The 72,089-nt window shown below is 34.9% G+C and overlaps 2 protein-coding genes across 2 annotated transcripts; one reads left to right on the top strand and one right to left on the bottom strand.

Moving 5' to 3' along the window:
- Positions 1–15,059: 15,059 nt before the first annotated feature.
- On the top strand, positions 15,060–30,322 carry LOC125835566 (beta-galactosidase 15). Its single transcript, XM_049514680.1, has 17 exons — positions 15,060–15,236; positions 21,603–21,936; positions 24,889–25,052; positions 25,133–25,341; positions 25,432–25,498; positions 25,604–25,840; positions 26,609–26,697; positions 27,296–27,401; positions 27,535–27,622; positions 28,133–28,251; positions 28,358–28,519; positions 28,609–28,802; positions 28,905–29,008; positions 29,109–29,218; positions 29,323–29,550; positions 29,647–29,858; positions 29,938–30,322. Exons 1-17 carry the CDS (start codon positions 15,060–15,062, stop codon positions 30,320–30,322), a joined length of 2,985 nt encoding a protein of 994 aa, XP_049370637.1.
- A 2,220-nt stretch (positions 30,323–32,542) lies between these two features.
- On the bottom strand, positions 32,543–33,042 carry LOC125835575 (ethylene-responsive transcription factor ERF017-like). The gene has a single exon (XM_049514690.1). It carries the CDS (start codon positions 33,040–33,042, stop codon positions 32,551–32,553), a length of 492 nt encoding a protein of 163 aa, XP_049370647.1. The 3' UTR covers positions 32,543–32,550.
- Positions 33,043–72,089: the final 39,047 nt, after the last annotated feature.

Genomic DNA, 72,089 nt, shown 5'->3' with positions numbered 1-72,089 from the left:
CTAGCAAACCTAACTAAGAAATACCCATCATTGTGATAGTACACCTTAGGTCTACTTACAGTGTTTACCTGCAAGGCAATGTATCTCTCAATTGCAACAATTGTAGGAGATTCCCCAACTACATACATGATCAGGCCTTGCTTACACTCCTCAATTGGTTTTTCAATTTCTTTCTTCTTCTACTTAATGACCTGTTCTCCATTTTGCATAGTTTGGTTGACATAATTCAGACACACTCCTTTAGCTGATGTTCGATTTGAGTTGAAAAAACTCACCCATTTCTTGTTTGGCCCATCATTCAGTTCTAGCTTGCTCTGTGTATCATCTCGCAGAACCCTCCCTTGAAGCTCAGTTGGTTGAGTTTTGCTTGGTTCTGCTTGGTTTCCACTACCCAAATTTGTTATTGATTGCTTACCTCCAAGGCTACAACTAATTTAGGTGTCACCTTCTTCGAAGGCAAAGGTGGCCACTGTTCCATTTGTTCTTTCCCTTGATTCATCTCCATCCCTTGTGGGTACCCAGATTCTCATTCTTTGTCCTTGTAGGTGTCACCACCTGCTTTGTTATTTCTTTCTTCTTTCGTTCTCTCACCATTCCGATTGGTGGGTTCACGTTAGCAAGTCACGCTATCGTGCACCGAGAGTCCGAATTCAAATATTAGTTATTTTTAAGGACAAAGTTATTTCTATGATTAGTGATCAAAATAATTTCTAGAAGAATCCAATTTTCTTTTTCAAGAGTAACAAAAAGCCTTATTTCATGTGTGACCCTATAAAAGTCATTTCTTTTGCTTGGAATCAATTTGTATTTGAAAACTCTTAAAGCACGTTCTACCGATAAAAAACTCTCTAAAGAAAGCGAAACCCTGCCGCCGTCAATCCTAACTTTGCCTACTTTTCGATGGCCGCCACGGTGAGGGGCCAACCTCTACCTAAGGAGGGTCTATTGGTAGCCCCTGCAGTACCCACTTATGTTCATTCTTTGAGGCAACAGAAAGGTCACATTATGTCCCTACCACTAAAACGAATATCTTTCTTACATGGAAAACCACAAGTAATTTGGGAACAAGAAAAAGTTAATCAGATCATCAATAAGAATTTGAAATATGCAGTCATTGGTAAGTTCTCTTATGGCTGGCTAGATATACAAGATCTTTGCAAACTGATCCCCAAACAATGCGAACTGAAGGGTGATTACAACAATGACATATTAGGTAATAGACATATTTTAATAAGGATGCCTCTATTGGAGGATTACATACACATTCTATCGAAATCACCCTTTTATATCACACATCAAAGTTGGTCTTTTAACGAGAAATCTCAAATGGGACCTAATATTCAATCCGAAAGGGAAAACATCAACAATTAGTACATGGATCTCCTTTTCATTGCTTCCTCTAAATTTCTTTGGAAATGAACCAATTTTCTCTCTAGCTGTTGTAGTAAGGAAGCCATTACATGTGGATATGACAACAAGAAATCAAACAAGACCAAGTTGTGCAAGAGTGAAGGTGGAAATAGATCTGATGAAGAAATTCCCAAAACGCATCAAAATTGGGATGAGAAAGCAGAATGGAGAGGTGATGGAGAAATAGATCAAAATAAAGTATGATTATGTCCTAGAATATTGCCAGACTTACATGATACAGGTACATAATCAGGAATAATGTTATGTGGTACATCCAAAATTGTATCCAAAAGAGAAGATATAACATTATGAAGGGCAGAGAAAGGAGGAGAAAAGGACAAATATCATTGACAGAAAGATAAACAGTGAAGCAATAGCCAAAGATGATGCCAAGCAAAAAACAAGAAATAAGATGAATTTGTAGAACAAAGACAAAAAAAAATGAGAAAAAGGAAGAAATAAACCACAGAAAAAGGTCTTGAACAAGGTAGGCATTTTCACTGAAAATCAATTTAACATGTTAGAACAAGATAATCAAATGAGCAAGGAGAGACAAGAGGAGGAATATATGAGGACAAAGGAAAACAAGGAGGAGACACATGTAGAATCCTCTTTGGTACAAATGTGTGATAACATGGGGAAGAAAAAAAAGACACATATGATGTCCAAAGGTAGTAACTTGTGAAGGTGAGCAGCATTTCAAAAGAGAAAATGGGATCAGTCCAGAAGGTAGAGGGGACAACAAAAAAGAAGACGAAACATCTGAGGGGAAAATTGTGGAGTCATCAACTAACAAAATTGAGGGGGGGGGGGAGGGGCACAACTTAGACAAAGAAAAAGAACAAAATGACAATAGATAAAGATACTTGTTTTTGAAACATATACATGGTGATATATGTGGGGCCATTTACCCATCATGCAGACCATTTAAATATAATATGATTTTAATAGATGTATCTACAAAATAATCACATGTGTGCTTATTATCAACTCACAATGCGGCATTTGCAAGATCACTTGCTCAGATAATAAAATTAAGAGCACAATTTCCAGATTATGCAATTAAGAAAATTCGTCTAGATAATACTGGTGAATTTACATCCTAGGCTTTTTTAAAGATTATTGTATATCAACTGGGATAACAGTTGATCATTCAGTTGCTCATGTTCATACTCAAAATGATTTAGTAGAATCATTGATTAAACGTCCCCAATTAATTGCTAGACCAATGCTTTTGAGAATAAAAATTCCCATTTCATTATATGATCATGTTATTTTGCATGCAACAAGTCTTGTGCGGATCAGACCCATAAGTTATCATAAAGTCTCCCCATTACAATTGGATTTTGGTTAGGAGCCGAACATTTTGCATCTTAGAAAATTTGTATGTGTTGTATATGTTTCAATTGCTCCACCACAACGTATAAAGATGGATCCCCAAATAAGATTGGGGAGATATGTTGAATATGAATCTCCTTCTATTATAAAATATTTGGAACCTATGACTGGAGATTTATTTACGGCAAGATTTTTTGATTGTCATTTTGATGAATCAGTATACCTAGCATTAGGGGGAGAAAATAAACAGTTGAAAAAGGAAATATATTGGAATGCATTAGTACTATCTCATTAAGATCTTTGTACAAATAAATGTGAACTAGAGGTTCAAAAGATAATCCATTTGCAAATCAACTGCCAGATGCATTTACTAACCTATCAAAATTTACTAAATCCCATATTCCAGCTGCTAATGCTCTAATTCGAGTTGACATCCCATACGACAATTAATTAATACAAATGAGTCTAAACCATGTTTAAAATACGGTAGACTAATCGGTTCCAAAGATAAAAATTCTCGAAAAAGAAATGGAGCTAACAATCAAGATGGTCATAATATGAAAGAACCTTCTCAAGAGCAAGGATACATAATAATTGATGAAACCTTGTAAGAAGTTCAGGCGCCTGAAAATAATGAAGAAATCTCAATAAACTGTGTCTCATCAAGAAAAATATGAAACCAAAATGACATAATTGTCGACAATATTTTTACTTATAATGTTGCTATAAAAATAATGCAACAAAATGAGAATCTTGAATCAAAATTTGTTGAGGAACGTAGACAGAGAAATGGTTGGGAAGATGCAATTCAAGTTAAATTAGCATCACTTGAAAAACACAAAGTTTTTGGATTGATAGTGTGAACACCTTAAGGTATAAATTCAGTGGGTACAAGTGGGTCTCTGTGTGAAAAAAGAAATGAGAAAAATGAAGTCGTAAGATATAAAGAACGACTTGTGGCACAAGAATTTTTTCAAAGACCTGACATTGATTATATGGAGACATATTCTCCTGTGGTGGATGCAATCACTTTCAGGTATCTTATAAATTTAGCAGTTCATGAAAAACTTGAGATGCATATGATGGATGTCGTTACAACCTATTATATGGTTCACTAGATAATGACATTTTAATAAAAATTTCTGAAGAATTAAAAATGCCTGAAATATATAAAGATTTTCGGGATAGTTGTTCAATAAAAATTCAAAAATCTTTATACGAATTGAGAAAACCAGGACGCATGTGGTGTAATCACCTTAGCGAATATCTATTAGAAGAAGGGTATAAGAATGACCCAGTTTGTCCTTGTGTATTTATTAAAAGGTCTGGATTTGAATTTTTCATCATAGTTGTATATGTTGATGACTTGAATATCATTGGAACTCACAAAGATCTTTCAAAGTCAGTAAATGTTTTAAACAAAAGAATTTGAAATGAAAGATCTTGGAAAGACAATTTTGTCTTGGTCTACAAATTGAACATTTTATGAACGAAGTATTTATTCATTATTCAACATATACTAAAAATATTTTAAAGTGATTTTACATGGATAAAACACATCCGTTAAGTACCCCCATGATTGTAAGATCACTTTATATTAATAAAGATTCATTCCTACCTCATGAAAATGTCGAAGAACTTGTTGGTTCTGAAATACCATATCTTAGTGCAATTGGTGCACTGATGTACCTTGCTAGTAATTCTCGACCAAATATATCTTTTTCTGTAAATTTATAAGCAAGATTTAGTTCTTCCCCAACACGAAGACACTAAAATGGTATTAAGCATATATTTAGATACCTTCAAGGGACCATTGATTTGGGACTATTTTACTCAAAGAAATCCAGTTCACAATTAATTGGCTATGCGGATGTAGGATATTTATCTGACCCACATAAAGGTCGATCTAAGATAAGTTATTTATTTACATGTGGATGTACAATTATATCATAACGTTCAACAGAACAAACTATGCTTGCTAATTCTTCAAAGTCAAGTATGTGTGTGGTTAAGATAAATAACCCAAGACATCTAGGAAACATGTAGTCTTTCTTTAAAAGGAGATATCCCAACAACATTATATGAAGACAATGCTGCGTGTATAGCTCAACTAAGAGAAGGATACGTCAAAGGAGATGGAACAAAACATGTTTTACCAAAATTCTTTTTTACTCATGATCTTCAAAAGAATGGTGAAACAGATATTCAACAAGTTTGTTCCAGTGATAATTTAGCAGACATGTTCACTAAGGCATTACCAACTTCAATCTTTGAGAAGCTGAGATACAAGTTAGAATGCATCATCTTTGAGATATTGAGTGACATCTTCATTAGGGGAAGTAAAATATGCGTTGCACTCTTTTTTTTCTTAACCAAGGTTTTATCCCACTGGGTTTTCTTGATAAGATTTTTAATGATGTAGCAATCAGTGCATATTACAAATAATTATGTAATATATTTCTTTTCTTATACATGATCATCCAAGGAGATGTGTTGTAAATAAGTGGATGCCAATGAGATCCACATTTACTATAGCAATATTAGTATTCCAAGTAACTTTCTTCCTATAAAAGGGTATGTTCACTGCAATGAAAAACACACCATTGAAAGAATTACTCCTCTTGCTTCTTTCTTATACAACTATTTTTCTCTTCCCTTCTTCCTTTTACTTTTAATATTTTATTTTACAATACCAACCAAATATACAATAATAAAATTCCCAAACAATTCTTCAAGTGGGAAAATTTCTAAGTAAATCCTCAAATTCCTATTTAAGTGTTTAACAATTGTGACAAGTAGCACTTAATTGAATAGCATAATAATGTGGCAGATCATCACAAGTTCACAATACACTCAAAATAGAGGATTGTGCTATTACTATATGAAATCAATTGAAAAAAAAGTTACTAGTGAAATTCATATGCACTTGATTTGATACACATGTTAAATTTAAGGAAGTAAAATTTCATAGATAAAATTGATAATAGTAAAGAAAAACATAGGTACTAAAACTATCTAATCATCTCTTTATTTCATGCATCCTCTCTTCATTTATGGAAGATTCTCTACTTTAATAATGATTAATTTCAAAAACAACATTTGGCTCTTATCAAAGAAGATTAAATTAGGGAAAACAACAAAATGAGTAGCAGAAAGGCAATATCTGGTGAAAAATTGTATGTAATGCAAGAGGCTAGCTTTACATAGCCATAAATAAAAACATAAATTTAACATACCTTATAAATTATCGATCAAAATATTAAGAAAATTTGATGATCGTCATAACATAAAATATTAAATCTTTTCAAATTGTTAAGTCGTTATCTTGATATCAATAAATTAATAAAACTTTCTTAATTTGATTTCTCGATTATATCAAAATTTCCACACCCTCGGCCTCTAGTACAACCCACTTCCCTTTTACCTCTTGGCTTTCTCTTTATTTTAAAAAAAAAATCATATTCCCTTCATTCATTTTTACTAGTCCTATTTGGACTTAACATACCTCTTGACTTTTTTTTAAAATAAAAATATTCATATTCCCTTCATTCATTTTTACTAGTCCTATTTGGACCTAACACAAAATAATGATTGAGATGATTATTTTTACTACACTATCACTATTAATTAATATTTAACATTACGTCTTGAAAAATGATATGAGAATAAGTAAATGATTGAGATTACTTTTTTTTTACCACACTATTAATTAATATTTTTCCTCAACATCTCGAACCTAAAACCTTAACCCAATGAAAATCCTCTCATGACCTACCTGATGGCCAGCGCCGATGGAGGTCCACCATTGAAAGTGGTTGGCCCTCCTTTATTAACTAATCCTTTCGTGTTTCCATTCCTAGGTGGGAATAATTCACAAACTTTGTAGGCAGCCAATAAAGATGTTACTTTTTTAGATTTGTTACAATCACAGGAGGAGTCATTAGAGGCACCAACAAAATCAGTTAGTTACGTAGATGGCATCCCTCACATATAATGGACAACATCAGAAGTGGAACAGATGAATATTAAAGAAGACTTGCAGTATGCAGTTGTTGGAAAATTTGCACACGGATGGCCTGAAATGGATGATCTAAGAGAGGCGATTCCGAAACAATGCAATATCAAAAGCAAGTGCAAAATAGGATTGTTTCGAAATAGACATATTCTTATTAGACTATATTTAAGGAGGATTACATCAAACTCATATTTAAAGGAGTTTTCTACATTACGTATAAAGAAGGGTATTCATACATAATGAGAACCCTAATTTATGATGTCAATTTTAAGATTGATGAGGAAACTACAAAGACTATGGCGTGGATCTCGTTTCCTAATCTCCTTCCAACCTTTTTTTGGCAAAGATAGTCTTTTCTCTCTAGCTACGACTGTTGGTAAGCCATTACAACTAGACCAAGCAACCATCAATCAATCTAGGCCTAGTTGTGCGAAGGTCAGAGTGTTGGTGGATCTAGCTGCTAATCTTCCTAAAGCAGTGGTCGTGAATGTACTTGATGAGGCGACTGGAGAGTTAAAAACCGATAAGATCACTATCAAGTATGACTACATTCCTAAGTATTGCTCAGAGTTTAAGTTACAAGGTCATGACAAAAATAATTGCAGAATCTTGCATCCTGATCTATGGAATTATAATGATTCAAACAAATTGGCAAAAGGACATGATGTAGAGGAACCTTTTTACCCTAAGATCGAGAGACTTCAGAAGGGCAAAGAAAAAATACTCTCTAGTGGGAAAATAGTTGGAGATCTAGGGGAGTGGAAAGTGATTTGGAATAATAAGTACAATCATACAAGTGTGCAGAAGGAAAAACAACAATTGGAAATTACAAACAAATATGGCTCTTTAGCAACAAATGAATCATGCGAATCTTCAAACAACAATGACATCGCTACAAATGGGCAAGGGGTAATTCCAAACAGTGATAGGCAAACTATAGAAAAAGATGAAGAGATCAATAAGGAGGAACAACAAGTAGACATCGATGATGAAAAGGTCAAGACTGATAACATCAAAACGCCAGAACATCAACCACAATTTGAAGGAAACATGGTCGAAACAGAATCTCAAGGGCAATGCAGTGATATTGTAGTGTCAACAAAGGTCAACATGGAGGAAAAAAGAGAGGTTACAATGTAGAATCAGCAATACAGTCAACGCGACAAACAAGAACAACATCAACAACAATTATGTTTCGATAAAAAACTAGCACATGCAGATGGAAAAAGCTCTTCAGATAAACATCACAGTAGTTCCAGTGAGAAGAATATGGAGCAACAACATCTAGAAGATTTGCTACCACAATAGTAGGTGGGCAAGACAATCAAGACGATAAATATTTTGCAATAGTGGAGATTCTAACCATAATACAAATGACAAATCAGGAGCATGTGATAGTAAATGGGTTTTCACCACACAAGGTCTTACATGATATTGTGTCTCATTCTACAACTGAGGATACTCCGTAGAAACAAGTACAACAAAGTATATCTGAAAACAAAGAAGGCAGGAGTATGAATAGTGAAGGAGAAGTCAGTTCAAGTGATAGAAAGAATCATGAAAAAATTAACAAATTAGGTAGAAATGGGAAGTATTGTGGTAATACAGTAGGTTCGCAAGCTACTAGAACATTGCCAAAGAGGGGGTTGCAAAAGAATACATCTCAATGATGAAGACCTTCTTCTGGAATATTAGGTCTGTCAAGACTCAAAAAGCATTTCATAGAGTTCAAATGTTGAAAAAACCACATAAATTCATTTTTATTGCTTTAATGGAACCTTTTCAAAATGCTAGACACATCAATAAGTATAGGAGAAGACTAGGAATGCCTTTTGCCAAAGCTAATTGTAATGGAAAAATTTGGTTGTTTGTCAAGGAGGGATATCAAGTGGATATTATAGATGATTCTTTCCAACAACTTACTCTAAGGATTCATGATTCTAATATGAACAAAGCGTTTTATGCTACTACAGTATATGCCAAATGCGATAGTATGCAGAGAGTAAATCTGTGGGAGGAGCTATATCAATTACACAACTCTTCTACTTTACCATGAATAATTAGTGGGGATTTCAATGTGGTTGTGAATGAGAATAAGAAGATTGGTGGGGTTCCCGTGCAACCAGCTGATACTGAAGACTTTGTAAATTGCATTGGATCTTGTGATCTTACAGAAGTAAGCTACAGAGGCAACCCGTTTACTTGGTGGAATGGCAGAGTTGCAGAAGATTGCATCTTTGAAAGACTAGATAGAGTTCTAGTAAGTGAAGAGCTGCAAAATTGGTTTAGGTAATTGGAAGTTGAGCATCTTTCAAGAACTGATCTGATCATGCTCCTATGCTATTAACTTGTGAAGTAAATATGGAAAATATCAACAAACCCTTTCGGTTTCTGAACTTCTGGGTAGAACATGAATCTTTCAAGCAGGTGGTTGCTCAGAGTTGGTCAGGGTCTCACTCAGAAAATCCATTTTTTGCATTCAAAACAAAGTTGAAAAAGTTGAAAGTTGTCCTCAAATCTTGGTGTAGAGAGGTATTTGATGATATTTTTAAGCAATTAATTATTAGAGAGGACATTGTCAAAATCAAGGAGAGTTTGTTTGAAGATGACCCATCCAATGTGAATAGAGCAATTATGCAAAAGACACAAGCAGAGTTTAAGAAATATCTACACTATGAAGAGGAGTACTGGAAACAAAAGGCAGGATTTACTTGGTTTGAGAAAGGAGATAGAAATACTAGATTCTTTCACAGTCTAGTGAAGGGAAGAAGAAAAAGACTAATGTTGACTAAAATCCAGAATGAGCAAGGTGAGCTTATGGAAGATAAAGGACAAATTTGTGATGAAGCTGTGAAGTATTATCAGAAGCAATTTACTCAAGATAGGGATAGTACTGATTTTTCCCTAATGAGACACATTCCACGGACTCTAACAGAAGAGGATAATGTAGCTCTTGACATTATGCCTTCAAAGAAAGAGGTTAAAAATGTTGTTTTTAATCTTAGCGGGGATAGTGCAAGTGGCCCAGATGGTTTTACAAGCCTTTTTTATCAGCATTGTTGGGATATAGTTGATGATGATGTATGGAAATTGGTCTCAATTTTTTTTGAAGGAAATGCACTCCCAAAATCTATTACTCATACTAACCTTGTGTTACTGCCTAAAAAGAATGACCCTCTTTCTTTCTTTGATCTAAGGCCTATAAGCTTGAGTAATTTCATCAATAAAGTTATTTCCAGGGTAGTTCATGACAGATTGGAGAAGGTTCTTCCAAGGTTGATCTCTGCCAACCAATCAGACTTTGTTAAATGAAGGAACATTATTGAGAATATTTTGCTCACTTAGGAGATTGTGTCAGATATCAGTAAAAAGGGAAAACCAGCCAATATCATAATTAAGCTTGACATGCCAAAGGCATATGACAGGGTATCTTGGTTCTTTTTTATGAAAGTTCTAAGAAAAATGGGGTTTTCAGAGGTTTTTATTGACATAATTTAGAGGAATATAGCTAATAATTGGTACTCAATATTGGTTAATGGGAAAGCACAGGGTTTTTTTTCACTCTACTAAGGGAATAAAACAAGGAGACCCTTTATCTCCTGCGTTGTTTATAATCAGTGCTGAAGTTCTATCTAGGGCTTTGAACTCTATATTTGATGATAGTCAATATGTAGGTTATGGTATGCCTAAATGGACTCCAAATCTTAATGCTTATGCAGATGACACAATTATTTTTGTAGTTGCACACGAAAAGTCTCTTCAAAGAATAATGAAGGTGTTAGGCAGATATGAATCTCAGTCAGGGCAATTAATCAACAAAGGGAAGAGTGCTTGATACATGTATCAGAATGTTAGTGCACAACTAAAAGATTTAGTTGATAGATGTACATGTATATCAAGAGGCCAATTTCCAATGACTTATTTAGGGTGTCCTATAACCCATGCTAAGAAGAAAAAGAGTGACTACAATGATCTTATTAAAAAGGTGAAGAACTAGTTCTAAACATGGAAAGGAAAGATGTTATCTTTTGGTGGTAAGGCAACTTTAATTAATAGTGTATTGCAGAGTATCCCTATCTACACTCTCTCTGCAATTGTCCCTCCTAAATGTGTAATCAATGAATTGCACAAGATTTTTACAATATTTTTTGGAACAATAAGGAAACAGGAAGAAGTAAACATTGGACTACTTGGCAAAATGTATGTCTACCTAGAGGTGAAGGTGGACTAGGTTTTAGATCTTTAGCTGATGTCTCCAAAGCAATGTTCACAAAGTTGTGGTGGAAATTCAGAACATGCAATTCAGTATGGGCAAATTTCATGTGGAATAATTATTGCAAAAAAGAAATACCTACACTAGTGTAGTGGAAAGGCAGATGTCAGGTGTGGAAGATGATGCTTGAAAATAGAGATATTTTAGAGAAGAACATGTGGTGGGAACCAAGAGGAGGGACCACAAACATTTGGTATGAAAATTGGACCAAATTGGGGCCTTTATGTCATGAAGCAGATTGTATTATTCGACCAGAAATGGAATCTATAAATGCGCTAATGAATGAAGAGGGATGAGACCTAGACAAAATCCAACAAGTACTGCCGAAGAGAATTGTTAATCATGTACAACAATAAGTAAGCAATGTTATGCCTAGTACTTTGTCTGATAGACCTTGGTGGCTACTCAGTAGCACTGGAAAGTTTAAGGTTAATTTAGCTTGGGAATTATTAAGAGAGAAGCAAGAAGAAAATCCTCAATACAAGCACATTTGGGTGAAAGGGCTGCCATTTAAGTTTTGTTTTTTAACTTGGAGAATATGGGGTAGTAAAATTCAAGTGGCTATTTACATTTCCAAGTGGGATAGCAATGTGAGCACAAATTATTTATGTTGTACAGTTTTTGCTCCTGAAACCATACAACATCTCTTCTTAACAGGTGATATAGCGAGAAGAGTATGGACCTATTTTACAAATGTTGCTGGACTTCATGGTCCTTGGATCCAAATAAAGCAATCAATACAAAAGTTGAGAGATGCTCCTGGTAATGTGAAGCTTAAAGAAATTTTGGATACAGTCCCTATTTTAATTTTGTGGTTTCTTTGGAAAAGAAGAAACACTATTCTACATGGGGGTCTTTTGTAACATCTCGCAATTTGAAATAATTAGGAAGAAGCTAATAATTGGAAATAGTCATTTTTAGAAAGAATGAAAATCTGGAAATTTGTTTAAGTTAGAAAAAAATTGAGTTTTGGTCAACTTCAAACGGCCATAACTCCTAGCTCCGGATGAGTTAGGTGTACTTCTGAATATTATTGGAAATCTCTTGGAATGATCTTTCCAACGCAGCCTAGTATGCGTGATTCCGAGTTTGTATGAATAAGTTATCCCCTTTGGAAGTTGGGCTGTTGGATTAAGGATAGTCTAATCCGGATTTTAGAACGGTAATTTAGTCTTTTCCTTACCTAATTATTCTAATTCGTTTTTAAGAGATTAATTGGGGTAAATCCAGATTTTGGTCAGTTTAGAAAACTTAGAGTTCACACTAGGGCTTGGAGAAAAGTAAAAAGAGGAGAAAGGAGAAGAGGAAGTAAGATTCGTTGACTTCGTCAAGGATAGCTTGTGGATTTCGTCGGGGTTGATCCCTATAAGGTATGTAAGATCACATAGCATTGGGTTAGTTCTCCCAAGCGCCAACCATGATTCAATTCAGCGAATTTAAGTCTTTGAAAATTTAGAAATTGAGTTCTTAATGAACATTGTTGAAAGTTTCGTTGAATTCTTGTGGGTTGTGTTGTTGAAGTTTCTTGATGATTTAATTCATGTTTCTAGGTGTAATTTCGAGTTAAATCTATTGTATATTGAGGGTATTAATGATTCTAAGTGTTTGGGAAAACAACCATTGAAGTTTAGAGGGTTTAGAGGTGAAAAACGAGCAAGAAAAGTCGTCAAACACTTGAGGAATGAGGTGGGCGTCGCGCCAGCCAGCGCCCCCCAAAAGGGTCTCTGAAGTTTACCACTTGGGGTAATGCGCCAGCCAGAGCGCCCCAACATGTTCTCTGAAGTTTGAGGGTTGGCGCCGCGCGCCTCTCAGAGCGCCAGGGATGCCAGTTCTCCCCATTCGTTCCCCACGTTTTAGTAATTGTTCCTTAGCAATGTACCTATATTTTCTAGTTGATTCCAACACTCTAAGATATATCTAAACATCATAAAATCATCCATAAACATGAGATGATGAACCTTGAATCCATAATCCAATTCAAGGAAAGTTAGAATCAAAGTCAAGAGAAGTTAAGAGTCAAGTCTAGAAGTTAAGAAGCAAGTTAAAGCAAAATTTTTAAAGTTTTCAAAAGTCTTTTACAAATGTTTTAACCCTGTTTTAAGACTTAAGTTTCAAGTTAAGCAAAGAGTAAAGAGTTGAGTTCATTTCTCAAAAACCTATAAGGGAACTAAGTATTCTCTAAAGTTTTAAATGTTTTCACATTTGAATAAGGAAGGAAAACATCGATTTCCAAGAGAGCTTTTAAGCTAAAGTTTTGATTAATTATCTCAAACAAAAGAAAGAAGTTTTGATTTTAAATCATATGAGCTAAGTATATTTTGGGAGTAGTATTGAACATTGATATGGGGATGCGAGTTCATATTAACTCAAGTCTTCATAAACCATGTAGCCATCATGGGTAGTAAAGGATCATACTTTTTAGATGACTCCTTAAGATGCTTTTAGCATAGACTAGTGGATCCACTTAGTGAGTTAGGTTCTATGCCCCTGACAAGGTATAAGACGGTCCTTGGCAGCGTGAGGTAAAACGCTCTACCATCACTTGGGGCTCATAGTGGTGGTTGTCGGTTAGAGAATCTCCCACAAAAACTATATTACTTTGTTATATGAGAAAAGTTGAGTTTGTTATTGCAATTTTTTTTAACAAACTAAGTTGATTTTACCGTTTTATAAAGCTTTTCATATATTACATGTGTCTTATTGCTTTATTATGAGTTGAGTTATTCAGGAGTTGAGAAGAGTCAAGGTAAGTGTTTCTTTCAGAATCTTTTCAAGCCTATATTATGTTTAGCATTTCAACTCTCCTACTCGTATATTCAATGTGCTGATCCCAATTGGCCTACATCTTATTATGATGCAGACATAAGTAAACAAGATCAACATCCAACGCCTCGTTGATCATGTTCAGCACTCATAGTCAGTTGGTGAGCCTCCTTACATTCCGAAGGACTTTTTCTATCAGTTGTTTTCTAGTTTTCAGTTGTAAGGATGATTGGGGGTCTTGTCCCTACATACCTCTTTGTTTTAGAGGCTTCATAGACATATAGTTTTAGTTCTCCAGTCTTATTCATTTCAGTTGTATACATTTAAGACTTTGGTTGCCATTTTGGCCAAGATTTTTATTTCTTAAAGTTATTGCATGAGTGATACTTTTTGTGTTTAAGTCTTCCGCTGAGTACGTAAGCTAGGCCAAGGGTTCGCTTGAGGCCATCAATGGTTCTCGCGTGCCGGCCACATCCAGGGTGTAGGCTCGAGGGGTGACAAACTTGGTATCAGAGCACATAGTTCAAGAATCCTAGAAAGTCTATGAAGCCGTGTATGTAGAGTCCTAGTTATTGGTGTGAAGCGCGCCACTTCTATAATTAAGAGGCTGCAACATTTAGGAAATATCTCACCTCTTTAACTTTCATTTCGTGCGTTAAAGTTTTATCTCTAAAAAGTTTCTTTCTAACTCGTGCTTGCGCGTAACCGATTGTGAGTTGGACTGTTTTGAGAGTGCTTTTATGAGGCGTTTCTTTCCTCGTGAGCTAAGAGAAGCAAAAAGATGGTTGACGACATGAGGAGCATGATTAGTTTATTCGTTGTTGGGTTGACTTGTCTGTCAAGTAAGGAAAGTAAGGCAACCATGTTTATTGGGGACATGGACATTTCAAGACTAATGATCCATGTGCAACAAGTTGAGAAGAACCAGTTGAAGGATAAATAAGAGTTTGAGAATAAGAGGACTAAGATATCAAAGAATGAATCTGGGCAGCAAAAGAGTAATGCGAACCGGTCTTCTTTCCAACATAAGCAGAAAAGACTTGCTCCATCATCTGTTAGTGCACCTGCACCAAGGAACAAATGTGAGTACAATAGTTAGAATTCGCAGAACTTCAGAGTTAGACCTGCCACAGTCTCAAAATTAGTGTGGCGCAATGAGGTAATTGGGCTCCTGCATGTGCTAGGTGTGGTAGAACCCACCAAGGTAAGTGTCGTAATGGACAGACAAGTTGCTTCAAGTGTGGGCAAGAGGGTTACTTCATGAAAGAGTGCCCTAAGAACAGGCAAGTTAGTAGAAATCCGGGCAATAAGGCCCAGTCTTCTTCAGTTGCTCCAGCAGACAGGCTGCACCTAGAGGAGCTACTTCTGGTACTGGTGGAGGAACTTATGCAATCACTAATCGTCAAGATCAAGACAACTCTCCAGATGTTGTCACTGGTATGATCCAAGTCTCTGACTTTACTGTTTATACTTTGCTAGATCCAGGAGCGAGTTTGTCTTCCGGAACTCCTTATGTTGCTATGAATTTTGATGTTATTCCTGAGCAACTTAGTGAACCATTCAGTGTTTCTACACCTGTTGGTGAGTCTATTCTAGCAGAGAGGGTGAGTCTATCGTGATTGTCCTGTTTACGTCAATCACAAGAGTACCATGACAAATTTAATTGAGTTAGACATGGTAGATTTTGATGTCATTCTTGGTATGGACTGGCTTCATGCCTGTTATGCCTCAGTTGATTGTAGAACTCGAGTTGTCAAGTTCCAGTTTCTAAATGAGCCAGTGTTAGAGTGGAAAAATAGTTCAACAGTGCCTAAGGGTCGTTTCATTTCATACCTTAAGGCAAGGAAGTTAGTTTCTAAGGGGTGTGTCTATCACTTAGTTCGAGTTAATGATTCTAGTGTTGAGATACCTCCTATCCAGTCAGTTCCTATAGCAAAAGAGTTTCCAGAAGTCTTTCCAAATGATCTACCCGGAGTCCCTCTTGAGAGAGAGATAGACTTCGGTATAGATGTTCTTCCATATACCCGTCCTATCTCTATTCTGCCATATAGGATGACACCATCAGAGTTGAAAGAGTTAAAAGAGCAGTTGAAAGACCTTTTAGAGAAAGGGTTTATTCAACCAAGTGTCTCACTTTGGGGCGCTCCGATCTTATTTGTTAGAAAGAAAGATGGTTCCCTTAGGATGTGTATAGATTACCGCCAATTGAACAAGGTTACCATCAAGAACAAGTATCCTCTTCCGAGAATTGATGATCTTTCCGATCAACTTCAGGGTGCCTCTTGTTTTTCAAAGATAGACCTCAGATCAGGCTACCATCAGTTGAAAGTAAGGGAATGTGATATTCCAAAGACAACGTTCAGGACCTGTTGTGGTCACTATGAGTTTCTGATCATGTCGTTTGGTTTGACCAATGCACCTGCAGCGTTCATGAACCTTATGAATAGAGTTTTCAAACCTTATTTAGATATGTTTGTTATTGTCTTCATTGATGACATACTAATCTATTCAAGGAATGAAGAAGATCATGCTAGCCATCTCAGAATAGTTCTTCAGACTTTGAAAGATAAGGAGTTGTATGCTAAGTTCTCGAAATGTGAGTTTTGGCTTGAGTCTGTGGCATTCTTGGACCACATAGTTTCCGGTGATGGAATTAGAGTTGATACTCAGAAGATAGAGGCAGTGCAGAGTTGTTCTAGACCCACATCTTCAACTGATATTGGGAGTTTCTTGGGTTTGGCTGGATATTATAGAAGGTTCGTAGAGAGTTTCTCGTCTATTTCGTCCCCTTTGACTAAATTGACTCAGAAAATAGTTAAGTTTCAATGGTCTGAAGCTTGTGAGAAAAGCTTTCAGGAATTGAAAAAAAGGTTAACTACTGCCTTAATATTGACCTTACCAGAAGGTACGCAAGGCTTTGTGGTGTATTGTGATGCATCTAGAGTTGGTTTGAGTTGTGTATTAATGCAGAATGACAAGGTTATAGCTTATGCCTCCAGACAGTTTAAAGTTCATGAGAACTACCCAACACATGACTTAGAGTTGGCTGCCGTAGTATTTGCTTTGAAGATATGGAGTCATTATTTGTATGGTGTTCATGTTGATGTATTTACTGATCACAAGAGTCTTCAATATGTGTTCACTAAAAAAGAGCTTAATCTCAGACAGAGGAGGTGGTTAGAATTACTCAAGGATTATGACATGAGTATTCTTTACCACCCAGGTAAGGCTAATGTTGTTGAAAGTTCATGAGAAGAACTACCCAACACATGACTTAGAGTTGGCTGCCATAGTATTTGCTTTGAAGATATGACGTCATTATTTGTATGGTGTTCATGTTGATGTATTCACTGATCACAAGAGTCTTCAACATGTGTTCACTCAAAAAGAGCTTAATCTCAGACAGATGAAGTGGTTAGAATTACTCAAGGATTATGACATGAGTATTCTTTACCACCTAATGTTGTTGTTGATACCTTAAGCAGGTTGTCTATGGGTAGTACCGCCCATGTTGAGGAAGAAAAGAGAGAGTTAGAAAAAGATATGCATAGACTTGCACGCCTGGGAGTCAAACTTATGGATTCCACAGAAGGAGGAGTAGTGGTGATGAATGGGGCTGAATCATCATTAGTGTCAGAAGTAAAAGGCAAGCAAGACCAAGACCCTATTTTGCTTGAATTGAAGGAAAATATTCATAAGCAAAAAGTATTATCTTTTGAACAAGGGGGAGATGGTGTATTGAGATATCAAGGTAGATTGTGTGTACCAATGGTGGATGGACTCCAAGAGAGGATCATGGAGGAGGCTCATAGCTCCAGATATTCCATTCATGTGGGTTCCACAAAGATGTATTGTGATTTGAAAGAGGTATATTGGTAAAACAGTATGAAGAAAGGCATTGCAAAATTTGTTGCTAAGTGTCCAAATTGCCAACAAGTTAAAGTAGAGTACCAAAGGCTCGGTGGGTTGGCTCAGAATATAGAACTTCCAGAATAGAAGTGGGAGATGATTAATATGGACTTCATCACAAGGTTACCAAGGTCTCGCATGCAGCATAATTCTATTTGGGTGATTATCGATAGAATGACAAAATCAACCCACTTTTTGCCGGTAAAGACTACCTACTCAGCAGAAGATTATGCTAAGATTTATATTCAAAAGGTGGTAAGACTTCATGGGGTTCCAATTTTCATTATTTCAGATAGGGGTGCACAATTTACTTCACAGTTCTGAAAATCTTTTTAGAAGGGTTTGGGTTCAAAGGTGAACTTGAGTACTGCTTTTCATCCTCAGACTGATGGGCAAGCAGAGCGCACTATTCAGACCTTAGAGAATATGTTGAGGGCTTGTGTGATTGATTTCAAGGGTAATTGGGATGATCACCTACCTCTTATTGAGTTTGCTTATAATAATAGTTACCACTCTAGCATCCAAATGGTTCCATATGAAGCTCTTTATGGGAGAAGATGCAGATCTCCTATTGGATGGTTTGAAGTTGGTGAAGCAGGGTTGATAGGATCAAATTTAGTTCATCAAGCTATGGAGAAGGTGAAAGTGATTCAAGAGAGGTTGAAAATGGCACAGAGTCATCAAAAATCCTACACTAATGTTAGGAGGAGGGAGTTTGAGTTTGAAGTAAATGATTGGGTATATCTAAAAGTCTCACCTATGAAGGGTGTTATGAGGTTTGGTAAGAAGGGGAAATTTAGTCCCCGGTATATTGGACATTATCAAATATCCAAGAGGATTGACAATGTAGCTTATGAGTTAGAGCTACCCCTAGAGTTAACAACAGTTCATTCAGTGTTTCACGTCTCCATGTTGAAGAAGTGCATGGACGATCCTTCATTGATCATACCAACTGAAAGTATTGAGATCAAGGATAGCTTATCTTATGAGGAGATTCCTGTTCAGATTCTAGATCGCCAAGTTCACAAGTTGAGAACAAAAGAGGTAACATCAGTCAAAGTCCTTTGGAGGAACCAATTTGTTGAGGAAGCTACTTGGGAAGCTGAGGAGGATATGAAGAAGAGATATCCACCTCTCTTTGAGTCCGGAGAAAATGTAGACCAATGTATTAATTTCTTCTTAGTACTCTTTAAATTCTAAGTGAGCATGTTGTTTGTTTGCAATTGCTTGTTGGGTGTTTGAACTTGATGTTACACCCTTAGCCTAGTAAGAGTAATTTCATTCAAGGACGAATGTTCCCAAGGGGGACATATTGTAACATCTCAAAATTTGAAATAACTAGGAAGAAGCTAACAATTGGAAATAGTCATTTTTGGAAAGAATGAAAATCTGGAAATTTGTTTAAGTTAGGAAAAAGTTGAGTTTTGGTCAACTTCAAACGGCCATAACTCCTAGCTCAGGATGAGTTAGGTGTACTTCCAGATATTATTGGAAATCTTTTGGAATGATCTTTCCAACGCTGCCGAGTTTGCGCGATTCCAAGTTTGTATGAATAAGTTATGCCCTTTGGAAGTTGGGTTGTTGGATTAAGGAAAGTCTAATCTGGATTTTAGAATGGTAATTTAGTCTTTTCCTTACCTAATTATTCTAATTCATTTTTAGGAGATTAATTGGGGTAAAACCAGATTTTGGTCAGTTTAAAGCTAGAGTTCACGCTAGGGCTTGGAGAAAAGTGAAAAGAGGAGAAAGGAGAAGAGGAAGCAAGATTCGTCGACTTTGTCAATGATAGCTTATGGATTTCATCGGGGGTGATCCCTACAAGGTATATGAGATCACATAGCGCTGGGTTAGTTCGCCCATGCGCCAACCATGATTCAATTCAGCAAATTTAAGTTTTTGAAAGTTTAGAAATTGAGTTCTTGATGAACATTGTTGAAAGTTTAGTTGAATTATTGTGGGTTGTGCTGTTGAAGTTTCTTGATGATTTGATTCATGTTTCCGGGTGTATTTTCGAGTTGAATTTATTGTATATTGAGGGTATTAATGATTCTAAGTGTTTGGGGAAAGAACTACTGAAGTTTAGAGGTGAAAAACGAGCAAGAAAAGCCGTCAAACACCTGGGGAAGGGGGTGGGGCGTCGCGCCCCAAAAAGGTCTCTGAAGTTTACCTCTTGGGGTAATGCGCCAGCCAGAACGCCCCAACATGTTCTCTGAAGTTTGAGGGCTGGCGCCCCACGCCTCTTAGAGCGCCAGGGACGTTAGTTCTCCCCATTCGTTCCCTACCTTTTAGTACTTGTTCCTTAGCAATGTACCTATGTTTTCTAGTTGATTCCAACACTCTAAGGTACATCTAAATATCATGAAATCATCCATAAACATGAGATCACGAACCTTGAATCTATAATCCAATTCAAGGAAAGTTAGGATCAAAGTCAAGAGAAATTAAGAGTCAAGTTTAGAAGTTAAGAAGCAAGTCAAAGCAAAGTTTTTAAAGTTTTCAAAACTCTTTAACAAACGTTTTAACCTTGTTTCAAGACCTAAGTTTCAAGTTAAGCAAAGAGTAAAGAGTTGAGTTCATTTCTCAAAAAGCTATAAGGGAACTAAGTATTCCCAAGAGTTTTAAATGTTTTCACATTTGAATAAGAAAGGGAAATATCGATTTCCAAGAGAGCTTTTAAGCTAAAGTTTTGAGTAATTATCTCAAACAAAAGAAAAAAGTTTTTATTTTTAATCATATGAGCTAAGTATATTTTGGGAGTAGTATTGAGCACCGATATGGGGATGCGAGTTCATATTAACTCAAGTCTCCATAAACCATGTAGCCATCATGGGTAGTAAAGGATCATACTTTTTAGATGACTCTTTAAGATGCTTTTAGCATAGACTAGTGGATCCACTTAGTGAGTTAGGTTCTATACCCCCGGCAAGGTATAAGACGGTCCTTGGCAGCGTGAGATAAAACGTTGTACCATCACTTAGGCTCATAGTAGTGGTTTTCGGTTAGAGAATCGCCCACATAAACTATATTACTTTGTTATATGAGAAAAGTTGAGTTTGTTATTGCATTTTTCTTTAATGAACTAAGTTGCTTTTACCGTTTTATAAAGCTTTTCATATATTGCATGTGTCTTATTGTTTTTTTATGAGTTGAGTTATTCATGAGTTGAGAAGAGCCTATGTTATGTTTAGCATTCCAACTTGCATACTCGTACATTCAATGTACTGATGCCAGTTGTCCTTCATCTTATTATGATGTAGACACAGGTAACCAGGATCAGCATCCAGCACCTCGTTGATCAGGTTCAGCACTTAGAGTCAGTTGGTGAGCCTCTTTGCATTTCGGAGGACTCTTTTTATCAGTTGTTTTCTAGTTTTCAGTTGTTAGGATGATTGGTGGTCCTGTCCCGACATCCCTCTTTGTTTTAGAGGCTTCATAGACAGATAGTTTTAGTTCTTCAGCCTTATTCATTTCAGTTGTATACATTTAAGACTTTGATTGCCATTTTGGCTAAAATTTTTATTTCTTAAAGTTATTGCATGAGTGATACTTTTTGTGTTTAAGTCTTCCGCTGAGTAAGTAAGCCAGACCAAGGGTTCGCTTGGGGCCAACAATGGTTCTCGAGTGCCAACCACGTCCGGGGTGTAGGCTCGGGGCGTGACATCTTTATCCTTATGAAAAGGTTATTCATGAGATCAATAATACTATTCATAAATTCACAATTAGCAAATTCCCATTTTTTCAAAACTTACCAAGGACCTGCCTGCTGTTGTGAATGTACTGGAAAATTGGGAGCCTAGGTTTAGACACAAAATTGTGAGGTGGATCCATCCTCCTGATGGATGGTATAAATGCAATACTGATGGTGCTTTTAACGGTAATCCTAGCCCTAGTTAGGCTGCATTTTGTGTGAGAAATTGCTTTAGAGACATAGTGGTGGTGAAAGGGAGAAGAATACCAAATTCCACTAGCCTTGTAGCAGAAGCTGTAGCAATAAAGGAAGGCATCAAGTTCTGTATTAACAGAAATCTATTACCCCTGATAGTGGAAACATATTCTCACACTATGGTTCAACTTTTGGAGGAGAGATGGGAGGTCCCTTGGAGTGTTGTTATGGAGGTTGAGGCTATTAAAAGAATGAGGAAAGGTATCCCTATTCATGTTAAACACACTCTAAGGGAAGGCAACACTCTGGCTAATTTCTTTGCTAATATGACTGCTAATTTTGCAGGTACTTACGTGGTGGAAAATTTTCAAGATATTCCAGCAATAGCAAAGAAAATACTCAACAAGGATAAAATAAACATGCCTTTTTTGAGGATGACACAATTGGACAATTGATTAGTATATTCACAGGTTTTCAGTCACATAGTCAGCAACTACTGGAACAAAGGAAGAGTTTGATATCTACAATTTTGCTTGAAGTGATTCAGAAAGCCTAATTACTATGCCACCTGGTGAGAGTTTAGGGTGTACAATGGTAATAGACTTAAGCAAATTAGTGGGACATCTCTTCTATGTTTTCGTTGCAACTCTGTGATTATCTTGTAGTATCAAATTTAGGGGCAAAACTTGCTAGATGATCATTGATTTTATTTTCGATAAATCCTTTTGATGTGTGGTATTAACCTCTTTGAGGTTCATTCTGTCAAGGGATGAGTTAGAAGCAGATTCAATGCCATACAGTGACTTGTTATCAGGTAAGTATTAGAAGTGATCTAGTAGTAAATTAGCAGATAATCTAGAACCTAGAATTTATCTTTTGATGTGTGGTATTAGCCTCTCCGAAGTTCATTCTTTCGAAGATTAATAATAGGGAAAAGATTTGATGCTAGTTGATTACTATGTTACAAAATTCTTTTCCTTACACAGTGGAGACAATGTAAGATCTAGTAATTTGGGGAATAAGCAAAGAAGAGCAACGACTAATTACCTCGAGCATCAGTCTTCATCCTTCATTGATTAAACCCGAAATCTCGAGACAAGACAAGAACCCAGCTACTAGAGCCTAGAAGTACATGTAAACTTCAAATATTAGGTGAGATTTTTTCATACGGAAGGAAATATACTTAGCTGAAGGCAGTGGCGGATCCAGGATTTAGAGTCCGTGGGTGCCAAATAAACTTATCGATTAAATTAATTTTATATTCGATTAAATTAAAAACGTCAATAACAATTATAAAAAAATAAAAATAATGTGCAGCTGTTTTCCTTAAAAAAAAAGGGGTTTGGGGCCTTTTTTTTTTTACTTAAAAACGTCAGCAACATTTTTTCAAAAAAATAGGTTCAAATGGGATTCGAACCCGCAACCTCAACCTTCTAAAGTTGTCCTCCTACCATGGCACCACAAGCCAATTTTGTTCTGTGGGTGGCACGCTTTATATTTATATAAATATTATGTATATATACCTATGTATATATAGAGTTTCCGTCGAAGTTCGGGGGTGGCGTGGCACCCCCAAGGCCCTTCATAGATCTGCCCCTGGCTGGAGGTATTACATTTGGAGAACGACGAGATGAGCATCTGATCTCCTCACCGCCCTTCAAGAATTCAAGAAGTGGAGAGGTCAAATATGGAGGATGAGTCCCACCGGAAAGTTGCCGCCGATCTGAAGTGGCAGATGCGAGAAGTTCCATTCCAAACATCACTTTCCCTGTTCCTTTCCATTTTAGGCAGATGCCTATTTTGGTTTTTTGGTTTGTTATTTTTTTTGTTTTGTTGCTTTGTCTTTGTTGGGCTAGTGGCAAGTAGTACAGATTTTTTGTTTTATTAAAGGAGGCCTTTGAGCCTCACACCTTTAAATTTTTTTTAAAAAAATAAAAAATTAATATTTAGCATTATATCGTGAAAAATGATATGAGAATAGCTAATTAATGCCAAAGATAAAGTATAAAATAAGATAATTTGTTTGATATATTAAAAATAATAAATAAAAAAAAATATTTTTTAAAATAATGTACCATTAAAAGTGAACTACTAGTCCCTTAAAATCAGCCGAAAAACTAACGGGAAGTTATTAATGCTGGTTAGAGACGTATTCAGTTTTATGTTGTTGAAAAAATAGTACCAAAGTTAAAATATCTGTCTCTCTTCACTTTTACTTCACTTTGCATATTTTTTTAAAATTAATTAAATGAAGAACATATTTTATTATAAAGTTCATGATCATTAGCATTTTAAAAAAGTCTTAAAGAAATAAGTAATTATTGTTAAAGAATCAAACATTAATTATTTGATCCTTAACATTAATTACTTATTTCTACTTTTTTTTAAATGCCAATGATCATGAATATTATAATAAAATATATGCTTGGTAAATGCAATTGAATAAACTATATACCCTGTATTTATTTCCTAACGTAGTGTTAGTATTGAAGTAAATAATTTATATTTTAAGCAACAAAACAATTATACTACTAATTTTACTTAGAAGTTTAAAAAGAGAAATCATTTTAGAAATTAGGTGCATGTTTTGCCCAATGGGGAAGAATGGTTAAATATATTAATGTGAAATACATGAAAGTAATATATTCATCATATTATTGTATCAACTATATACGAGGAGATAGAATCCTAACAGTAGAAGTAAGTGGTTTTTATAAAAATATTATTTAAAATGTTGTCGTATATATTGCGTTATTGTTATTTTGGTTAACTTTTTTATATGTATATATTTGTATTAGTTTTGTTATTTTTTAAATATTTATACTATTTAAGTTAGAAAATATATTATTTGCTTAATTTCTAAGAGTCATTTATTATAGGTGTGGTAACGATACAATACAATACAATGGGTAACAATGATCCAAACAGAATGTTAAACGTATTTAATATAGGATAACTTTTTTTATTAGCAGTAATAATACAATTCAATTTTAGTGATCTTGAATATAATTGCATTAATTCAATTATCACTAAACTTTTTTTTACTGCAATAAAGAGGAATTGCCACTAATATATCTGTTGTAGTGTGATAGGTAACGTAATTAATTAGAAGTCTTCTATATTTCTGTGTCATTTGAATGTGATCTTATCCAAATCTGGTTCAAAAATAAATTTACTAAAAGTGCCGTTTAAATTTCTTTTTAGGATAAAGACTTATGGTATATTACAATCCCATTATATATATGCCTAACCACTTATAAACTATTTGAATTTTAAAAGCTTGGATTAATTTCACAGCCATTTCCATTATGAAGATTTGTTTATTTTTCGTTTTTTTGTTATACCTTGTTAGTTCTATTCATGCTTATCAAGTTTCTCATGACGGAAGAGCAATTACCATCAATGGAGAACGAAGAATTCTTTTATCTGGATCCATTCATTACCCTAGGAGTACTCCCGAGGTATATATAATATAATTTTTCGAGAAAATGTATATATATATATAAACCTGTTTTTTTCTATTTCGAATTTGTTTGCGTAGATGTGGCCTGATTTGATAAAGAAATCAAAAGAGGGTGGATTGGATGCAATTGAAACATATGTATTTTGGAATGCACATGAACCATCTCGTCGCGAATACGATTTTTCGGGGAATTTAGATGTGATAAGGTTCCTCAAAACAATTCAAGATGAAGGACTTTATGCTGTTCTTCGTATTGGACCTTATGTTTGTGCTGAATGGAACTATGGGTACCTACGTGACTAGTAACATGACTTTGTTTTTAATTTGTTCTTTCAAAATAGTACTAAATTGTGAAAAAATATTCTTATTTTGTTCAGAGGATTTCCAGTATGGTTGCATAATATGCCTGGAATTGAGCTTCGCACAGCTAATGGAGTTTATATGGTATAGTAATTAATTAAACTAAATTATTACGTATCGTAATGATGTTATGTTCACGTGGTGTTATTATTATTATTATTATTATTATTATTATTATTATTATTTCAGAATGAGATGGAAAATTTTACAAAGTTAATAGTTGACATGGTGAAACAAGAGAAGTTATTTGCATCTCAAGGTGGTCCAATAATTCTAGCACAAATTGAGAATGAATTTGGAAATGTACAAGAAGCTTATGGTGATGCTGGCAAAGCTTATATTCAATGGTGTTCTAATATGGCTCAATCACTTAATGTTGGTGTTCCATGGATTATGTGCCAACAATCTGATGCACCACAACCCATGGTAATTTAATTTAATTTCTCTCTATTTTATCATTGTTAATATACACTACTTAAAAGCAATATTTTTTCCAATGAATTTCTCATTGAAAATTGTTCAGTTGTTATTCCCGCAGATATTTTGAATTGAATTTCCCATCATGCCTTTTTCTAGTGAGCTGGTTCGGTGAAAAATGAGTAGAAAATTATCATGTTCTATAACACAAATTTCTCACTGAATCTCACTAAGTTGGGAGGGGAAAAACCTTTATTTCTAATAGTGTATAGACCAATTTTTTTTATTTATAAAAGCTACCTATTTAGACAAACACTCCTACCATATTTACTAATCCTCCCTATAGTTTGAAATGATTACATATTGTCTCACTAATTAATGATTTCATATTAGATTGCAAGTCATATACACCTATATACATGCATTTTTGCTACTAGCGATACAAGAGAGGCGAATGAGATAGAATCACACTAGATACATGTATTTGGGACTAGATACATGGAGAGGGAGAGGAGCGAGAGAGTTCAAATGTATCTAGAACAAATTACACCTAATTTTGATTCCATGTAATCCAGATACATGTATATGGTCGCACTACATACAAATATTTGAAGTCCAAAATCTGATAAAATTTATAATATTATTTCAAACTAACGCGTGAATCTAAGTAATTAAACTTCTAAACTAGTAGTAATTCTGCAAATTAGCCATTATTTTTTTAGCAAAAAGGTTTTCTATTAGATGTAATTAATAAAATCATATATACTTTGTTTTCAGATAAACACATGCAATGGTTATTACTGTGATGAGTTTACACCCAACAATCCAAATAGCCCAAAGATGTGGACTGAAAATTGGACTGGATGGTAAGTTTTTTGAGCAACTTTCACATATAGCAAACACAAAAAGCATATTTGTATGTTATAGCTATAGTTTGCATAATTGCGCTCCATAACAAATTTTATGTTTGCTATGGAGCTTTTGATTTGTATAATTCGCTACAAACATCTAATTTAATATAAATTGTTCAGTTTTATATAAATTCATTTATACATTGTAATTTGTATGATAAAATCTGTATTTTTATAATTATAAGTATAGAGGATGAAAATATATGTATTTGTATTTGTATATACACTTTTCTCTCGCTTTATACAAACACAAACATATTTTATACATTTTATACCGAAATGTATAAAATGACTAATTGTATACCGAAAATGACTAATTGTACCGAATCAGATGGCAAAAAAAAGGGTATGTTTGCTGCGACTTACAATTAAAACAAACTATGGCAATAACATTTAATTTAAATTAATAGTTTGTCATTTCATACAATTTTCCCAAGTTTTTTAATGGAATGTGTAAATATGATTATATTTATTTAGTTGTTCAATAATTTTTATTGTATTAATTAACATTGAATATTGAATTGTGTTACTTTTATTTAATTAATTTTAAAAGGTTCAAGAATTGGGGTGGCAAAGATCCTTTAAGAACAACAGAAGACCTTTCTTATTCTGTTGCACGATTTTACCAAACTGGTGGAACATTCCAAAACTATTATATGGTAAAGTCTTGTTCTTAATATTCTTTTATTTCATATTATAATTATATTATTTTGGTTTATGCTATGTTTTGCATTAATTGATTAATAATTTGTTATAATAGCAAACGTAACAAATTAAATTCGTCTGTTTTAGTACCATGGTGGAACAAATTTTGGTAGAACATCTGGTGGTCCATATATTACAACCACATATGATTATAATGCACCACTTGATGAATTTGGTAAGTTTCGATGTTTGAATTTTCAATGTTTTACTAATTTTTTATGCATTGTTCACTACTAGAAAAATAAGTATTTTCAACAGAAAAATGTTCAATGCTTACTTCTATCGATATTTTGATTGAATAAAAGAAAAAATAGTAATGTTTTCATATGAAAAATTTTAAAAATTGATTTTCCACTATTTCAGCGAGAATCTGTTTCCACCATAATTTTCCAAGTGAGCTAGTTCGAGCGAAAATGAGTAGAAAAGTTATGTTTTGTAATACAAATTAAATTTCCACTGATTCACCGCGTGAAAAACCTTTGTTTCTACTAGTGGTGTATGTTATATGAAGTTGTTAATCTTTCATGATTACTTGTAATAGTTTTGCTATTAATTGAAATCAAAATAAATATATTTCTATATTATGATAACGTAAATGTATTCTACCTCTCTAGACCTTACTTATGGAGTTTCGTGGGTATTTTGTTTGTTTGTTGTTGTTAATGCATTGGTTTTTATCTTCAAGGAAACCTGGCCCAGCCAAAATATGGTCATTTGAAGGAACTTCATGATGTGTTGCACTCCATGGAGAAAATTCTTACCAGTGGCAGTGTCAACAACACTAATCTTGGAAATTCTGTTGCGGTATGTTTTTTTTTTTTTTGGAAAAAAAATGATTCTATGAATTCTCCTATTTCTAGATTATTAGTATTTTTATTTTTATACAACTTTTTTTGTAAACGCATTTTAGGTCACTATGTATTCATTGGATGGGGAATCAAGTTGCTTCTTTAGTAATGCAAATGAGACCACAGATGCAACCATATCATATAAAAATGTCAATTACAATGTTCCAGCTTGGTCTGTTACCATTCTTCCAGATTGCATCACTGAAGTTTACAACACAGCCAAGGTAACAAAAAAAAAAAAAAAAAAATTAAAACGAAAAATTATTTTTATTTTTCATCATTAATTTTTTTAATTTCGTTTGTATATACGTAGGTGAATACTCAAACTTCGATTATGGTGAAGAAATTGAACGATGCTGAAAACGAACCAATTTCTCTCCAATGGTCATGGAGACCCGAAGTGATCGATGATGCTATAATTCTTGGAAGAGGTCAATCTTCTGTCCATGAATTGCTTGATCAAAAAGTTGTTAATGATACTAGTGACTACTTGTGGTACATGACAACGTAAGTTACGTTATTATCTAAATATTATAAACTCGAAAAATTCGATTACATTTTTCTATATATATAGTTAACATGATATGTGTATTGAATGAAAATATATAGTGTTTATATCAACAAGACTGATCCAATCTGGAGTGATGATATGAAACTAAGAGTCAATGCTAGTGGCCATGTCCTTCATGCTTATGTCAATGGACAATATCTAGGTAAGAAATTAAGAATCGCTTTAGTTGTTATTTTTCCCTTTTAACATAACAGTCAACTGAAAAACGTTTAGCATGCAATAACAAGTCTTCAATTATGTAGGTTCCGATTGGGCAACATATGGAATCTTCAATTATATATTTGAGGAGAAGGTTAAATTGAATCCTGGCAAGAATTATATATCATTGCTTAGTGCTACTGTTGGTTTGAAGGTACTTTTTTTTTAATGGTTAGTTTATATTATGTCGTAACCAAATTAAATGTTTTAATTAATGTAAATATCTTTTTTCTTTTTATTGAATTTGTAAATTAACAGAACTATGGACCTCATTTTGATACAATTCAAAGTGGAATCCTTGGTCCAGTTGAAATAATTGGTAAAATTGGTGATGAGAGTATCATTAAGGATTTGTCTTCTCACAAATGGTCATATACGGTAGGTTTGAAAGGTATTAATAATAAGTTATTTGATGAAAATCCAAAGTACAATACACGGAAATGGGACTCGCATGATGTTCCAATCAATCGAATGACATGGTACAAGGTAACACTATATATAAATTCTCTTTTTTTTTTGTCAGTCGCTAATTTCTTATTTTCTAGTAGTGTTGATTGTATTTTTTAATCGTGCTCGACGTAGACTACGTTCAAAGCTCCACTAGGAAATGCTCCAGTTGTTGTGGACATGCAAGGTTTGGGCAAAGGAACAGCATGGGTTAATGGACAAAGTATAGGTCGTTATTGGCCTAGTTATTTGGCTGAGGGAAGTTGCTCTCTCGATCCGTGTGATTATCGTGGTCCATATTCTGCAGACAAATGTACTTCCAAATGTGGCGAGCCTACTCAAAGATGGTTCGTATACTTATTATAGATCCTATTCATCATATATACTGACAGTATAATTAATTTATTTGAGACTTTGGTTTTGTAGGTACCATGTTCCACGATCGTTCTTGTCTAGCGATGAGAATACATTGGTGTTGTTTGAAGAATTTGGTGGGAATCCATCACTTGTAAACTTCCAAACAATTGAAGTTGGAATGGCATGTGGAAGTGCTTATGAGAACAAAACAATGGAATTGTCATGCAATGGTCGTCCTATAAGTGCTATTCGTTTCGCCAATTTTGGTGAAACGGAAGGAAGTTGTGGATCGTTTAGCAAGGGAAGTTGTTCAAGTGAGCAAGATGTTGTTTCTGTTGTTGAAAAAGAATGTGTTGGAAAGGAGAAATGCTTAGTTCAAGCATCTGAGAGTGTGTTTGGAACGACCAATTGTGGTAATAATGACAAGAGACTTATTGTGGAGGCTGTGTGCTAGTTAAGCTAGACTTGCACATTGTTGATAATGTTGCTATATTATGTTTTCTATCTAGTTACGTTTTTGTTAAATAGTTCGTTTTAGGTTTCATTTTCTGTCGTGTCAAACTCTTGGTATAATATAGGAGTAATTAAGTTTAGATTTGAAATTTTTGTTCTCAATGTTTTCAATATTTGAGCCCTTTTCCAAAACTTATTTGGAGGATTTTATTTTATCCAATTTATGGCGATTGTAAAATTTCAATGTAAAAATGTTGGAGTAGGTTGTTCCTAAGGTTGGTCCTTAGTCTAATAGTCCAAGTCACATTTGTCTGCTTTGTAACTTGATCGAAGTCAAAGTTAACATAATAATAAGGTGGATGGCGCCAAATTTTTTACATTTGACTTGAGAAGACTGGAAATAGCTTGTGTGGGAATGTAAGTTTTTCTTCCGGTTGACTAAAGTGTCCACTATGGCAGCAAATTTAGACGGAAACATAATTTGTTTAAATTTTGGTTATGAACTGTAGCTCAATTCATATCAATGCAATCCATTACAGCGTAAACGTGCCTTATTTTGGCCGTGCGTTTTGTTTTGCACAAAAGTCACTTCAGTGTTTTAAAAGCGTGTAAGAAATATAACACTGCCTTTTAATAATATTTAAAACAAGTGTTTTTGCTTTAAATTCCCACAATTTCATTGTTTACCAATTTTAATACATCTATTTTTTTTATTGGAAAAGGATCATATTTACCCTTGTACTCTTAGAAAAGAGTTATATTTATCCCTCATCATACTTTTTTGATATATTTATCTTTACCATCCAACTTTGAGTTCATATTTGCCCTTGGAGAGTTAACTCTCACCTTCCCATCCTACTATCTATGTGGCACTCACGTGTATTTATTTTTAATTCAATTAAAATTTCCTTTCAAAATAATTCTTTCTTCTCCCCGCTTCTACTTTTCTAACAAGTAGCGTTATTAAGCAAAGTTCTTTTGCCAGTTTTAGCACCAGTTCAAGATGCTGCTAACTTGATTGAGGATCTCGTTGACAAGAAATTTTAAGAGAAAGTTGAGATGTAGAAAAAAATGTTTTATGTTTAAATTTGATCTGATCTTTTTTGCTTTGCGGAGAATTCTGGATTCTGGGTGTGTTTATCTTTGATCTTTTAAAGATCAGATGATCTCTGGTTTAATAAGTGACTATTCTGATTATTTGAAATGATTGTTTAAATGTAATAATTGAAATAAAAATAGATTTACATGAGGGCCACATAGATAATAGGGGTAGAAAAATGAGAGTTAACTCTCCAAGTATGAGGAGGGGTAACTATAACCCTTTTCTAAAAGTACAAGGCATATAAGTTACTCCCTCATTCCCAGATTAAATGAAGACTTTCTTTTATATGATAATTAATCTTAGAGTTTTATGTTATTTTTAAAAAAAATGATACTTATAATATAATATAAGATAAATACAAAAGGATTTAAAATAAAATACCCCTTTAACTATTAATAAAATACCCATTTTAACTATTTGAATTAATAAAAAACGTAAATTAGTAAAAACTATTTGAATTAATAAAAAACTATTATTCGTCTATCTATTAACCTCCAAATATTCAAATGCCAATCTTTTCGACCTCCAAATATTCCCTATGTCAATCTTTTGGCCCTATTGCTCTTATTTTCAAGAGCTCAAATTTTAATCCTGATAACCAACTTCATTTATGATGGGTCGATTATATCACCCTATGATTATTTTAATTTAAATTAATTAAACAGCATTTGCTACCTGATTTTACTCCTCCAATATTCGATCCACCTGTAAAAAATTTCATTTCAAATAACCCAGATATGTAATTAATGAATTCATTAATATTATTTAGGAACTAGGCCGTTAGAAAGGAACATTATAAGTAAAAAAATTGACGTTAGAGATATTTGAAAGTCAGCGACGATAATTTTGTACCAATTTGAGGAACATTTTAGATGGTTTTCCATATAATTTTTTTTTAACATTTGCTGTTTATTAACAATTCAACACGATACATCATACATGCAAACGCATACACTTGATTAATAATAATAATATATAAAACAAAAAAAAGGAAATTGACTTTTAAGTGGATACAAGCTAAACTTGAATAAATTTTAATCTAGTCCAAATACAACCACGTAGAAATAAGCAGCATTAATTTAGTAGTAAGTTGGAACAAAAGGTGTTTGAATTAATTAATTAATCCATCAAAAGGACCACATTCTAGCACTATCAAACAAATCATCATGCAACACTACTTCACCATGATCTAAAGAAGAACATTCAAACTCCAAATCATCTCTAAAAAACAGAGTCTCCACAGCTGCTGATCTGCCGTGGTTTACGGCATCATCAGCAGCTGCAGCAGACTCTTCTTCACTAACTCTAGTACTACGTGCATGTCTCGATGCCTCCACTTGAATTTCCGAAGGTGACAACAACTTATGATCACCATCACACGAAATAACCGGTGGATCGTCCGGGAAATTAATCATCGCGGACGGTCCACGTAAACAAACCACCGCTGCATCATAAGCTCTAGCCGCTTCTTCCGCAGTATCATAAGAGCCTAACCATATTCTGTCACGGCTTTTCGGTTGCCGTACTTCAGCTACCCATTTTCCCCATTTTCTCATACGCACACCCTTGTAACGATCCCCTTTCACTTTTTTCTCTTTGCTTACTTTAGGCCGCACCATTTTATTAATTATAATAATTGGGCAAATGGAATGATTATTTGTGTATATATATATCTAGTAGAGAAGAAACGTGGGATGAGAATTAGAAGGACACGTAAGTTTTGATTATTTAAGACTTGAGTTTGTTGGACGGAAACATGTGTGTCCATATCGTGGCGTTTCGTTTTCATTTTTCTAAAGGATGATTGACACGTAGGGGTCACCGGCTAAATTTCGGCTATATGAATAATAATGCTAATATTGTTGACTAATTGCCGTTGGAACCTCCACCCATTTTCCTTGATCCTTTATTAAATTATGTATCAACCCAAATTTTAAAAATTATTTTTAACCTCTCCGTCCATTTTTGTTTATTTAAAATAGTTACAAGTCCAACTTTATTATTTTATATCTATTTTATTCTTGTTATTATTTATTTTTCAATATTTTAATAATTAATATATAATTATTACTAGTATTTAGTAAGAAATGCGTCAAAGTCAAACACCGAATAAGTAAGGTGGACGGAGGAAGTAGTATTATTTCTTGGATTGAAACAATACTCAGCTATGGATAATAAGAAACACGGTAAGAAACATACGAGTAGAAAATTAAGAAAAATAAGAAGAAAATTAAACAAATTATATCCGGAATATAAACAACTTAATATCACAAAGACTGATAACGTAAAATTAGATCAATTAATAGATAATATATCTAAAATAGAATATAAATATATTCAATACTTAAAAATACAATGAATAACGAGAATAACGAATATAGACAAAAACTTAATGAAATAATTATAGCAAAAAGACAAGAATTAGAACATAGGCAAAATAGACTTAACAATAATATATTCGCAGGAATTTGTCACAAATCTATAATAGCACAAAGAAAGACTATTTTATATCTAGAAATACAAATAAATAACTTAGAATATAAACTACAACATAATTTATAAATGAATAAAGAAGAATACGCAATAGATGAAAAAACATATGAAAATTATGACGGATTAAAAATAAAGATAATATTTTCTAATCTAGGAAGAAGATATAAGAAAATAGGTGACAATATAAGTTTAATGTTAGAAAAAGAAACGGTAAAACTAGAAGATAGTTTAACTGCTATGATAAGAATAACAAAAGAAAATGAAGAAATAGATAGAAAAACATAAATTGAAAAAATAAAACAACAAGCAAAAAAGGAAGTACAACAATTAGAAGAAGTAAAAAATATTAAAATAATAGAGCTAGAAAAAGAGCTAGCAATATTAAAAGAAATGTATGAAATTAAACAAAAAGAAAAAGAACAAAAAATAAAATTAGCAAATGAGATAATTAAATTTAAAGAAAAATTGCAATTACAAGATGAATTACAAGAAAAAGAAGAAAATAGCCAAGATAATCTACCCGAAATAAGAATTGATGAAATAAACGACGATGATCTAGAACAACATTCGGAAACAAGCGAAATCTATACGGAACTTTTTGAAAACATAGATAATACAAAGAATTTAGAAGTAAATACAGAAGACGTAGATATGGACGAAAAACCTAGCACATCAGGAGTAAAAAACCCAAAAAATTTTAATCCAAAATATTATTATGAAAATTATGAACAATGTGATAAAGAAAAAACTACATGAGATAAAAGATTAAATAAAAAATGGACACCTAAACCAATAACTGAAAGACATGATTTTTTAGATTTAAACTGTGTAGCAGATATAAATAAAACAATCCAATTATGGATGAGATACATATCAAAACAATTAATAGATAACAAGATAGTAACAACAAAGGCACCATGATACATAGAAAAAACACTTATATGAACAGTAAAATTATGGTTACAAAATTTAACAAGTGAAAGCTTAACAACTTTAAGAAGTAATAAAAACTCTGATGGAGGAATAGCTACTACATCTATGGAAATACTATATAAATACGAAATAGCTATAAGAAATGAATTTAGTAGTATGACAACAGAGGTAGAAGAACAAAATAAAGAAAAAATCATAAATCGAAATCTAATGACAAAATTAGCAATAGGTAATATGTGTTACATAGATGAATATACATGTGCATTTAGAGAATACTATTATAAAGGAACATATAGCATAGAAGAAAGTAAAGAAATAAGAAAATTATATTTTACAAAATTACCAGAACCTTTTAATTCCAAAGTAATAAAAAGTTGGAATGAAGCAGAATTAACAGATACCTTAGGAGCTAGAATAAAATTCTTACAATGATGGTTTATGGAACTATGTGAAAACATAAAGAAGAAATAAAAATGGAAAAAATATTAGTAAAAACCTTGGCATGTTGCAAAAATAAGACAACACCTCAATTTGGTTGTACGGATAGGTATTATAAAAATAAAAAGAAATATAATAAAAAATACATATCAAAATATAAATATAAAAAACCAAGAAGAAGGTACTATGTAAAAAATTACAAAACCAAAAGACCAAAAAGAAAACTAACGGAATGTACTTGTTATAATTGTGGAAAATTAGGACATATAGCTAGAGATTGTAAATTACCTAAAAATCCAAAGAAAAAACAAATATCAGAAATAATAATAGACGATGAAAAATATACGCAGATAGAATACTTAGATTATGAATTAGAAAGTGAAGATAGCATATATGAAATATCAGAAAATGAAATAAATAATGACATAGAAACAGAATCAGATAATCTATAATATAACAAATGACTGAAGCAGGCATACAAATAATAAATAAAGAAGAACATCAAGACGAAGAATCTTTAGAACATAAAATAATATTTGATAATAGTATATTTGAACAAATAAAAGGAAAAAAATTAGACCTAAGCGTAGCAAAAATATTCGAAATACCAACAATAAGAAATTGGTTTAAACGACAAAAAGAAGAATATTATGTAGTAAGTCAAAAAGAACATATCATAGATTGCAAATACACTAAAGGAAAGGCCAAAATACCAATAATAAATAAACGAATAATAAATAAAGAAATACAAGATATTAAGGCTAAAAATCCAATTAAATATGTACATTTAGGAGGAACAGAAATATTAATAAAAGAACGTTTTAGAGAAGGAATAGATACACCCATAGAAATATACTTAGCAGATAATAGAATTATACAACTCATAGAAAAAAGTATAATAAGTGCAGTAAGAGGTAACCTCATATACCAAAAATTTAAGTTTATAATAAGTGCTAACTACTCAGTTGCAATAAATGACAGAAATATAGATAAATCACTAGTATTATACTGGCGAATGTCAGGGATAGAATTAGCCCCAGGAAGTAAAATATTTACAGCTAGATGTAAAAACTTATATGTTCTAACTACAAAACATAAAATAACAACAAAAAATAAAATAGATAAAATAAAAATAGAAGATCCCTTTGAAAGGATAGCCAGAGTCATAGACAAAAATGACTATAGTTATAATGAAATTGATATAGAAGAAGATTTAGAAATAGTAAAAGAAAGACTAAGTACATCAAAAAGAATAAACAATGAAATACCCCAACTTTCATCAAAAATGAGTACCTCAAGAAGAATAGAGAAAACCCCACAAAAATCAATGGAAGACGAAATAAAACCACATCATTACTACATAACGGGAATAATGGAACAACGAAAATATTTAATATTAATAGATACAAGACGAGAAGAAAACTATATTACAAGAGAATTAGTGACGGAAGATGAAATAATAACTATTGAGCAATCATGCCCCGAACTACCAAAAGCATTAATGTATACCGAAGAAACTACAGAAAAGGAAATAATCATTAGAGGAATACCAATAGTGATAAAATTTAAAATATATCAAGGAAATGAAAATATCATTTTAGGAATAAAATGGTTAGAACAAGTAAAATCATATAATCTAAAAGACAAACAGTTAACAATAAATTATGAAAATAAAAGAGTAATAATAAAAAGAACCCTAGTATGAAAATATACATACTTGCAAAGATAATAATAGAGGGATATTACAACAGATATTATACACCAATGATAGATACGGGAGCAGAAGCTAATATATGTAAATACAATTGTTTACCAGAAGATAAATGGGAGAAATTAAAAACACCGATAGTAGTAACATGATTTAATAACGAGGGAAGCATGATTACATATAAGGCAAAAAATATAAAAATACAAATATGGGATAAAATATTAACTATAGAAGAAATATATAACTTTGAATTAACTACAAAAGATATGCTATTAGGAATACCATTTTTAGAAAAATTATACTCACATATAATAACAAAAACACACTGGTGGTTCACGACACCGTGTAAACAAAAAATAGGAGCAAAAAGAGTAAATAATAAAAAATGAAAAACAACAGAATGGATAAAAGGAAGTGAAAAAATTACACAAAAATTAGAAAATATAAAAGAAGAAGACCCTAATATAGAATTAATTATATTCTCTATAGATAAAGTAAAAATAATTCAAGATAAGTTAGAATTATTATATAGTGAGGATCCCCTACAAGGATGGGAGAAACATAAAACAAAAGTAAAAATTGAGTTAATTGATAATAATAGTATAATAACCCAAAAACCATTAAAGTATAATTTTAATGATTTAACCGAATTTAAGATACATATAGATAAATTACTAGAAAAAGGATATATACAAGAAAACAATAGTAAGCACACAAGCCCGTCATTTATCGTAAATAAACATAGTGAACAAAAAAGAGGAAAAAGCAGAATGGTTATTGATTATAGAAATTTAAATGCAAAAACCAAAACATATAATTATCCGATATCAAATAAAATACTAAAGATAAGACAAATACAAGGATATAATTATTTTAGTAAATTTGATTGTAAATCAGGATTTTATCACTTAAAACTAGAAGAAGAATCTAAAAAATTAACAACATTCACTGTACCACAAGGATTTTATGAATGGAATGTATTACCATTTGGATATGAAAACGCACCAGGTAGATATCAACACTTTATAGACAATTACTTTAAACAAATAGAAAATTGTGTAGTGTACATTGATGATATATTATTATATTTCAAAGCACAAGATGAACATATAAGATTATTAGAAAAATTTATACACATCATATAATATTCAAGTATAAGTCTAAGTAAAAAGAAAGCAGATATAATGAAAAATCAAATAGAATTCTTAGGAATACAAATAGAAAAAAACGGAATAAAAATGCAAACACATATAGTACAAAAAATAATTAACTCAAATGAACAACTAGACACAAAAAAGAAATTACAGTCATTCTTAGGACTAATAAATCAAGTAAGAGAATACATACCAAAATTAGCAGAGAATTTAAAACTATTACAACAAAAATTAAAGAAAGATATAGAATATCAGTTTGATAAAAAAGACCAAATACAAATACAAAAGGTAAAATTATTATGTAAAACTTACCTAAACTATACTTTCCAGATGAAAACAAAAAAATTACTTATATAATAGAATCAGATGCGACTAAAAAAAGTTATGGGGGAATATTAAAATACATATATAATGGCACTACGATAGAACATCATTGCAGGTATTATTCAGGAACATTTAATAATACAGAAATAAAATGGGAAATAAATAGAAAAGAATTATATTCAGTATATAAGTGTTTATTATCAGTTGAACCATATATTGTATACAACAAATTTATTATAAGAACAGATAATACACAAGTAAAATGGTGGCTAACAAGAAAAATACAAGATTCGGTAACAACAAAAGAAATAAGGAGATTGGTATTAAATATATTAAATTTCACATTTACAATTGAAGTAATAAAAACTGATAAAAATTTTATTGCATATTACTTATCAAGACAAAGCTACTCAGACTGAGAACGAAAATACAATGGAAGAGATACTCAAAGCCATAACTACACTTTGTATAAAAGTGGATAGTATGGACAACAAGATACAAAAGCTAAAGACTAATGAAGATAATCTGAATTCTAAAGCTAGTCAGCAGCATAACTATAAAAATGCAGAGCTACGTCGATCGGAAGACGGAAAAAACCCAGAGCTAAAACAAGACGATGGGAAACTCCTTAAAACCCATAACATTTGTTTAAATATAGCTGCAGGTACAAGCAAACAAGTTAGTGATAAATAACATAAAAATGCTAACTTAAACCAGCTATTCGAAAAATCATTTACCCAAAGGATACCTAGACATATGTCCCTAGAACCACAAACATCTACATACGCAAATAGTTTGCAAAATCAAAATGAGAAAAAGACATATAACTACATCACACGAACCTATATTGAAAATATCCACAAAATCCAAACCTATTTAAACCGCAACCCCAGATCAACTACAAAAGAACCAAACCAGGATTATTTGACACAAAAGTTACAAGGATATAACAAGTTAATTGCATAGTCGAAAACTAACGCTAATTTAGTAAGAACATGTTACAACTACGGACTGTTAAATACCGTATACACATATGACAGAGAAGAAGTTAGTGGAATACCAGAACTACACAAAGCATTCGTCACATAAAAAAGAGTTACGAAAGGAAATTTATTTTATATAAAATTCTATACAGCACCAGCGGAGATATTATACGAGGAAATAAAACCTCCAATACAAGTTATCAAGATAGGATTAACAAAATATATGATTATACCGGAAGATATCGGACAACAGGAAGAGATATGCAAAATAGAGATACCAAGTTTTTATGCCAACAAAAGAATAATTGGTATATCAACTATTATACAAGAGCTAACAAACAATTATTTAAACGAAAATGCTATATGGAGTTATTACTCGAGAGATCAATTAATGATATATTCAAATTCAAGAGAGCTACGAAGAGAAGATATGGATGAAGTCCAACGATGGATCTTATCACTATTAAAGCCAGAAGAACGACCTTCGACAAGAGCACTAAAGACAGAATTTATTTCAACATAGTTATTAACCAGATATTGCAAGTTAATCGGATAAAAATACCCTGATCACATGTGTTCGAAATTATGTTCGAAATGTAACGAAGAAGATAATATAATTCCAGATGTCCAGTTGAAATGATCTAATAAGATAAAAACGGAAGAAGATAAGAAGAAGAAGACAAGAAAAAGAAGATGGAGACGGAAGGATAAAGAAAAGAAGACACTTGTAAATTCTACTAGTCTTATTATTAAATGTAGTGTAAAATAGTCAATAAAGTAGGTAGTGTGCATGTGTATATTAAAAGTAGGATGGACAAATGTAAAAAAGAGTATGGGCAAGTATAGACAAGTGTAAAAATAATATGGATAAGTGTAAGTAGTAGGAATGGTAGGTGGAAGTAGCACATTATTGTAAGTAGTGTAGTACGTGAGAATTCCTTTCTATATAAGAGAGGATATATGTAAATAAAAAAGCAGACAACGCCTAAATAAAAACTCTCCTTTCAAAAAATTCTCTTAAGATACTAAATACTTAAAAGTTAATGGATAAATCTGAAATCTAATTAGATATTTCAGATAGCATGGCTAAGCAAGAGGCAAAGGTATATTGTTAAAAAAATATGCGGAACTAATTTCATATATTCCTGAATATCATATATATGATTGAATAAATTTATGTTAGTTATTATGTATTAGAATTATTTGAATCATGATTTCTAGTTTATTAGCACACTGGAAACAGGAAGAAAACTTCTATACTATGTCATCCTAATGTTGAAATCGGTAGGCGAGGAAACCGTTTAGGGGAGTAAACAAAGTTGAGGCGCTGATAAGAAGGAAGTATCCGCTAAAGTATGATGCTAGTAGTGACAGGAAAACATGATAAAGATAATCTAGTTCATAATGATCTAATATGAATTTAATCAATTATGAATATGATAGGAATGAATAATTTGAAATAGAAAATCTGCATGATAAAGAACATGACTACTTACATTCATAATGAAATGATAAAAAACTACGAAACTTTAATATTATATATACTTAAAGATATAAAAATAACTGAATTAAGAAGGATCATATGGGAAAAATATTTAATGATAACGAATCGAAAGATATATTAAACCAACAATGGTATGAAATAAACTTACATGATTTAGACTACGAAAGAATAGAATGGTACGATTTAGAAATAAATTCAGACTAAAATGAACTACGAATATTTACAATATTGGACAAAATCTATGAAAGATATAAAATTATTAGAACAATTAATGGAGGAAAATTTATATATGTACCAAAGAACCCAAGATATGTTATATCTAGAATATATCATAAATAATATTAATGAAATATTCAGATTAAAACAACTATCAAAAGAATATTACAATAAATATTCTTATATTTTACCATGAATTTCACACTTAATATTAAAGAAATATCAAGATTAAGACACTTAGCAAAAAAATACTACAATAAAATCTTTAAAATAAAATACTCACCTACCACACTACCACCTACAACACTACCATTTCCATGAATCCCCCAACTAACAATTTCGCTCCAAAAAATAGTATCAGAGCTACCAAAAAATGATATCCATAGCTCTGATACCTTTTTTTGGAGCGGAACTGGTAGTTGGGGAATTTATGGAAGTGGTAGTGTGGTAGGTAAGTATTTTATTTTAAAGATTTTAAAATAAAATGGTATCAGAGTTACCGCTCCAAAAAATGGTATCCATAGCTCTGATACCATTCAATCATAAATATGATATTCAGGAATATATGAAATTAATTCCGCATATTTTTTGAACAATATACCTTTGTCTCTTGCTTAGCCATGCTATCTGAAATATCTGATTAGATTTCAGATTTATCCATTAACTTTTAAGTATTTAGTATCTTAAGAGAGTTTTTTGACAGGAGAGTTTTTATTTAGGCGTTGCCTGCTTTTTTATTTACATATATCCTCTCTTATATAGAAAGGAATTCTCACGTACTACACTACTTACAATAATGTGCTACTTCCACCTACCATTCCTACTACTTACACTTATCTATATTATTTTTACACTTGTCCATACTTGCCCATACTTGCCCATACTCTTTTTTACATTTGTCCATCCTACTTTTAATATACACATGCACACTACCTACTTTATTGACTATTTTACACTACATTTAATAATAAGAATAGTAGAATTTACAAGTGTCTTCTTTTCTTTATCCTTCCGTCTCTATCTTCTTTTTCTTGTCTTTTTCTTCTTATCTTCTTCCGTCTTTATCTTATTAGATCATTCCAACTGGACATCTGGAATTATATTATCTTCTTCGTTACATTTCAAACATATGTGATCAGGGTATTTTTGTCCGATTAACTTGCAATATCTGGTTAATAACTCTGTTGAAATAAATCCTGCCTTTAGTGCTTTTGTCGTAGGTCGTTCTTCTGGCTTTAATAGTGATAAGATCCATCGCTGGACTTCATCCATATCTGCTCTTCGTAGCTCTCTTGAATTTGAATATATCATTAATTGATCTCTCGAGTAATAACTCCATATAGCATTTCCGTTTAAATAATTGTTTGCTAGCTCTTGTATAATAGTTGATATACCAATTATTCTTTTGTTGGCATAAAAACTTGGTATCTCTATTTTGCATATCTCTTCCTGTTGTTCGATATCTTCCGGTATAATCATATCTTTAGTTAATCCTATCTTGATAACTTGTATTGGAGGTTTTATTTTCTCGTAAAATATCTCCGCTGGTGCTGTATAAAATTTTATATATAATAAATTTCCTTTCGTAACTCTTTTTTATGTGACGAATGCTTTGTGTAGTTCTGGTATTCCACTAACTTCTTCTCCGTCGTATGTATATACGGTATTTAACAGTCCGTAGTTGTAACATGTTCTTACTAAATTAGCGTTAGTTTTCGGCTGTGCAATTAACTTGTTATATCCTTGTAACTTTTGTGTCAAATAATCCTGGTTTGGTTCTTTTGTAGTTGATCTGGGGTTGCGGTTTAAATAGGTTTGGATTTTGTGGATATTTTCAATATAGGTTCGTGTGATGTAGTTATATGTCTTTTTCTCATTTTGGTTTTGCAAATTATTTGCGTATGAGATGTTTGTGGTTCTAGGGACATATGTCTAGGTGTCCTTTGGGTAAATGGTTTTTCGAATAGCTGGTTTAAGTTAGCGTTTTTATGTTGTTTATCACTAACTTGTTTGCTTGTACCTGCAGCTATATTTAAACAAATGTTATGGGTTTTAAGGAGTTTCCCATCGTCTCATTTTAGCTCTGGGTTTTTTCCGTCTTCCGATCAACGTAGCTCTGCTTTTTTATAGTCATGCTGCTGACTAGCTTTAGAATTCAGATTATTTTCATTAGTCTTTAGCTTTTGTATCTCGTTGTCCATACTGTCCACTTTTATACAAAGTGTAGTTATGGCTTTGAGTATCTCTTCCATTGTATTTTCGTTCTCAGTTTGAGTAGCTTTGTCTTAATAAGTAATCTACAATAACATTCTTATCAATTTTTATTATTTCAATTGTAAATGTGAAATTTAATATATTTAATATCAATCTCCTTATTTCTTTTGTTGTTACCGAATCTTGTATTTTCTTGTTAGCCACCATTTTACTTGTGTATTATCTGTTCTTATAATAAATTTGTTGTATACAATATATGGTTCAAATGATAATAAACACTTATATACTGAATATAATTCTTTTCTATTTATTTCCCATTTTATTTTTGTATGATTAAATGTTTCTGAATAATACCTGCAATGATGTTCTATCGTAGTGCCATCATATATGTATTTTAATAATCCCCCATAACTTTTTTCACTCACATCTGATTCTATTATATAAGTAAATTTTTTTTTAATTTTTTTTTGAAATAAGTTATCAGAGTAAATTAGTTAGTTTTTTTAACAATATATTTTATCACTCTGTTACTAATTTTTTTTTTACTTATAATAGTAATAATCATTTTAATAACAATATGATCTTCGTACAATTATTCCTCTAGAATAACCATCTTCTTTTCCGCTAGTATAATAATTAACCATCTTCAAAAAATCGATCAAACTTTGATTTTACGCCTTTAATTCAATCAGTCAATCTATAATATATAAAGTATAATAAAGGTTAAATAAATAAATATTAAATATTTAAATACATTTACAGATATATAATGTCACTGATTTCTCTATGTGAATTGATTATGATCTTGCCTGTGCTCTAGTGTTAAAGATTATTCAAATTCTATGCGAGTATGTGTTCTTGTTTTTTTTTCTAATTATAATTATAAAATAGGTGTTGTAGGTGCATATTGTGTTAATAATTAAAAAATATTAATAAATTACTTTATTTGCCATATAAATAATTGTAAATATAATGTATTTTAATAAAATAAAGGACTAGAACTTGACCAAAAAACATAGATCCAATAAATATTATGAACTACTCCCTCGTCCAATAATAGTTGTCCACTATATTATTTTGAAATGTCCAACTATATTTGTTCACTATATGAAATCAAATTGCGGTCGTTTGGTAAAGTGTATTAGGAAATATAATGCATGCACTAGGTGTGTGTATTAGTAGTACCTTATTCGATATACGTTTTCATGTCATGTATAACTAACACAAACATTAGTTATACACTCTATTGTGTATTACTAATACCAAGAAATTCTAGGTATTAGTAATACATATCATTTTAACACTTGCATTATATTAAATAATTACAAAACTACCTTTAAAGCCTTTTCATTTTCTTTGTTGTCATAAGTTTTTATTTTTATTTTGATTTGCTTTTCAATGTCTTTTAATTTGTTGGTGTCTTAATAGGCTTTATGGCCTCTTAAGTATCTTTTTTTTAAAAAAAAAATAATCTAATTTCAATATAATTTAATCAATTTTTTTACTATTGCGACAATAAATTTGATTAAATTTTTTTTTTTGCCAACTTTTCACAAAAATATTTTGATGCAATAGTACAACTATTTGATATTATTTTTGAAAAAAAGAAGAATAGTTAATGATGTTTTGTCAAAGATTTTTTTTTTTGATGTTTTAGCAAAGACCTTTGTTGCAAAGGAAGTGTACAAATAAATAAAGTGTGAAGGGTATTTTTGTAAACATATGTATTTTTAAGGGATAAGAGTCTGGAAAATACCCCAACTTTGGCCGAAATTGCTGTTACGATACCAAACTTTATGGAGGACCTATTACCCCCCAAAACTATTTAATAGTGTATTTTTTACCCCCTGAACTATTTAATAGTGTATTTTAAAGGTATATGTGTGCCCACATGGACACATTACTATTTATAATTTTGCATTATATTTTATGTCCACATGGACAAATATATATGTTTAAAATACGGTATTAAATAGTCTGGGGGGGAGGGTAATAAGTCCTCTTTAAAGTTTGGTATCGTAACAGCAATTTCGGCCAAAGTTGAGGTATTTTTCAGACCCTTATCCCTATTTTTAATAGAAATTATGCAAGATTTGTTATTTCTAATACATCAAACCAAACAATGTACAAGAAATAATGCTTGCATAACTAATGTAGGCATTACAAATGCAAGCACTACTAATGCAAGCATTACCAATGCACCATATTTTGCATTGTTCTTATACACTCTACCAAACGACTAAATTCTTAATCACGATCTACAGTGTATAAGATTTCCAACAATCTTCACTAACTTCAAAGAGTTATTTTAAATTACATCTCAATAATCAAATTGAAATAACTTTAGTTTCTCAAACACATCAATTTACTTTCAATTAAGACCAATAACTCTAGTCTTAAATTCTCCAATACTCAAACACATCAATTTACTCCAACTGATGAAATCAATCAACACTAATAACTCTAGTCTTAAACTTTTCAATGCATCAAACACACCAATTTGCTCTAACTAGTCAAATCAATCAAGACTAATAACTTTAGTCTTAAACTCTTCAACACATTAAACACATCGATTTACTTAAACTGATGAACTCAAAAAGGCTAATAACTCTATGTTTTGACTGACCAAACTTCAATACATAATACACCCTCTCACTCACTGATCAAACAAATTAAAACTTCAATATTTTTTACTACAAAGTCGATTACACCTAACAACTAGTGAAATAAGTTTAGCTTTGTTGTGATGATAACCTTCAGTTTTGCTATGATGACTACAAAGTCATATGCGGCCCCTTAAAGTTGTCCGCATAATTCATTTAAATACCTCAACTAAGGCTTGTACCTATTGAACACTTTTATTGTTCAAAATGAGTATCTATTGAACACTTTTCGCTGACATGGCAAAGAGAGTGCAACACACATACATAGGAGTGTGTGAAGGGGCAATTTTTAGCTATTTTTTTAAAAAAAAATCTCTTTCTTGTTTAGCCATATCACTTTCTTCCAACACCACCCATTTCCGACGACATCGCCGCCATTTCCCCTATTGCCATACACCATTCTCTTCTCTCTCTTTTCATTAGCCATCTCTTCCTTTCCCTTACCATCATCGTTTTCATCTGAAACACTGTAACAATCAATAATTTTTAATATAGTTTTTTGGCATTTTTTTACCTTCTTCTTCTTTCTTAACTTTACCACAATTCATCATCATATATTAAAATCGATTATGCAGATATCTAGTTAGATTTTTGAATCAAATTTAAGAACTGTAGTTTCTGGTGAAATTTTATTTTTTCCAACAAGGTTCGTTCCTGACATAAACTTATGTCAATGTAATCCTACAATAAACAATCACATCAATGAATTAAAATTGATAGTTAAAAGAAACGAAGAGTTCTTCAAATTCAAAAAAATATCAGTTATGAAATTCAGAAAAAAATATTTTAAATAACACCATTTTTTTCGGTCATGGTGATAGGAATACATAATTATATTGTGAAACATTATTCATATTCCTTGTACTAAAACCAGATGAAGAGAAGAAGATTATAGTTGAGAAACATAGATTGTGGGAGGGACTGTGTGACAGGAATGTTACGGTTTGGCCGTTTGGATCTAGCTGGAGAGAAAAATGAGTGTTTGCCATGGGTGGGTGAGTGAGGTTTTTTTAGAATATTCTTTATAAATTTTTTTAGTTAATTAAATATACTAAAATAGTAAAAAATAATTAGAATTTCATTTTTTAAATAAATTTTTGGAATAAAATGCCACATATCATCATTTAATTCATCAATTTGCCATGTCACTGTCATGTCACAACGAGTGTAGTACACACATCTCATATTTTTGGCTGATTGTCAAAAAAGTGTCAAATAGGTATCAATTTTAAGGGGTATATGTGTTCACTAGGTACAAGCCTTAGTTGAGGTGTTTAAAAGAATTATGCAGACAACTTTAAGGGGCCGCAGATGACTTAAGCCTTATTTTTATTATTATTATTATTATTATTATTATTATTATATTATGCCCAAAAATATTTTTTTAATTAAAAGGGTTGGGGCTAAAGCCCATTTATTCAAATAAATAAATCATAAGCAAACTTTACAAAAATAGTCTAGTAAAAAACCCAGACCAAACAAAATAGAAAGACAAAACTTAACAAACCAAAAAAAAGAGAGAAAGAAAATCAAAATAAGAAAAGGAAAGTGGTCTTTATGGAGGATAAATCCATCTGGAAAAGAAGTGGAAAAGCCCGTCGAAACCACCTTACGTTGCGCTTCTATATTCTTCATTATCAATGAGTTACACCATTAAAACATCTTATTCCTGAAGAAGTGATATTCAAGAAGAAACCCACTTCTCCGTGTTCATTTTGATGTAGCCATTAAGTTCCGATCTGAACTAGGTGAGCAGAAATTGATGATGCTGTCACGCCTCGAGCCTACACCCTGGGAGGGACTAGCACTCGAGAACCATTGCTGGCCCCAAGCGAACCCTTGGCCTGACTAGACTCTCAGAGGAAGACTTACTCAACAAAAAATGTACTTAAATACAATCTTAAACAAACAGTTTGAATAGATAAACTACGAATGTTTAGAAATAACATCCAACTTAGCCAAAGAGGCAACTCAAGATTCAACATAAGCCAATAACAAGATAATGAAAATTGAACTAACTAACTATCTATAAAGCCTCTACAACTGAGATAGACGTTGGGACAAGACCCACCACATCCTAATGAACTAACTAATCAAAGCAATAAAAAGGGGATCCTCCGGAAAGCAAGGAGGCTCACCAACTCACTCTGAGTGCTCAACTGGATCAATGAGGCATTGGATGTTGATCTTGGTTACCTGTATCTACATCATAAAATGATGCATGCCAAATGACATCAGTACATTGAATGTACGAGCATGCAAGAGAAGTTCTAAATAATACATAAGCTTGAACTGGAATCTGAAAGAAACACTTACCTTAACTTTACACAACTCATGGATACTCAACTCAAATGCAAAATTAAGCAACATAAAGATGCAGTTTATATAAATCATTTGAAACAGTAAGAAACAACTCAATATACATATATACAATAAAGTAATATAACTTTGTGGGAGTTTCTCTAACCGACAACCATCACTATGAGCTATGTGATGATACAACGTCTTGCCCACACTGCCAGAATTGTCCTATAACTTAACGGGATATAGAACGCCTCAACTAAGTGGATCCACTAATCTATGCTAAAAAACATTAAGGAATCATCTAACAAGTATGACCCTTTCTACCCATTTTGGCTACATGGTTTATGGAGACATTGGTTGTTATGAACTCGTCCCCACATCGGTGCTCAATACTACTCCCAAAATACTCAGCTTATATGTTTAAAAATAAAAAAAAACTCTTTCTGTGGTTTGAGATAATTACTCAAAACTAGCTCAAAGGCTTTTTTTGTAAATCGGTGTTTCCTCTATTGTTTAAAATGTGAAAATATTTACTCATTTGGGAATACTTAGTCCTCATATACTCTTTTGAAGAAAAGAATTTCATTTGTTACTCCAACTCAACTCAAACTCAAGTCTTAAAACAAGTTTAAAACATTTGCAAAAGACTTCTTGAAACTACTCTATGAACTTTCTAGACTTGGCTCTTAACTTTCCTTGAATTTGAATTTATGTAATCAAGGTTATGATTCATATTTATGGATGATTTCTAGATAATTTGAAGTCATTTGGAGTAGTTAGAATCGATAGGAAGTGTTAGTACACTTTAGAAGGACTCAAATGGGCTCAACGATGAAAAACAGATTTGGGCGGATGGCCCTGGCGCGCCAGCCCCAAAGTTCAGAGACCCATTTGGGTGCACTGCTGGTGCGCCGCCCCAGCCTTCCTGGCGCTACGGGGGCACGCCGCGCCAGCTTTCCCCAGTCAAACCTGGCGAATTTTTCCTCTCGTTTTTTTACCTTAATTCAATTAATTTTGATTCTTCTTCTCAATATCTCTTTAGATTCAGGTACCCAAAACATATACACAAGAATCTAGCTCAAAGCAACTCTAATAATCGATATTAAACTCTTAAGAACTCCTCAATCTCATCCCAAATTCAAGAACGAACGTAATTCAAGAATACAACTTATGAACATCGAATTCTCAATCTTTTTAGGACAAAAATACACTGAATTAAACATGTTTGGCGCGTGGATGAACAAACCCAACGCTATGTGAACTCACATACCATGTGGGATCAAATCCTTGGCGAAATCCTCAATCAATTCCTAAAGAAATTGACGAATCTAGACCTTTTCTTCTCCTTTCTCCTCTTGCGTTCTTTCTCTAAAAACCCTAACGTGATTTTTAATTGTGTAAACTGAGCCAATTCAGTTTAAACCCCAATTTAATTACCAAAACTGAATATAATTAATTAGGTAGTGAAAAGACCATAATACCCTTCTAAAATCCGGTTTTGACTATCCTTATCTAGACAACTCAACTTCAAATGGACATATCTCCCTCATGCAAACTCGGAATTGAGCAAACTCGGTGGTGTTGGAATGAAAATTCAAAGATCTTTCCTACGGTATATTACACACCTAACTCATCTTGATCTAGGAGTTATGGTCATTTGAAGTTGACCAAAAACTCAAACTTAACATAACTTAAACAAATTTCCAGATTTTTCATTCTTTCAAAAAATGTCTCTTTCTAATTCTAGCTCTTTCACTTAGCGAGGTGTTACAATATCTCACCCTTGGGAACATTCGTCCTCGAATGAGATCACTCTAAGCAGACTAAGGGTGTTACATCTAACATCTAACATCTAGCTCAAACACCCAACAAACAAAATGTAAATACAACATGCCAACTTAAAATAAAAGCCAAGAAAAGGATTAGTACCTAAATTTGGAACTTCTCCGGATTCGAAGAGATGTGGGTATCTCTTCTTCATATCCTCATCAGCTTCCCAAGTAGCTTCCTCAACAAACTGATTTCTCCACAGAACTTTGACTGATGCTACCTCTTTCGTTCTCAACTTGCAAACTTGGCGATCTAGAATCTGAACATGAATCTCTTCATATGATAAGATATCCTTGATACCAATATCTTCAGTAGGTATGATAAGTGAAGGATTTCCCATGCACCTTTTCAACATAGAGATGTGAAATACCGGATGAACCGCTGCTAACTCTTGTGGTAGCTCTAACTCATAAGCTACATTGCCGATCCTCTTGGATATTCTGTAAGGACCACTATACTGGGGACTAAGATTCCCCTTATTACCAAATCTCATAACACCCTTCATGGGTGAAACCTTTAAGTATACCCAATCATCTACTTCGAACTATAACTCTCTTCTCCTAACATCAGTGTAGGATTTCTGACAACTCTATGCTGTTTTCAATCTCTCTTGATAACTTTCACTTTCTCCATAACTTGATGAACTAAGTCTGGTCCTATCAACCCAGCTTCACCAACCTCAAACCATCCAATAGGAGATCTACATCTTCTCCCATAAAGATCTTCATTATGAGCCATCTGAATGCTAGAATGGTAACTGTTGTTATAAGCAAAATCAATGAGAGGTAGGCGATCATCCCAATTACCCTTGAAATCAATCCCACAAGTCCTCAACATATCTTCTAAAGTCTAAATGGTGCGCTCTGCTTGACCATCTGAGGATGAAAAACAGTACTCAAGTTTCACCTTTGAACCCAAGCCTTTCTGAAAAGATTTCCAAAACTGTGCAGTAAATTTCGCACCTCTATATGATATAATCAAAATAGGGACTCCATGAAGTCTTACTACCTCTTGAATGTATAACTTGGGATAATTCTCTACTGAATGAGTAGTCTTTACCGGCAAAAAGTGGGCTGATTTGGTCATTCGATCCACAATCACCCAAATAGAATCATGTTGCCTGCGAGACCGTGGCAAACATGTGATGAAATACATATTGATCTTCTCCCACTTCCATTCCAGAAGTTCTATATTCTGAGCCATACCACCGGGCGTTGGTGCTCTACTTTAACTTATTGACAATTCGAGCATTTAGCAACGAACTCAGCAATACCTTTCTTCATACTATTCCACCAATATACTTCTCTCAAGTCACGATACATCTTTGTGTAACCCGAATGAATGGAATATCTATAGTTATGAGCTTCCTCCATGATCCTCTCTTGGAGTTCATCCACCATTGGTAAACACAACCTACCTTGATACCTCAATACACCATCTCCCCCTTGTTCAAAAGCCATTACTTTTTGCTTATGAACATTTGCCTTCAATTCAAGCAAAATAGGATCTTGGTCTTGTTTCTCTTTAACTTCGGACACTAATGATGATTTAGCCCCATTCATCACCACCATTCATCCTTCTGTGGAATCCATTGGTCGATCTCCTAATCATGCAAGTCTGTGCACATCTTTTGCTAACTCCCTCTTTTTTTCCTCAACATAGGAAGTACTACCCATAGACAACCTGCTCAATGCATCAGCAACACCGTTAGCCTTACTCGGGTGATAGAGAATACTTATGTCATAATCCTTGAGTAACTCTAACCACCTCCTTTGCTTGAGATTAAACTCTTTCTGACTAAACACATACTGAAGAATCTTGTGATCGATGAACATATCCACAAGAACACCATAAAGATAATGACGCCATGTTTTCAAAGCAAATACTACGACAACCAACTTTAGATCATGGGTTGGGTAATTCTTCTTGTGAACTTTCAGTTGTCTGGAGGCATAAGCTATAACTTTACCATTCTGCATTAACACGCAACCCAAACTAACTCTAGATGCATCATAATATATAACAAAGCCTTGCATACCTTCTGTTAAGGTCAATATTGGGGCAATAGTCAACCTAGTTTTCAATTCCTGAAAACTTTTCTCACAAGCTTCAGACCATTGAAACTTCACTGTTTTCTGAGTCAACTTGGTCAAAAGGGATGAAATAGATGAGAACCACTGTACAAACCTTCTAGAATATCCAGCCAACCCCAAGAAACTCCTAATATCAGTTGGAGATATGGGTCTAGGCCAATTCTGTAATGCCTCTATTTTCTGAGTGTCAACTCTAATTCCATCACCAGAAACAATGTGGCCTAAGAATGCCACAGACTCAAGCCAAAACTGACACTTAGAGAACTTGGCATACAACTCTCTATCCTTTAGAGTTTGGAGAACTATTCTGAGATGACTAGCATGGTTTTCCTCATTCCTCGAATAAATTAGTATGTCATCAATGAATACAATAACAAACATATCTAAATAAGGCTTGAATACTCTATTCATAAGGTCCATGAACGCTGCAGGCGCATTAGTTAAACTAAACGACATGACCAGAAACTCATAATGACCATAACGGGTCCTGAAAGCTATCTTTGGAATATCACATTCCCTCACTATTAACTGATGGTAGCCAGATCTGAGGTCTATCTTCGAGAAACAAGTGGCACTCTGAATTTGATCGGAGAGATCTTCAATTCTCGGAAGAGGATACTTATTCTTGATAGTAACTTTGTTCAACTGATGGTAATCTATACACATTCTAAGGGAACCATCCTTCTTCCTCACAAATAAGATCGGAGCTCCCCAATGTGAGACACTTGGTCTCCAACTGCTCTTTAAATTCTTTTAATGCTGCTGGTACCATCCTATATGGCAGAATATATATTAGACTAGTATCGGGAAGAATATCTATACCGAAGTCTATTTCTCTCTCAGGAGGGACTCCAAGTATATCATCTGGAAAGACCTGAGGAAACTTACTCACAACTGGAACTGACTCAATAGGAGGTGTCTCAACACTAGAGTCATTAACTCGAACTAAGTGATAGACACAACCCTTGGAAACAAACTTTCTCGCCTTGAGGTATGAAATAAAATGACCTTTAGGCACTGCTGAACTACTCCTCCACTCAAAGACTGGCTCATTAGGAAACTAGAACTTGATGACTCGAGTTCTACAATCAATGGAGGCATAACAGGTATGAAGCCAGTCCATACCCAGAATAACATCAAAATCTACCATGTCTAACTCAACTAAATTAACCATAGTGCTCTTGTGATTGACATAAATAGTACAATCACGATAGACTCTCTCAGCTAGAATAGACTCCCCAACATGTGTAGAAACACAAAAGGGTGCACAAAGTTTCTCAGGAAGAACATCAAAATTCATTGCAACATAAGGAGTCATAAAAGATAGACTCTCTTCTAGATCTAGCAAAGCATAAATATCAAAAGTAAAATCTTTCATTATACCAGTGACAACATTTGGAGAATTCTTTTGCTCTTGATGACTAATGATCACATATAGGCGGTTTGCTCCTCCACCAGTCCCTGAAGTAGCTCCTCTAGGTGCAGCCCTATCTGGTGGAGCAACTGAAGAAGATTAGGCTCTATTGCCCCTATTCCCATTACCTTGTCTGTTCTTAGGACACTCTTTCATGAAGTGACCCTCTTGACCACACTTGAAACAACAAGTAGAGCCATCGCGACAAGCACTTCGGTGGTTCCTACCACACTTAGCACATGTAGGAGCCCAATTACTTCCTTGTGTCACACTACCCTGAGACTGAGCAGGTCTAGCTCGGAAATTCTATGAATTCTGACTATTATACTCACCTTTATTCGTTGGTGCAGGTGCACTAGCAGATGATGGAGCATGTCCTTTTTGCTTTTAGTGAAAGGAAGAACGATTCACATTACTCCTTTGCTGCCCGGACTTATTACCTGTCTTAGTTTTCTTGTTTCTGAATTCTTCTCTATCTCTCATCTTCTCTTCCTCAACCTGCTGCACATAAACCATAAGTCTCGCTATGTCTATGTCCTCTATTAGCATCACTGTCTTTCCCTCCTTACTTGACAAACAAGATAGCCCAGCAACAAATAGATTCATCTTGCTTCTCATATCCGCAACCATCTCCGGAGCATATCGATAAAGTTGGGTAAACTTCAAACTGTACTCATGAACACTCAGTGAATCCTGCTTAAGAGTAAGGAATTCTCATACCTTGGCTTCTCTCAATTCACAGGGAAAGAAACGCCCTAAGAAAGCCTCCTCAAACATAGCCCAACTCAAAATTGGTGCACCCTCAGCTCTACCCTTATTCCACTGGTCAAACCAAGTCCTAACAACACTCTTTAGTTGATATGCAGCTAGTTCCACTCGCTTAACATCGGCAACGTGCATAACCTCAAATACCTTCTGCAGTTCCTCAATAAAATTTTCCAGATCCTCAGTGGTGTTTAAACCAGCGAAGCTTGGAGCATTCATCCTTAGAAACTCACAGATTCTTGAAGTATCATTCACTTCCTGCCGGTTCTCTCTCTGAACAGCTTGATTGGTCATCGTTTGACTTAACATTTTGATCACTTCCCTGAACTCAGTATTAGCGACCTCTCCTTAGGGTTGCACTTCAGGTGCTTTAGGTACCCCTTGTTCCTCAGCATTCCTCCTAGTAGGATGACCTCTGACAACTCTTTGTGGAGGCATGATCAACTAAAAGACACACGCAAGCACGAGTTAGAAGGAAAATTTATAGAGATTAACTCCATCGCACGAAATGAATACGAAAGAAGTGAGATAATTCCTAAGTGTTGCAGCCTTCTAATTATCAATGTGGCGCGCTTCACACCGATAACTAGGACTCTACAAACATGGCTTCATAGACTCCCTAGGACTCATGAACTCTGTGCTCTGATATCAAGTTTGTCACCCCCCAAGCCTACAGCCTGGGCGGGACTGGCACTCGAGAACCATTGCTGGCCCCTAGCGAACCTTGGCCTGACTAGACTCTCAGCAGAAGACTTACTCAACATAAAATGTACTTAAATACAATCTTAAACAAACTGTCTAAATATATAAACTGCGAATGTTTATAAATAACATCTAACTTAGCCAAAGAGGCAACTCAAGATTCAACATAAGCCAATAACAAAATAATAACAATTGAACTAACTAACTATCTATGAAGCCTCTAACAACTGATATGGACATCAAGACAAGACCCACAACATCCTAATGAACTAACTAATCAAAGCAATAAAAAGGGAATCCTCTGGAAAGTAAGGAGACTCACCAACTCACTTTGAGTGATCAACTGGATCAACGAGGCGCTAGATGCTGATCATGGTTAATTGTATATGCATCATAAAATGATGCAAGCCAAATGGCATCAGTACATTGAATGTACGAGCATGCGAGGCGAAATCTAAATAATACATAAGCTTGAATTAGAATCTGAAAGAAACACTTACCTCAACTTTACAGAACTCATGGATACTCAACTCAAATGCAGAATTAAACAAAATTAAAAATGCAGTTTATATAAAGCATTTAAAACAGTAATAAACAACTCAATATACATATATACAATAAAGTAATATAACTTTGTGGGAGTTCTCTAACCGACAATCATCACTATGAGCTATGTGATGATACATCGTCTCGCCCACGCTGCCAAAACTCTCATATAACTTGCTGGGATATAGAATGCCTTAACTAAGTGGATTCACTAGTCTATGCTAAAAAGAATTAAGGAATCATCTAAAAAGTATGACCATTTCTACCCACGTTGGCTACATGGTTTATGGAGACATTGAGTTGTTATGAACTCGTCCCTACATCGGTGCTCAATACTACTCCCAAAATACTCAGCTCATATGTTTAAAAATAAAAACACTTTCTGTGGTTTGAGATAATTACTTAAAACTAGCTCAAATGCTCTTTTGGAAATTGATGTTTCCTCTCTTGTTTAAAGTGTGAAAACATTTACTCATTTGGGAATACTTAGTCCCCATATACTCTTTTGAAGAAAAGACTTCTTGAAAAGACTCTATGAACTTTCTAGACTTGGCTCTTAACTTTACTTGAATTTGAATTTATTGATTCACGGTTATGATTCATGTTTATGGATGATTTCTAGATGTTTAGAAGTCATTTGGAGTAGTTAGAATCGATAGGAAGTGTTAGTACACTTTAGAAGGACTCAAACGGGCTAAACAACGAAAAATGGGATGGGGCGGACAACCTTGGCGCATTGTTGGCGCACCACGCCAGGCCTAAAGTTCAGAGAATCATTTTGGGAGCACTGCTGGCGCGCCGCCCAAACTTTCCTGGCACTATGGGGGAGCGCCGCGCCAGCTTTCCCCCAGTAAAACCTGGCAAATTTTTCCTCTCATTTTCTAACCTTAATTCGATTAATTTCGATTCTTCTTCTCAATATCTCTTTAGATTCAGGTACCCAAAATATATACACAAGAATATAACTCAAAGCTACACTAATAATCGACATTAAACTCTCAAAAACTCATCAATCTCATCCGAAATTCAAGAACGAAAGCAATTCAAGAACAAAACTCAAGAACATCGAGTTCTCAATATTTTTAGGACGAAAATACACTGAATTAAACATGTTTGGTGCATGGGTGATACATCCAAACTTACACTCCAAATAAAGAGTGTAAACGGTTGTTGTCAATTTACAGAACTCAACGAGAGTTGAGGTCGATCCCACAGAGAATTTCTTTACAGATAAAGTTTCACTATCGCATTTACTCAATTGTCGTTACTATTTCCTAAACAATTAACAAGGAAAGTAAAATTGGGTTTAATTGAAAAGTATTCTATCAGCAAGTACTTCCAGTCAAAACTTAGTTACACGGTTCACAAAAGAAATCGTTGTAAGTTGATTCAATCAATTTAAAGAAACCAGGTTTTGTGTTCACTATGACGTCGACTATAACGCTCTTTCGTAAATTGAGTGTCAAGTAAATCAATGTTTACAGACTCTTTGCGATTTATATAAATCTAACGCTTCTTAGCCTAATTAGATAATATCCACTCCAATTCTCTTGAACTTAAAGTGTTATTAATATTGGACTTCGCTTTATTTAATTCGGTGTTAAAGATCCCTTCTCTCGAAATCCGACTTTAACTCCAATTCGTAAACTTAGTTTAGCTTTTTTCCAAGTGGTGCTTTTCTCTCGAACAAACACCAGATACAGGCCTGTCTAAAGCGTGCACTCAATAGCCTAAAATGATAATGAAAGCTGTAAACTACAAGTTGTAAACAAAGATTGCCTTTTTACTCATTTTACGGAATCACAACTAGAATATCATCATAGATCCCACACACCCAGTCATGACGTTTAGCCACTCATGTTCTTATGCAAAGAATCAATCATAGATAATGAAAACATATTAAGATTTACTTACAAAAATAATCGGTAAATCAATAACCACTTGATAATCTCAAGATCAAAAGGAACTATGTCCCACCGAAGACAAAAATCTGAATCCAAAGTATCAAACTCAAGTTTCTTTTCGTTCCTCGTTGTGTAACGTCAGATAATGAATAATGAATTACAAAACGACCTAAAGTAATTCAAAATAGAATGTTTAAAATGAGTCATAATCAAGTTAGGACTGATTTGTCGGGCCTTGTCACAGCCACTATCACGTTCCGTCAAGGGATTCACGGACCGTGAATCCCTCTGTGGTCTTGCCTTGGATCTTCCCTAGAGTGGGTCTTTAAACTTGGTCATTGGAATGTACCACAAGAGGCACCACGGTCCGTAGTGAGTATCACGGTCCGTGAAGTCACCCGTGGTCTTCATTTTGTTTTCAAACCTTCTTTTAACTCTTTCCTGCTTTTATACTGGTTTAACTTCACGGTAGGTACCACGGTCCATGGAAATAACAACGGCTCGTATACCCATCTGTGATCTTTACTTGGTTGTTCTTGCTTTTCATGTTTTCAGGGCCCATTTCTGCCCCACTTTCACGAACTCAACCACGGACCGTTATGAAGTTAATGGTTCGTTACATTAGCCGTGAACTTCACTTGTCGACATCAATTCTGCTTCTTTTTCTGTAAAACCCAGCTTCTGCCTACACAATTAACATTCCCATAAAATAATCCCGAAATATCACTTAATTCCAGTATTAGTTCATAGTTATGAAGCATCAAATGTGCTACGATTTCGCGGTACATCAACACCCTCAACTTAGAACCATTACTTGTCCTCAAGTGATGAGAAAACAAACAAATACAATCACCCCTCAATTCATTTCCATATTTATGACGCTACGCAACAACTGATTCAAGTATAATTTGTGTCCCCAAACCTCTGAATCTAACATGTAAGGATCAATACATGACATCTCATTACTCATAGTCAATCATTCTTATACCTGCGAATTATCAGCTCACACAATCTACTTTCAAACGCAACCACTATGTCCTCACACCAAAGAAGTCCCTCACTCATAATGGTAGGGACTGATTACTACTCTCACGCTCTCAATAAATTTCTAACACTAACAACAAACTGCCATAGGCTTGCCCTTGCTTTCTGCACTTTCTCTTTCAACCACCCGGAATAGGATCACTGGAGGACTTTATTTGCTTGTAATATAGGCTCGGGGTTAGGGAATGGATATTTGGTTTTGTGAGTGACTAATTCCTTGGTTTCCCAAAGTTTCGTTTTCACAAACTCTTTTCTGAGTGATTCTCTCTTTTTCTTTATTTCAGCTCGACCCAGTAGCTATTATTATATATATATATATATATATATATATATATATATATATACATTTTTTTATATGAACTCAGGTCACTAGTTGAACCTTTTTTTTTTTTTTTGGAATTGCAATTACCCTCAACTTAGGCTTTTGGCCTGAGTTGTGATATCATGTACCTTCAGAGAACCAAGGATTTGATATATATTGGGTGGGAACAAAGACTGATTTAAGGCTCAAATTGGGTTCAAGTGATAAACTTTTCATTTGGTTCCTTTATTTTTGGCTTTTTACTGTTTAACAAAAATGGCCTATTGATCCTTTCCTATCCGATTATTTTCAGATTCAAGCAAGACTACTTAGGCAAGTTCTAGTTTCTGCCCCTAGTGTTAGACTTCAACCAAAACTTACTCACATACTACACATGATTACATTTTTTTGTTTCTTGGTTCACCAATTAATTGGTCAGATTAACCATTTTCAACATATCAGTATCTAAGATGTCATCTAAAAATCCTAATAGTCAAACTCATGTTCGGGTCTTCAATATTCACAGAGTAGCTGCTGTACAACTCAATACATAAAATACCCAACACAGTAATACAAAGAGATAACCGCTATGGCCGGCAGCTGACCGCCTTCTCCCCAAATAAAAAGGACTTTGTCCTCAAAGTCGAGATAAAACAATCAAATACACAGGCTACGAGAAGGGGTCATACGTACAACGCTCTAGACGCCGGTCGTCGTATCAGCATTGACACCCTTATCAATGGGTGCACTCTCAGGTCTCGGGACATCATTAGTGTGGTCCTCATTAGTCGAAGCAGGTGCACCATTACCAGAAGCTCCAACTAAGTCTGCATCTCGCTGTAGCTGGTCAAGGGCTTCCTTTTCTCTAGCTTCCCTCTTTGATGCTCTACGAGCTCTCTTTTCTTGCCTTCTTCCCTCTCTGGCGGGGTCAATAGGGGTATCTTCATCAAGTTCTCCAGTTATGTGCTTTCTCCTGCCGGATTTACTTGTAGGGGGTTCTCCCCAAAGATCATCGAGTGTTTGAGTGGAGGGTGCCTGACTTAGCATTTGCATCAACGACTCTGGCATGACTGGAGTGAGCACCTGTGCTGGTTTTTAAGTCAGGTTAGCAATTTCAGTGCGCATTTCGGCCAATTGGGTTCTGAACTCTTCAGTATCTGCTGAACTTGTAGCCTTGAAACGATCCTGAACAAGGTTCTCCAAACCATCCATTCTATTTTTTAAGACTAATAGCTCCGTCCTCATCTCATCTTTGATCTCCTTTTTCGCAACTAATACCTTTGTCTCTATCAGCTGGGGCATCCGGAGCACAATTTGGTCTACCAATGTCCTGGTCTGGCGCTGATCTGCAACCAATTTCTCAAGGAAAAGCATAGGGATAGTGATAAAAGTACCTTAAGTCTGGGATGCTGAAGCTGCGGGTGGTGGTGCCTCTGTGGATGGTTGTGATGACTCCCCCTGTTCTGGATCTCTACTGGCCTGGGTGATATCAAGTGGGACATGTGGAATAACAACTAACGTACCTACAACGGCAGATTTCGCGCCAAAGAGATGGTTCACGACATCTTTGATTTTGGAAACCTGGGTTAGTCTGAATGTTTCACCCCATCTGTCAACTAGGCTGTTCAGAGGAATATTCGTTCCTCGGCATAATTTCCCTATCAGACAGGGAAAAGGAAGTGCAACTCTCTCATTTAGTGCCCTTTCTCTCATCTCGATTGCTATTATCCTTCCTGCATTGACCTGGTAACCTACCAGAAGACATGCTACTAACGAGGCCAGGGAAGGGGACAAAGTGTTATCATTAGGTGTCAGTCGTAATTGCGCTCGGACAACAGCGCACCAAACCTTGGCCGAGAAAGATAGCGAAGCTTTAGTGATAAGTGTTGGAGTTGTGGTGACCCAACCTGCATTTTCTCCATCTATGGCAATTTTCTTCGCAATCCAGCGTAAAACCCTTTCTCGAGAAGTCTGATCTTCTATTGTAGCATCATTGGTGACCTAATGATGTTTGCCCTCGAAAAGGCCAACTGAAACGGGTGCAGAGTATTCTGGGCCGTACAACATTCTGTTAATCAATGCCTCAGAAATATCTATTGATTTTCCCCTAACTATGATTGCGTTGAGTGGACCCCAGGTACTAGCCATGTCTTTCTGTCCACGCTTCGTGGTCGCAGTATCTGCCGCAAAATTCATCAATGTAGCTGCATAAGAGGAATAAAATTCTCTGGTCAGGTGGCTAGACTATTCACCAGGTGCATTGTCCATCCAATCGAACTGATGGAGCTGAAATATCCGATAGATGTCCGAGAATGCCTTGACATCAGCTACCACCACCCTAGTCTCTGGCATAATTGCTTGATTCTTAAAGCCCCCAGTTTTATTCACAATACCATTGTCGAAGAACTCTTTAGATCTGTTGACAGTCCACATAAAGCGATAACAAGCAATCAGCTGTGGTCTCAATGCAGGATTAGCTTCCTGAGCGTTCATATACATCACCATGGCATCATCATCGATGATTTCCTCCTCATCCTCTCTATTAACCGTTTCCTTTCGTACCCCAGTTTCAGCTTCTGTGGTAGCCACCGGTGGAGAAGTACCTGTGTCGGCCTGAGAACCGCTGTCAGATTTAGCACTGTCCCCCGAGTCATCGACAGATTGGTTACCAGCAGCAGTATCAGTTGGACTTCCCGAGTTTACCCCATTCTCGAAACTACTACCTCTCTCTTCAGATTGAGGAGGAGAGTCCTGGAGAATAGCTCTCCTAGCCAATGATTTAGTAGCCCGAGGCGAGTGATCTTCCGGTGAAACATTTATTTGCACCTCAGACCCATTCGCTTAGGAGTCGCCATGACCCTCTGATTGTGAAGCGATGACAGGAGCAGGTTTGGTAGCATTCTTTCTTCTGGGACCCATTGTACCTGAGAAGCAAAACACCAATTCAGTACAATCATTAATAAACGACAAACTAGCGGGTACTCAGACTTCCCTTGTGTAATATCATCGTGATGCCTTGCCTTAAGAATGCCGCCACCCAATCTATCATTGGGAGGGCCACAGAATAACAATTATTAACAAAACCTAAATATTTTTTTAAAAAAAATACAATCAAGGGAACACTACGCGCACTTGAACGAGCCGTGGTATAAACAACGGACCGTGACATCCCTCGTGGAGTTTAAACAGAATTCGAGTGCACAAAGAATTTCTTGTCATTTAACCAAGGGATGTTAACAGAATGTTTCACGGCCCGTGGAGTGAACCACGGTCCGTGATACTGCCCGTGAACTAAAACTGAGGACTTGGTTGATATTCTAGTATGGTTTACGACAATTTGTACGACTCGTAATGTCTTCCACGGTCCGTACAACCTGCCGTAGTCTTATACTAGGCAATAGGTCTGTCATCTTCTTCCTAACATCACATTTTTGCAGTCAATCCCCATTGTTGTACAAATACAGGCTCGTCTCATACTTTAAACCCTACCTTACTACTTATTCAACCAAATTAAGTAACCTAACTTTCACTACCTGACCTAAAAATTTGACCCCCCATGTGATCAACCAACACCCAAGAATAACTACAAATTTCCAATTTTCAACTTACCCACTCCAATTAAATAATATTCTAGCAATTAATCATCACAAATGCATACTGAAATCAAGAAAATCGAAAGCATTATAGATAAGATGTAACGGTGCAAACCATTGAAACTCAACTTACGTGGATTGAAAAAACAAAATTGAAAATAGCTGGAAACACTAGCGCAACTGAAAACTGAGGGTTTGGACTCTTGGGTAGATGTGGGATTTATTGATGAATGATCAAGTCTTCTGAGATAACCATTATGAAGGAGACAAAGAGAGAAACTGAAGTTTTACTATTTGGAATCACGAAATACAACGCGCGGGTCGGGTTGGGTCATTGGTGTTACTGGGTAGTAGTCCACGGGCCGTGAAACTTCTCATGGAAGATACCACGGTTCGTGGCTATGTTCGTAGCATTACCCTGGCAAAGAAACTTACCTGGTGCAGATGACGGATCGTAAAGTTTCCCGTAAAGGAAATCACGGTCCATGAAACTATCCGTGATGTTGACTTGGAACTGAGTTTCCTACCTGAGGTTCACGAGAGGTTAGATGTCTCGTACAATATATGACGGACCGTGAACCCCTCCGTGAACCCTATTTTATGCAATTTCCAGTAGCTTCCAAATTCAGTCCTCAATTTGACGAATCATGATAGTTCCCGTGAAAAGCTATACGGTTCGTGGTCCTGACCGTGACGTTTAGTCTGCATCAATTTCTGCAGTTTCCCCCTTATTCTCTCCTGCACACCTCAACACACAGTAACTCTATAAAAATAAAGAAAAATAAGGAAAACGAGAATATACCTAATATAATTACATCTTGGGTTGCCTCCCAAGTAGCGCACAATTTAACGTCGCGGCACGACGCAGGTTACTTGATTACTCAGACTTCATCAAGTTTACATTCCTCCACAATTTTCACATCCTCAGGAGCACCCAAATACGCCTTGATTCGCTGACCATTAGCTTTGAACCTCTCGCCTTTCTCATTTTCCAATTCAATAGCACCAGATTGAAAAACCTGTGTGACTTTAAAGGGTCCAGACCATTTAGACTTCAGTTTTCCTAGAAACAGACGCAATCTGGAGTTGAAAAGTAACACCAACTCACCAGGAGTAAAACTCTTTTTTTCAATATGCTTGTCATGATATAGCTTCATCCTCTCCTTATACAATGCAACCCTCTCATAGGCCCTCAGACGGAATTCATCCATCTCATTGATTTGATCTAGCCTCAAGTTTGCGGTTTCGCTCCAATTTAGATTCAGCTTCTTCAACGCCCAGAGTGCTCTATGCTCAAGCTCAACTGGTAGATGACACGCCTTTCCAAACACCAATTGATATAGAGACATACCAATAGGTGTCTTGAAAGCTGTTCGATATGCCCATAGGGCATCATCTAGCTTCCATGCCCAATCTGTCCTGTTGGCATCCACTGTGTTTGCCAAGATTGTTTTAATTTCCCTGTTGGAAACTTCCACTTGACCACTCATCTGTGGGTGATAAGGTGTTGCCACCTTGTGCTGTTTTACTCCATACTTGGTCAGAAGTGCACTAAAGACTTTGTTGCAGAAGTGAGACCCACCATCACTAATAATGGTTCTGGGTGTTCCAAACCTTGAGAATATGTTCTTTTTCAAGAACCCAACGACACTTTTTCCAACATTCTCAGGTAATGCAACAACTTCAACCCATTTGGACACAGTCCACAGCCACCAGTATATATTTCTTCCCATATGAACTCACAAAGGGACCCATGAAGTCAATACCCCACACATCAAACAATTCCACCTCTAGAATAGGTGTCATGGGTAACTCATGGCGCCGAGAGATGGATCCTTGCCGCGGGCACACATCACAGCTCCTTACTATATCCCCTGTATCTTGATGAATTGTAGGCTAGTAATACCCACATTGAAGTATCTTGTGAGCTGTTCGAGCACCACCATGATGACCACCAACTGGAGATGAGTGACAGGCCTCCAAGATATGCAACATTTCGGCTTCCGGAACACATCACCTAATTATATTGTCAGCACACACCCTGTACATATATGGTTCATCCCAAAAGTACTTGTCTACATCATGCAGGAACCTTTTCTTTTGCTGATATGTTAGTCCCTCGGGCATTAAGTCACTGACCAGAAAGTTAGCATAGTCAGCAAATCAAGGAATAAGGTCAAGAGTAGCAGCTAATACCTGCTCATCCGGGAATGTGTCATCTATCTCGAGCTCAAGTTCTTCCTTATTTGCAGCTTCCAACCTAGACAGGTGATCAGCTACCTGGGTCTCACAACCTCTCTTGTCTTTCACTTTGAAGTCAAACTCTTGAAAAAGCAATACCCATCTGATCAGCCTAGGCTTGGCATCTTTCTTTGCCATGAGATGTCTCAAAGCAGCATGGTCTGAACTATCACTTTAGTGCCCATAAGATAAGCTTTGAACTTTTCAAAAGCATACACTACAACCAATAGTTCCTGTTCAGTGACTGTGTAGTTTCGTTGTGCCCCATTTAGCGACTTACTAGCATAGTAAATCGGATGGAACATCCTGTTGCGCTTTTGTCCCAACACAATTCTAACGCAGTCCCACTGGCATCACACATAACCTCAAATGGTTCCGCCCAGTCTGGGCCAATAATCATTGGTGCTGAAATCAGTTTCTCTTTTAGGCACTCAAAAGCTTTAAGGCAAATCTCATCAAAGACATATTTCACCTCCTTCTCTAAAAGCTTGCACATGGGGTGTGCAATTTTTGAGAAGTCTTTGATGAAACGCCTATAGAATCCGGCGTGTCCTAGGAAGCTTCAAACACCCTTCACACAGATTGGCGGAGGTAATTTTTCAATCACCTCAATCTTAGCCTTGTTGACTCAATTCCTTTCTGTGACACCTTGTGTCCAAGGACTATGCCCTCTTTTACCATAAAGTGGCACTTCTCCCAATTTAGCACTAAGTTGGCTTCCTCACATCTCTGTAAAGCCCTGCTAAGATTCAACAAACAGTCATCAAAAGTATCGCCTACTACAGAGAAGTCATCCATAAATACCTCTAGAGTGTCTTCAACCATGTCTGAAAAGATGGACGTCATACACCTTTGAAATGTGGCTGGTGCATTACATAGTCCAAATGACATGCATTTAAACGTAAAGGTGCCATAAGGACATGTGAAGGTGGTCTTTTCCTGATCTTCAGGTGCAATTGATATCTGGTTGTAGCTAGAGTATCCATCTAAGAAACAGTACCATTCTTTACCTGCCAACCTGCCAACATGTCAAGCATCTGGTCCATGAACGACATAGGGAAATGATCCTTCAAAGTCCACTTGTTCAGCTTCCTGTAATCCATGCACACTCGCCATCCAGTGACCAGTCTCTGCGGGACTAATTCATTCCTGGTATTCGCTACCACAATCATGCCTCCCTTTTTAGGCACACATTGCACTGGACTGACCCAGTGGCTATCAGAAATAGGATAGACCACCCCAACATTTAACCATTTGATTATTTCTTTCTTAACCACTTCTTGCATAGGTGAGTTCAACCTCCGTTGATGTTCAATACTCGGGCTGCAGTCTTCCTCAAACTGAATCTTATGCGTGCAAATACCTGGAGGTATCCCAATTATATCAGCAATGGTCCATCCAATGGCTATTTTGTATCTCTTTAGCACCTTGATCACCTCTTGTACCTGCTCTTCATTCAAATCTGCAGCCAATATCACAGGTAAAGTGTTATTAGTACCCAAGAATACATACCTGAGGTGATTCGGTAACTGTTTCAACTCTAACACTGGTGGCTCCTCAATGGATGGTTTCGTTGGAGGACTTGGTCTATTTTTCAAGTCCAAGGCCAATTTATTTGGTGTATACGAATGTGTTCCCATACCCTGCAAGGCATTCACGGTCTCTACATAATCAGACCAGAAATCTACATCAAAGTTCATCAGTATTGCTGTTAATGTTTCAGCAACCATTCTCTCTTATATAGGTACCCTCATGTCTTCATCAGTGACCATCTCTATTGCAGATATCACATTCATATCTCGTGGCTGTTTCATTGACCTGCAAATGTTAAACCTTACCTCATCTGTGTTGAGTCTGAACTTCAACTCTCCTCTCTCAACATCCACTAAAGCTCTTTCTGTGGCTAAAACGGGTCTTCCCAAGATTATGGGAACCTCAAAATCTACTTCGCAATCCAGAATCACAAAATCAGCTGGAAAGATGAAAGTGCCCACCTTTACCAGTATATCAGATAGGATGCCCACTGGCCTCTTTACTGACCTGTCAGCCATCATCAACCTCATTGATGTAGGTTTTGGTACTCCCAAACCTAACTTTTTATAATGGCTAAAGGCATCAGATTTATGCTAGCTCCCAGATCACATAGAGCTTTTGCAAACTTGATTGACCCAATGGTGCATGGTATTGTGAATGCACCTGGATCCTCCTTTTTTTGCACCAGAGATCTGGTAGCAATGGCACTGCAATGATGGACATCGTTAGAGAAATCATGACTTACAACTCTTTTCTTGGTGACCAAGTCTTTCATGAACTTGGCATATACTGGCATCTGCTCTAGGGCTTCAACCAATGGAATGATTACTGAAAGTTGTTTTAGCATGGTGATGAATTTCGTAAACTTTCCATCTTCAACTTTCTTTTTAAGCCTTTGAGGGAAATGAGGAGGTGGCCTGAGAATCTGTTGTAAGGGCAGGTGTTCCTGAACCTCTTTCTCTTTTCCTCTCGAATGTTGTGCTTTAAGTTGAGATTGCTGAGCCTCTCCCTAATCATCTACCTGTATATTCTCATCCTCCTCTCAGCTAGCTTGCTCCAAGACCTGTTCATACTTGATACCTGCAGAAATAGGGTCAGAAAGAACTTTACCACTCCTGGTGGCTATGGCCATGCAGTGTCCTTCCATCTTGGGATTTTGAATGGTATCACTTGGTAGTGATCTGTTCTTTCTCGGATTCATTGAGGCTGAGAGTTGCCCCAACTACTGCTCTATTTGTTTAATGGAGGTGGTGTGAGAGTCCACCAACTGACTCATGCTCGAGAAGTAACCTCTCATTTCTTTCACCCCTACATCGGTTGACTCAACCTTTTGAAGTACCTTAGCCATCATGTCTTTCAGCTTGGACCCGTTAGAACTACCACTCACCCGGTCTCTATTACCTGGAGGTACATATACACCACTGCGGTCATTCCTATACCCCTCTCTGTTTTGCCAGTTTCCTTGATCTCTATTTGCTGGCCTTTCATATTGACCATCCCTAGCATAGCTCCGACTTGCATTTTCAGAATTGTAACCCTGATTTCTAGAGTTATAATTTCGGAAACCTCCTTGATTTCCCAAATACTTAGCTTCCTCATCAATGTTAAGATCCTGATCTTCATACTTGTGCTGCTGTCCCACAACATTCACCTTTTCAGACTTGGCAACAATGTGCTATGTGAGCAAGTCTATTTGAGTCCTCATATGTGCCATGTCTTGGACCCTTTCTTCTTCTTTCTTCCTTTGATCAACTGAAAGCTCAAATGTATACCCGAGCTCTCCTACCTCTGCATCTCTAGTGTACCATGCTCTGTTGTTCTTTGAGGCCTCATCTAATAGCTACATGCTTTCTGCAAATGGCTTTCTCATAAATGAGCCTCCACAAACTGCATCAACAACAAGTTTAGTAACATAATTCAGAGACCTATAAAAGGCCTGTTTAAGATGCCTTTCGGTAAGATCATGGTTGGGGCATTTCTTTAACTTTTGGCTGAACCTCCACCAAGTATCATGCATGGCTTCTCCTGGTAGTTGCTTGTGTGTACTAATCTCGTCCTTCATCTGCAACTCTTTTGATTCTGGGAAGAATCGTTCCAGGAAAGCTTCCTTCAACTCATTCCAAGTTCTGATGGAGTAATCTAGTATCTCATTCAACCAGTTAGTTGCCTCTCCCGTAAGAGACAATGGAAACATCCTCAATCTCATTGTTGTTTGATTTACCCAAGGAATCTCTTGTGACTTACAGATAGCCACAAAGTTCATCAAGTGCTGATTTGCATCATCACCAATGGCACCCCTTAAACATACCCTTAAGGTTCAACAATTGAATCATAGTGCTGGTGATTGTGAACTTAACACCTGGAGGTAGTGCAGGTAACACTATCGCTCTAGTGGCTCCAGTTCCATCCAAATCTGCATCATCTTCATCATACATCATGTGCGCTGGATGCTGAGCTCTACCCCTTGGAGCTATTGGTTGGCGCTGGGGAGGGATCAATCCATCCACTCCTCTATTCTCATCTACCACCCTAGGTTGGTTGTTACCGTCATTCTGCTGAACACCTCTTGCAGCGACTTCAGCTTCTAGTCCCAACCTTTGTCTTTGTGCCTCCAGTTCTTGTGCATTCACCATTTTTCGAAGAGTCTTTTCAAGTTCTGAGTCGTAAGGGATTAATGGAACTCCTTTACTCCTGGTACTTGGCATACACAGTAGCAATCACCTGAAAGAGACACAAACATAGAACAAAACATAAAATTAGGAAATATAACTACAAATTGAATAAAAGCTAGTAAAACACTTCTGAATTGAAATTCCCCGACAGCGGCGACAAAATTTGATACGTCTAAACTTACACTCCAAATAAGGAGTGTAAACGGTCGTTGTCAATTTACAGAACTCAACTAGAGTTGAGGTCGATCCCACAGAGAATTTCTTTACAGATAAAGTTTCACTATCGCATTTACTCAATTGTCGTTACTATTTCCTAAACAATTAACAAGGAAAGTAAAATTGGGTTTAATTGAAAAGTATTCTATTAGCAAGTACTTCCAGTCAAAACTTAGTTACACGGTTCACAAAAAATATCGTTGTAAGTTGATTCAATCAATTTAAAGAAACCAGGTTTTGTGTTCACTATGACGTCGATTATAACGCTCTTCCGTAAATTGAGTGTCAAGTAAATCAATGTTTACAGACTCTTTGAGATTTAGATAAATCTAACACTTCTTAGCCTAATTAGATAATGTCCACTCTAATTCTCTCGAACTTAAATTGTTATCAATATTGGACTTCACTTAATTTAATCCGGTGTTAAAGATCCCTTCTCTCGAAATTCGAATTTAACTCCAATTCGTAAACTTAGTTTAGCTTTTTCCCAACTGTTGCTTTTCTCTCGAACAAACACTAGATACAAGCCTGTCTAAAGCGTGCACTCAATAGCCTAAAATGATAATGAAAGCTATAAACTACAAGTTGTAAACAAAGATTGCCTTTTACTCATTTTACGGAATCACAACTAGAATATCATCATAGATCCCACACACCCAGTCATGACGTTTAGCCACTCATGTTCTTATGCAAAGAATCAATCATAGATAATGAAAACATATTAAGATTTACTTACAAAAATAATCGGTAAATCAATAACCACTTGATAATCTCAAGATCAAAAGGAACTATGTCCCACCGAAGACAAAAATCTGAATCCAAAGTATCAAACTCAAGTTTCTTTTCGTTCCTCGTTGTGTAACGTCAGATAATGAATAATGAATTACAAAACGACCTAAAGTAATTCAAAATAGAATGTTTAAAATGAGTCATAATCAAGTTAGGACTGATTTGTCGGCCTTGTCACAGCCACTATCACGTTCCGTCAAGGGATTCACGGACCGTGAATCCCTCCGTGGTCTTGCCTTGGATCTTCCCCAGAGTGGGTCTTCAAACTTGGTCACTGGAATGTACCACGAGAGACACCACGGTCCATAGTGAGTATCACGGCCCGTGAAGTCACCCGTGGTCTTCACTTTGTTTTCAAACCTTCTTTTAACTCTTTCCTGCTTTTATACTGGTTTAACTTCACAGTAGGTACCACGGTCCGTGGAAATAACAACGGCTCGTATACCTCTGTGATCTTTACTTGGTTGTTCTTGCTCTTCATCTTTTCAAGGCCCAGTTCTGCCCCACTTTCACGAACTCAACCACGGACCGTTATGAAGTTAACGGTTCGTTACATTGGCCGTGAACTTCACTTGTCGACATCAGTTCTGCTTCTTTTTCTGTAAAACCCAGCTTCTGCCTACACAATTAACAAACCCATAAAATAATCCCGAAATATCACTTAAATCACTTAATTCCAGTATTAGTTCATAGTTATGAAGCATCAAATGTGCTATGATTTCGCGGCACATCAATGGGTGAACGAACCCAACACTCTGTGAACTCACATACCTCGTAGGATCAAATCCTTGTTGAAATCCGCAATCAATTCCTCAAGAAATCGACGAATCTAGACCTTTTCTTCTCCTTTCTCCTCTTGTGTTCTTTCTCTAAAAACCCTAGCGCGATTTTCAATTGTGTAAACTGAACCAATTCAATTTAGACCCCAATTTAATTACCAAAACCGAATTCAATTAATAGGGTATTGAAAAGACCACAATACCCTTCTAAAATCCGATTTTGACTTTTCTTTTCTAGACAACTCAACTTCAAATGGACATATCTCCCTCATATGAACTCGAAATTGAGCACACTTGGTTGCGTTGGAAAGAAAATTCAAAGATCTTTCCTACGGTATCTTTTATCACACCTAACTCATCCTGATATAGGAGTTATGATAGTTTGAAGTTGACCCAAAACTCAAACTTAACATAACTTAAACAAATTTTCAGATTTTTCATTTTTTCCAAAAATGGATCTTTCTAATTCTAGCTCTTTCACTTAGCGAGGTGTTACAGATGCTTTTATTATATTTTGAAACAATCAAACAACTTCAGCCCACTCTTTAATATAAACTTTTGTCTCTAACTACATCTAGTTGTAGAGGACTTGGCATGCCTCTCTTGTTCACTAGCTAAGTGTTCTTTCCCCAACTTACTTAATCGCCCTTTGTTATTCCATATCTAGATTTTAATGGATTGAACCTCAATTGAGATTGATACCACCACCCAAACTCCAAATTTGGGATAACAACGACAATTATAAACTACTAATTGCTACATCTTTGCAGATTACACCACAATCTTATTACAATGCCAAAGTAAGTACCCTTCTTTCACTCCTATGTCCTGGTGTGATATCGTTCCAAAGCTCTTACCAAATGCGAATACTCATATCAATTGAACTTACTTCAGATTATAGAAAATGAATGAAGAATGCTAGATTATTAACTTATAATTGCTATATATGTAAGAATAACATCTGCAAAAAAGTTGTTAACTGCTAGAAGTGCTTCTTCTGATTTGTGGTGTGCTTAATCCTTCCCTAATAGCCCTAAGGAAATTTGAATATGCAATAGGTGAGTTTTTTAATGCTTGTACTTTTGCTTTTATATGTTGCATTCTTATAACTCAGGGCTTTGGAGATATGTTTCTTGTCTAACACAACTTCTCTAAGGAAACTTTGTTTGGTACAATTCTTACCATATGTGTTTAATTCCAACAAGACTTGAAATCTTCTTTGAGTTTCTTTTCTTGTTTGTGTTAGTCTTTTCTTCATTTCGTAAACAATATCGTGCATTCTTTATTCAGTAATTTGTGATTTTCTTCTT

Source organism: Solanum verrucosum, unplaced genomic scaffold, assembly GCF_900185275.1.
Source record: "Solanum verrucosum unplaced genomic scaffold, falcon-dt-bn FXZP01000040.1, whole genome shotgun sequence".
NCBI lineage: Eukaryota > Viridiplantae > Streptophyta > Magnoliopsida > Solanales > Solanaceae > Solanum > Solanum verrucosum.
The sequence above is the reverse complement of the archived record's forward strand: the minus strand, read 5'-3'. Positions and strand labels throughout refer to the sequence as shown.

Excerpts from the sequence above, each read along its gene's own strand:
- LOC125835566 (XM_049514680.1), top strand. The coding sequence starts at position 15,060 with ATGAAAGAGTGCCCTAAGAACAGGCAAGTTAGTAGAAATCCGGGCAAT. Across the intron at positions 27,402-27,534 it reads CATTCCAAAACTATTATATG|TACCATGGTGGAACAAATTT; the intron begins GTAAAGTCTTGT and ends CGTCTGTTTTAG. Across the intron at positions 28,803-28,904 it reads TACTTGTGGTACATGACAAC|TGTTTATATCAACAAGACTG; the intron begins GTAAGTTACGTT and ends GAAAATATATAG.
- LOC125835575 (XM_049514690.1), bottom strand. The coding sequence starts at position 33,042 with ATGGTGCGGCCTAAAGTAAGCAAAGAGAAAAAAGTGAAAGGGGATCGT.